At 33.3% G+C, this 62,939-nt stretch overlaps 1 long non-coding RNA gene and 1 pseudogene across 2 annotated transcripts; one reads left to right on the plus strand and one right to left on the minus strand.

Annotated features, from left to right (window-relative positions):
- Positions 1-35,245: 35,245 nt before the first annotated feature.
- Positions 35,246-36,834, minus strand: LOC149542803 (uncharacterized; annotated as a pseudogene). The gene is made up of 2 exons (XR_016355523.1): positions 35,567-36,834; positions 35,246-35,382 (listed from the first exon to the last, which is right to left on the minus strand). The product of XR_016355523.1 is annotated as an uncharacterized LOC149542803 (transcript).
- A 1,842-nt stretch (positions 36,835-38,676) lies between these two features.
- On the plus strand, positions 38,677-39,248 carry LOC149542804 (uncharacterized). Its single transcript, XR_016355199.1, has 2 exons — positions 38,677-38,814; positions 38,979-39,248. It is a non-coding gene; the product is annotated as an uncharacterized LOC149542804 (long non-coding RNA).
- Positions 39,249-62,939: the final 23,691 nt, after the last annotated feature.

Here is a 62,939-nt window from a genome sequence, read left to right on the forward strand (position 1 = left end):
TTAGGTCCTTGAAACCTTTCTCTGCAAACACCAATAAACTTTGATACCAATTGTTGGAAATAGAAGAGGAGTAACTGAAAGGGGAGGGGTGAATTAGTTGCCAATAAAATAAATCCCAAATCCCTTAGATGTCAATACATAATATAAACTTTACTAAAATTAATGATGCTCGATCAATACACAAGCACTCGGCTTACACTAGTAAATGTTGTAACTCAGCAAATATTGAAATGGCAATAGTAACTCAGAAAATGCAAATCTTAAGATATTATCTGTGATTATTCTTACTTAACTTAGTTGTATACACATAAAATAAATAGCATGAACACAAGTGACACCAAGATTGAACGTGGAAACACAATTTAGGAAAAAAAATCAACTGAAACTAGTTACTAATTTTCACTCTTCTAAAGTGAGCCTTGTTAGAAGCCACCCCTGTTAAAGGTTACAAAAGACACTATTAGGTGTGATCCTATTAGAGGATTTAATCACTCTATTAGGAGTGGCCTTGTTAGAGGTCTTTAAACACTTCAATCTAGAGATGCCACCTTGTTAGAGGATTTAAAAATAGTTGTTAAGTCAACTCTGTTAAGAGATTTAGATCACTACTACAATGGTTAGAGAGTAACAATGAGATAACTTGATTTCTGATGCAACTGAATTGTTAATTAAAAATGTCAATTCTAGCTTGTATACTTGATGCTTTCTGATCAAATGTATCTTTTCATCTCAACAAGGATACTCTTTTTATCCTTCTAATTCGTTTCCTCTAAGCATCTTCAAATCTTCTATTACTTGCACACATTCAATCCTCAACTTGACCTTATATTTATATCTTACACATTGTCAAGTTGATTTGAATACAACTTAGAATACTTAATATTCATCTCCTTAGTCAGCTAGAACCAACAAACAAATCAATTGAACTCAATATGCCAAAATGAGAAAATCCTTCATTAGCTGACTCTACTCAATAGACTCTAACTCAATATTCACAAAGTTCTTTGGGTAACCAAGTGAGTTTAGTTAGCATTGGTTCCATCTAACTTTTCCTTCATTAAACAAGTAAGCTCGGTTAACACTCAACTTTTGCAATCTTCCCTTTGTTGCCCGAGTGAACTCCGTAGATATTGTCTTCCAAACTTGGCAAACTTTGGAGTGCTCAGTAGACATAGGAACCTGTCTTCAATGCTCGAGTGAGCTTGGCATATACTGACTGGCAATGATATATAAAAATTTGTAACATCAAATACAATACACAAGTAACCAATTATATTCAACAGTTTTGTAGTTTCTTGTTGTTAGTTTTTTTGTTTTTTGTTGGTAACTGCATTATGACTGTATTTCTCATGTGTATCTACATGTAAGAGGCTTTTTTTGTAAATGGTTCCGAGTCCCTTCAAAACCTATTTTTTCCTTTAATCCAAAAAAATAATGCAAGTTTTAGTCAATCATCTAAAATATATTTTATTTTGTTTATTCATATTACAATTTTTATTATAAATATATTATGTTAGACAATTGAAACTCCTTACACACACACACACACACACACACACACACACAAGTATTGAAGTATTATCTTATATTTATTTAAACAAGTAAGAAAATATCTAAATTTACTATGATATTATTTTCCTCATAAGGAGTTTACTTTTTATAATATTTTAAAAATAAATTCATAAAAATATATAATTTTCATTTCTAAGATTTATTTATGGCATTTCTTCTCTCACTACTAAACAAATCATGGACTAGTCATTTGGCATCAACTATTAAGATTTGCATTGTAAAGAAGATAGTACCTGAAACATTTAATCAGTTTAATGTTCAATACAAAATGTTTTATACCTCACTCACAAAGTGGGACTATAGCTCCACCATTCTCTTGTTAGTCCCACCAATGTATAAGTGGAGACTATAGTTTTCAAGCCTCTTTTCTCCAATATTTCATGCTTCGATTTCTATGAAAAGTGTAAAATATTTTCTCTACATTATGGTTGTAAGATTAATTTCTATTAAAATGAATTTCTCCTTACAAAATTTCTAATTTTTCATTAGCTATTGTATTTTCTCCCAGTGATATTTTTAATTTTCTTTTTCAAAAATTTGGCATAAAATTGAGCTCAACAATCATGGCAATGGGTAAAGTGGTGGCAAGAAGTGGAGAGTCATGTGCAAAGTATTTGACATGGCCTTTTGCATGAAGATATTAACATCAACATGTTACATTCCTTCTACATCAAGAAGCCAAATATATTCATTAATAAATGTATTACTTTTAGAAAGTTCCACCCATCCACTCTTATTTCATTACAAGCAATATTACAAGCTATGATGGTAGTAAGAGGGTGAGGTTTTTTGATCTTGATGATTGTTGTTCAAATCCACAAGTAGCTTATGGCCATAGGCATTGAATTGGGAAGAATCATCAATTGTATTTTTTTATCAATTCAATTTTAATTGTTCAGTCTAAAGTGTTACTATTATTGTTCATTTTCCCTTCTATGGATTGTTCACTTGTCCTTGTAGGGAATACGTTTGAGTTTCATAGTAGTTAATAAGGGGAAACTTTGTGATTAGGGTTTGACTGCATATTGTATGGTGAAACATTAAGTGCACTATTAGTATAGGCATAGTAGGCTCTTGATCCATTAGTAGGAGTGGCTCGGATAGCACCAGTAGCATATCTAAAGGAGGGGTGGAAGTGGTTCATCTAGCACTAGTGATATCAAGACAAGTGGGGAATTAAGGGGGACCACCCTTAAACATCACACACTAAGCTTTGATTACTTAGGTGGATGAGAGCCTTGTTCTACTTACCCTTTCACTCCCATTTAGTTTTGTGCATTTTTCCATTAGTTGTACCTTTTCCCTTAACAGATGGATTTGAATGTGTTTGGTTGTTGTAAGAAGCCTTTTTTGCTCAGTCGATGTGTATAGGTTGAAACAATAGTGTATTTTTGTGCTTGCACGATATTTCAAGTAAAATCAATGTGATAGAAAATTTAGTGTGATGTTATGTAGGCCTCATTCTACATGTGCAAGCTGAAACAATAGTGTATTTTCATGCTTGCATGACATTTCAAGTCAAATGAATGAGATAGAAAATCTTAGTGTGATGTTACATAGGCCAAAAAATTTGTACATTTTCGAGTCTCATAGGAGCTAACATCAAATGAGTTTGTGCATCGTAGGGTTCCTTCTCTACTCATTTGTTGCACACAAGGGTACAAAATACCTGCAATGTCACACGAAGAATGAAGACATCCTATAATGCAACATCACAGCATCAACTTCCATCTTCTTCGCAAGCCTTGTGATGATGCACAAACACAAAAAAGCACTATGGAATGAGATTGCAAGAAGGCTTTCTCTTTCTTCAAATTGACCTACAATGTCACGCAAAGGCTGAAAACATACAACAATGCAAGATCATGGCATGAAAACATCTTGTTGAACATAGACATGTAATGTTGCACAAAGCACGAAAATGCACAACAATTTCAATTTCAAACATGTTGAATGAGAAAGACATGTCAAATGAGTATAAAATTCTTCCTATGATGCTCGAAATCATTTGATGCACAAAAATGCACAATAGTTTCATCCTGCACAACATTGCACCAAGAAAGCTCCTCTATTCAATTTGACCTACGATCATGTGTGGGCATGAAAATGCACTACAATTTCAATGTATGAATGTCAAATGAGAAAAAAAAAGGTGTTCCTTCAATAAGCCAACTTGTTTGATGTAGCTCCTACAATGCCCAAAAATGCACAATATTTTTGTGTACCTGAGAATGTCAAAATATACAACTTTAATTGGCCGAATATAAATAGAACTTATCCCATGAAAGGTCTCTTTGATTGGTTATCAGCAATAGGCTAAAGCGTGACAAAAAATGTTAACAATTCAAAGCTATGAATTTTTCTCGTGATCACAAGCTTGTGAGAAGGAAGGGAAATATTGTTGTGATGGTGTGAAAGCCTTTCCAACCACTCTTAACTATTACCATGCATTTTTCGACAACTTAGGAGTTGGTCAAATGAGTTTGGCACATCATAGGAAGTCTTTATTTCTCATTCAATGTGCACAAGTAGAAAAAATTATGCATTTTTGTTTGATAAAATGCATCACACTGAACATAAAATCTCAGCCATTTTGGTAAAATACAGGTTACGAGAGGTATTAAATGGTTCAATAAAATTTTAGTATTAGCTAAAACTTATTTTTGGTTAAGGATATCCCTTCAGCCTCTATAATCACCACATAAATGTCTTGGCTTCCCAATGTGGCTTGCCTAGGTAAAATTTTAAATCCTTTTCAACAAACCAATTTTTTGCTAATATCCTACAAATTCCACTACAACAGTGTGCCAAATAGTTTAGGTGCCTATATTTTACATATCGTACAGTAATGGTATTTTGTAAATAATTCTTCAAGGCATTATATTAGTTAGATCAAGTGTCTTGTCTATGCTTCCACATTTTGGTACATGTTTGTAGTATCTTAAAAAATCCTTTATTTTATAGTATGGTAGAAGTCCATGCCATATTCAAAAGCTTCAATTTTGGTATATGGAGGATCCTAGCTAAGATTGTGACCTCTAGATTTACACCTATCAGTTATGTTAGAGATAGTTATTATGAATCCCTGTCAATAAACACATTTTGCACATATCATGCAATCATAGCACTAATGACAACACCCTATTAAACATTTATGATACCTTTCCTTCACTTCCACATTTTGCATGCATGTCTACCAATGTATTTCCAATAGAAATGGAAAATTTCCATGCACTCTATTCAGAAGCTCCCCTTCTAATACAGGCCACTCTAAATGAGATATCATGTTGGTTTAGGAAATCTTTTTGTTTGAGTTGGAGATTTGATGGAAGGGAAAAAAAAAAGATAGAAACAAGTTTGAAAACAGTTAACTTTTGGTGAGATTAAAGAAAAAAAATGGAACTCTTGAAAGGTAAAGAAGATGGGGTTGGAGGGGCACATGTGATCTACCTAAGCTCAGTCAGTGCTTAGTGTATGATGTTTAAGTAGTGCCATTAAGAGTTGGGGTGGTGCAAAAAATGACACAGTTACCTGTTTCCACTTCATATTGGGCAATACCTATAAGGACTTTGCATTTGGTCATCAAAAGAAGCTAAGAGACAAATTTCAAAAAAATTAAACACCTAGGTAGTCAATCCTTTGAACTATTTAAATTTTAAATATAATTATTTTATATTCGTCATTGTGAGCATGGGATTTCTTGTGGTGACTATTTTTTGGCATTTAAATGAAACTAGGAGTAGGAGAATAATAATAAAGGTGGTGGTCTTCATAGCTTCATTTCATTAATAGATTATTTCAAATAGTTTTCATTATTTCTTTGATTTTTTTACAGTTTCCATACATGTATATTAATTTGGCTTCATATTCCTCATAACTATGGGGTTACACTCATGGAGAACAACATTCATTCTCTAGTTCTTTGATGGATATTTGAAACTCAATTTCAAAATCTTATATTGACACACAAATTGAGGTTTCATCAATTGAATTTAAAATATAATTCATTATGTGCATTACCCACATATGATTTCTCTTCTGTTCACTCCTATGAGAAAGGTAGCTCTGTGCGGGTAGATAACCAGATCTATTTTAGCATGGAATACTATGAAATCTTCACATTCATGAGATGACACTCTTAGAGGCATTTGACCTTAAAGAATTGCATTTTTGCTACCTTATTTGCTTCCACAATTTGCTTTGTCAAAGCCAAATTGCATTTTCTTGAAAATTTTCAAATCCTTCTTAGTACTTGGTTTGCATGTACACACATTTTCAAGAATTCATCATGGGAGAGGACTTATCACCATTTACCAAAATTTATTTTATAAAACACATAATCATGTGTCCACAAATTTAACAAACACAGTACACTTTCATTCTGCATTCAATCTTGCCAATATTTGACAAACAGTTTTCATGCTTGTCTGCAAATCTTGGCCCTATCTAGATACTCATGTTGTGCATGTAATCATCGAAGTAACCTAAATGAATCCCTCAACTACATATGATACCACTCAACAACCAACACATAGCTACTTGCAAAAACAAATGAATTTCATCTACGCTTTGATGGATAACCTGGATGGTCACAGTTGCTCATTTCCATCATTGAGAAGGTTCGTAACATAAATCATTTCTTCTTTTATTCAGTATTTGATGGATACTGTGTGCTAACTTGAGACTTGGTACAACACATGTGGCAAAAGATCCTAAACTACTATTATTGGTGGTTGTTTAGTCATTGCAGCTAGCATGCCTATGAGATTATCGCATTTCATATGCCATGTCTTTTTGAAGAATTTATCAATAAACAAATGGAACTACCCCTTTTAGCTTCATTATACCATAATAATTGAGAGATTTTTCCAAAAAGCTAAGATTCTAGGCACACAATGTGCATTTCTTCATATCACAATTTTTAATCAAGATCGATAGCTTAAATGATTTCTGATTTTTCTTTTCTAGGGTTGGATCCTTCTTCTTGGCATTGTCTTTCCCATTTATCTTATTTTTCATCGTCTTTCCTTTGTGATAAACTTCATTGTTAGGAGAGTTCTCCTTCTTGTCATCACCGCGGAACTATTTTCCATGGTTCTCACAGGTTTGTCCAAAGCTTTTAGTAGTGTCCCCTTTGTACTCAAGTAGACCATTTGTCACTGTGATTACTTTACAAAGAGTCTGACCTTTTTGATATCAGATTTCCTCATCCACCCTTAAGGCTAAAAACCCTTGGTGAATAAGTACAAGTGGTCAAAATAGGTCAACTTAGTACACTCCAAGTCCAACACCTGAAATGATTTGACATGGTCTCAGATTGTGCCAGTCTGCTTCAAGTTTTCCATCTTCATCTAGATGATCCAACTTGCCTGGTCTAAACTATTCATGTAAAGCCTACTTCAAATCTACCCAGGTTTTGATCTCCCTAACAGGTTTGTCAGTACGTATATCCAACTGATGTATTCTCCACCATAACTTAGCACTTCCTGTCAAATGTGTCATCACCTCTTTGACTTGAGCTTCATTACTTAAGTTTGATGCTCCTGCTAGAAACTCCTCCACATCCCAAAAGAAGTTATCTATGATGGTTTCATCTCAATCACCATTGTACTTGTTGATCCTAGAAGACTTATTTGAATGTCCTCCTCCCTATATCAACAAATGGTAGATCTATTGACTATCTTTCAAAGAACGAACTTCCTCCAATGAGTCGATCTTCTTTCCCAAACTAGTCAATTTGACATTCATCTTCTCTTCTAATCTGTCCTCCAAATCATAAGTCTCCATAGCTTCCAACCTTGAATCATGAGACAACAACCAGTCCCAGTGTTTGAGAGTCTTACTCCTTGCATCTAGATGTTGTGTTTAGATCTGGTCCAAGTCGACTATTTGCATCGCCCATGCTTCCACTTGATTCTCAGATCTGACCTCAAACAACCCTATGTCTAGGTTCTACCTTGATATGCCTATCTATCTTGAGACCAAGTTCTCCAAGATCAGGCTCACTTTGATACCACCTGTCACGGACCTTAGGAGATTTCCATGTGACATTGGCTATCCTATGCGATATAAGTATGCAAGTTGAGCTCACAATTGGAAACCAAACCAACCTTCCCTTTTTACGCTTATGCAGATGCTAAGTAACATATCTGATAAATCCCAAAATTGTATGCAAGCAGATCCAAATAAAGAAGGCATGCCACCACAAACCAAGATATGATGTGGGTCAATTTCTCTAGTATTTGATATATTATATACAATCTAATATTACAAATAATCAAGGATAGGATGTTACATTTAAAAATAGAGATCACACCCAACATGAGATCATGTCAAAGTCTCTCGGTAGACCCTTATTACAATGATGAGCATCTAGCTTGAATACAAATTTCTTTAATAGCTAGTCAGTCAAATGCAGGTAAGTGTCAAGGCAATTCCTTCTTAACTCCTTGTCCTTTGTTTCTCCTTTGCTACTACTCTTCTATAAAGGCCCAAACATTGCTCTACTCTGAGTCATTTCCTCTGATAGATAGTATATGATCGAATACTCCCACTCTAAATTATACCTTCAAGAAAATGTGAATCACTTCTTATATAGAAGGCGGCCTCAGGTAAGTCACCAAATAGCTATGCCCAGTTGGCTAGGATCATTACTCCAAAATTAATGCAAGTAGTTGTTAAGCATAAATGACTAGCTAAGGGGTGTACCCTATTTAGCTCTCAAAGGGTCAGCCCTATTGAATTCTCCAAGGTGCCCTGCTCTAGTAATCACTCTGATCCAACACAGGATAACCCCACCATGTGACCTATCATACCTGATGTGCAAATGATTAAGAAAGTTGGCTCCATACTCGATGCCTCACCTGTTGAAAATAGATTGATACAAGTATGATAAATGTGTTTCAATCATTGTTTTGTCACTGATGTCAAACCTGCTAGTTTTTGGTAAGAAAATTGATATATAATTTAAGTACTATCATTTATTTAAATGATGAAGAGGATTTGATCAAATGAAGTAACAATAGCACCTAGAGGAAAGGTTGAGTTATGATATGAAAATGAGTACAAGAATCAGTTAAGATTGTGATGTTATAGTGCACTAATGATCTACTTAAGGTTGCAAAGGATAGTTATGTTGATTAAGTTGAGAAGAATAAGTTAAACCTTCTACATAGTAGGTGCCAAGAAAATTTATTGCAAGCTGAGCCTAAAATCAGCTAGAGCTGACAAAAGTCCATTTCAATGTAAACTGAGTGAAACAGTGTAAGCCGAGTAAAGTTTAGTTGATCTCAAGCACCAATAAACTTTAGTTTGTCTCGAGTGTTTTGACAGTGGATGTCAAGCAATACAGTATGTGTCGAGCATTAAAATCCATTTAATGTTGAGTGTCAACAATATGAGAAAAAATGAGAATTTGATGAATCTAAGCCAACAAGTTTGATTTCTTGGATTGTGTGAACCATGTGGAAGATAAGGTTGATGAGCTGGTGGCACAGAATCCATGGTAAACTGTATTGAGGTGAATTCAAAGAGGATTGAATGAGAATTTTCTAGAAGAGAATGAAATAAAATGAGGGGTAGATTCATTGAATCCTACCTAATCTGACCTAACCCTAAAATGGACAATAGAGGTTGAATGGCAAAATATCTTAATTCTCTATTTATAAAGATGGTTGGTTAGAAGCAAGGGTTTTCATGTGTCAAAACCTAAGGAAGACAAGGAGTCTAGGGTATTTTCTTCATTTGGTGACCTAAGAGAAGAGACTGCATTGGCAAACAAAGCAAGAAGGCTTAAAGGTGTGGATGCTTGAAGGGTGAACAAGCTATCAGAGCTAAAGAGTGTGAAAGCCAAGCAGAATGGAGGACTAAAATAAAGATTTGTAATCTACAAATGGAGTTGTAAGTTATTATCATATTAAGCCTTACTATGACTCTCTAATCATTGTATCAGTCTAGGGTAAATCCTTTGGATTAAGGTTGACCTAACAGTCATTTTGTAAATCCTTTAACCGAGTGACATTCCAAGTGAACGATCTAAAGTCCTCTAACAAAGCTCACTCCTAATAGGGAGATTGAAATCCTTTAACTGGATCACATTTAATAGTGTGCATTGTAACCTTTAACAGGGTTGGTCTTTCATAGGGCATCACTTCAGAAGAGTGAGAATGAGTAGCATGTTATTGGTATTTTTTCCCAAATTGGGTTTCCACGTTAAATCATTGTTTTAAATGTGTTATTAAATCTATTATGTTTCATGTTAGCATTTCTACAAATTGATTTGATAGTAACCTACAAGTTTAAGTGATTACATAATCTAAGGGATGCATGAATGGTGAAAAATTTTAATGGATATGGGTTCACTAAGCTATGAAAAGTTTTATTTGTACATCTGGACCTTGGATAACTGATTCACCACCACCCTCCCCGATCCCCCCCCCCCCCCCCCCGCCCTGTGGGGCCCATTTTTCGTTGCACCAAAAGCCATGACTATTAGTGAACATGGAACACCACATAATTAACCACCTGTGGGCAGGGGAGCGCGTCGCATCACCCAACAATCTCCCCCTCGACGCGCATATTAGGTGCTTACGCGGGCCGGGAAGGCACCAGGGAGATTTGAACCCATGACCAAGCCAAAACCAGGCTCTGATACCAATTGTGGGGCCCATTTGCCGTTGCACCAAAAGCCATGACTATTAGTGAACATGGAACACCACATAATTAACCACCTGTGGGCAGGGGAGCGCGTCGCATCACCCAACACGCCCCTTAGTTATTCTAAATAATTTCAACAATTGGTATCAGAGCCATCTGCTTAAGAGAACTAGTTTGAAGGTACTAGAAGCAAAAAGATCAAGATGTCAAAAAGAGAACTACCCAAGCTTAATAGAGATAACTTTCCTACATGGAAAAGTCTAATGAAGCTACATCTAGGAGGTCTTGGAGATCATGCACAATCTACTATTAATGTTGAGCTTGTTGATTCTGTTGAAGATCTGAAAAAGAAGAAAGAACACAACTAGACAATGTTGGAGATTACCTCTACCCTAAGCTATGTTGAATTTGATGACATCAAAGGTTGTGACAGTGCAAAGAAAATGTGGGATGCTATACACACTATCCATGGAGGTGACAAGAATGTTCTAAGAGCCAAAGCTAAAAGTCTTAGAAGTAAGCTTAATGATATGAGAATGCAAGAAGGTGAGAATATTGCTCTAGGATAAAAGATGTTGTTAATGCAATAAGAGGAGCTACTGGTAAAATAGATGATGATATTGAACTAAGTTTTGAGAACATTGCTACCTATTTATGTTATTGAAGTTTCTACAATACAAGAACTGAGATGTATGTTAAGGAATGATCTAACTCTTGAAGGTTTGGTAGGTAGGCTCACTACTTTTGAGCTATTTAACTTTGATAATTATAGACCTGAAAATATTGAATCTTCTTTCAAAGCTAAGTTGTCATTAGAGGATCCTGATGAGATGAAGAAGAAGAAAAGGGAAAAATATGTGTCTAGTGAGTGTGATACAGATGAGGAAGATGTAGATCAACTTCAAAAAGAAATTTCATAGAGGTATAGGCAAGTTTAAAGGTAAGTTACCTATCATGTGTTTCAATTGCAATGAGGTTGGTCATATTGTTGCTAGATGTCCAAAGAAGAAGAATTACAAATGTAGTGACAAGTACAAAAGTAGGAGAGATGAAGACAGCAAAGATTACAAAGACAAAGGCAAGAAGTCTCACTACATTGTTGAAGAAGAAACAAAAGATGGACCTGATGATCATTATGATGAAGTGGTGTATGTTGAAATAAAGGATGAATCTGATGAAGATGAAACAAATACACTAGTGTCTTGTGTGAACAAGAATGATAGTGAGTGTTCACATGACATGAATAGAGATAAAAGTAAGTTCATTACTTTGAATTATTATGATAGAAATGATTTGGTAATGATGCACCATGTCTGATAAAAGGAAAAGGTTCTATCAAGCTCATAGAAAAGGTTGCATGTAACAATGCTTACTATGTTAAAGGACTTAACTATAATTTGTTGAGTGTGTCACAACTGAATAATTTGGGATGTAAGGTTGAGTTTGAGAACAAAATTGCTAAGATATATGATATTGATGGAAAATTGATTGAAAAATATGATCAAACTAGAGGTAATCTATTCTACCTTGATATAGAGGATGTTGTTTAGTTGTAGAACTTGATGATGTGTGGTTATGGCACAAGAGGTTATGTCATGTTAATTTTGATAACTTTGTTAGTATCAGTGACATGAAAAGAGTAAGAGGTTTGCCTAATTTGAAGAAGCTTGACAATATAATTTGAAAATTGTGTCAGTTAGGCAAAATGATAGTTAAGTTTTAAGAGTAAGACTCATACCTCTAAAGCAATATTAGAGATTGTTCATACTAACTTGTGTAGACCAATTAAAGTGCAAAGCTACAAAAGAGATAAGTACATTATGTTGCTTGTTGATGATTATTCTAGAATGATGACAGTTATGTTTTTGAAATAGAAATTTGATGTCTTCCAAATGTTTAAGTGGTACTTAGCAAGAGTTGAGAAGGAAATAGGTAAAATTCTAAAATGTTTGAGATCTAACAGAGGAGGATAATTTACATCAAATGAGTTTGAGATATTTTGTAATGACAAAGGAATCAAAAGACAGACATCTGCTCCTAAAACCTCTCCACAAAATGGAATTGTTGAAAGGAGGAATAGATTTGTAATGGACTGCGCTAGGACACTCATGATGGAGAAAAATGTTGCTTTGAAATATTGGAGAGAAGTTGTAAGCATAGCTGGTTATACCTTGAATCGTGTACAAGTCAAGAAAGGTACTCATTCAACACCTTTTGAACTATGGTATGGATACTCACCCAATGTAAAATATTTTAAGGTATTTGGAAGAAAATGCTATATTCTCAAAGATTTTAGGAATGGTAAACAAGAGGAGAAAAGTGAAGAAGGTATATTTCTTGGTCATTCCACAAGAAGTAAAGCTTATAAGTGTTTAAATACTAACACTAGCAAATGTGAAATTTGATAAATATACAAAAGTATATGAGGCTAAACCTATGAAGGAACTAGAAGAATACAAATCATTTTTATACTTTTATGAAGGTATGTTTGTTGATGAAGATGTTGTAAATCAAGCTACAAACCAACAACAAGTTTTAGTGACTGTCGACTCACATACTATGAATGTCAAGTTCCATTCAGGAATCGAGATACATTCAGTGCTAAGTTACAGAATGAAGTTGAGGCACATTCTGATTCTGAGATTAGCGTACATAAAAGAGATGTTGAACTACCTAAAAAAGAGGTACATAGTGACTCAAAAGTTGAGAGACCAATTGTAGAAGCCAAAGCTTAACTAAGATTATCTAAGTATGTCAAGAGACATCATCCTACTACATAAATCATTGTAGATAAAGATGTTAAGCCAATGACAAGGAAAAAGTTGAGAAATGATACATGCTTGCTAAGCATGCAAGAACCTAAAATAGTGAAAGATGCCTTAGAAGATGTGGACTGGAGTAATGCCATGGAAGAAGAGATTGAACAAATTGAGAAAAATAAGACATGGACTCTATTTCCTAGACCAAAAGACAAAAATGTGATTGGTACCAAGTGAGTATACAGAAATAATTTAGATGAAAATTGTGAAGTCACAAGGAACAAGGCAAGATTAGTCTATAAAGGATATGCACAAGAAGAAGGGATAGATTATGGAGAGACATTCGCTCATGTTGCAAGATTGGAAGGAGTAAGAACTCTACTTGCTTGCTCTGCATACAAAGGTTTCAAAATTTATCAAGTGGATGTTAAGTCTACAAATCTTAATGGTATATTAGAGGAAGAGGTTTATATAGAATAGCCAGAAGGATTTGTTGATGCTAATAACAAAAACATGGTATGGAGACTACACAAAGCTTTATATGGTTTGAAGCAAGCACCAAGAGCATGGTATGAGAGACTTCATAATTATCTTTCGAAGATTGGATTTGAGAGGACTAGTGATAATAGAAATCTGTACTTGAAGATAGAGAAAGGAAAAGGTATTTTGTTATCTAAAATTTTTGTTGATGATATCATATTTGGAGGTCAAGATATTTTATGTAAGGCTTTTGTAAATGAAATGTAGTGAGAATTTGAGATGTCTATGTTTGGAGGGATCAAGTTCTTTGTGGGTTTGCAAGTACATCAAATGAAATATGGTATATACATCACTCAGTCAAAATATGTAAAAGAGATACTGAAAACTTTTGGATTGGAAGATTTCAAGCTAGTAAGCACACCCATGGTGATAGGACATAAATTTTCAAAGAACGATGATTCAGCTAAGGTGAATCAAACATTATACAGGTCTATGATTGGCAAATTACAATATGTAGTGCATAGCAGGCTTGGTATTGCATTTTTTGTAGGGATAGTTGCAAGATTCTCTACTAATCCTAGGGAGAATCACTTGATGGTTGTAAAGAGAATAATGACATATCTAAAAGGAACAGAGGAGTATGGTCTATACTACAAAAAAAATAAGAAATTTGATTTGAGCCTATATTGATGATGATTGGGCTAAAAATATTGATGACAAAAAGAGCACCAGTGGAGGAGCATTTTTCTTAGGCAACAAGCTGGTTAAATGGACTAGCAAGAAATAAAATTACATTTCTCAATCTACTACTGAAGTTGAATATGTTGTTGTTATGGTCAATTGTACAAACATTATATGGATCAAATAGCTACTCAAAGGTATGAAAGAGGAAATCACTGAACTAGTGATACTTTATTGTGACAATACAAGTGCTAAAGATATATCAAAGAAATATTTTGTACAATCAAGTATCATTACTTGCGAGAATTAGTTCAAGGAAGATGGAATATGCTAACACAAAAGAGCAAATTGTTGATATCTTCACAAAAGTATTACCTTAGGATGTTCATGAGTATCTAAGAGGTAAACTAAAAGTGATACCCCTATCAAAGGCTATCTAAGAAGCATGAGGAGTGCCTACATCAAACAAGTTGATTGACATATGTTACACATTGATGCAGTGGATGTTACTTTAGGAGCTACCTAAAGTAATCAAAGAGTTGGAACTACAAATTAGTCACAAGCTAGGTGACTGAGGAAGAAACTAAAAGTATTCATATTTGCATATAAAGATGACAAGTCTTTGGCACTATTGTCAAAGAGGTAGAAAGTGTACTAAAAATTAAAGTGTGTTGAGGGAGATGAAGGAGAAATCATGATTGTTGATGGAGTAAGTGTGCTAAGGGAGAAAGTGTACTTGTTGATTACATCTACCTAGTAAGAGGGAGATAGAAGAAGTAATCATGAGGGAGTCATAAGGATAATTTGATTGTTTGTTTATCAGAATAGAATTTTTTAACCTATTCAGAAGATGAAAGTTGTTGATAGAGGGAGAGATTTCAATACAAGGAATTATTTTCTTTTTGGTATCCTAATTGGTCATATTGATTTAGTTTGGTTAGTTTGGTTTGCCATCAATGCCAAAGAGGGAGATTGTTGAAAATAGATTGATACAAGTATAATAAATGTGTTTCAACTATTGTTTTCACTTATGCCAAACTCGCTAGTTGTTGGTAAAATAATTTCTTATATAATTTAAGTACTATCATTTGTTTGATTGATGAAGAGGATTTGATCAAATGAGGTAACAATAGAAACTAGAGGAAAGGTTGAGTTATGATATGAAAAGGAGTACAAGAATCGGTTAAGATAGTGATATTATAGTGCATTGATAATCTACTTAAGGTTGCAAAGGTTGGTTACATTGATTAAATTCAGAAGAGCAAGTTAAACAAAGTTTTCCTACCAAGCTTAACCTTTTGCATAGTAGGTGTGGAGAAAAGTTAGTGCAAGCCAAGAAGAAAATTAGTTGGAGCCGAGAAAAGTCAATTTCAGTGTAAGTTGAGTGAAACAGTGTAAGCTAGGTAAAGATTAGTTGATCTCGAGCACCAATAAACTTTAGTTCATGCTGATTTTTTTGACAATGGATGCTGAGCAACACAGTATGTGTCAAGCATCAGAAGCTAATTAATGTCGACCATCAACATTATGAGAAAGATCGAGAATTCAATGAATCTGAGCCAACAAATTTGATTTCTTAGATTGTGTGAACCATGTGGAAGATAAATTTGATGAGCTCATGGCACAGAATCCATGGTAAACCTTTTTGAGGCAAATTCAAAGAGGATTGAAGGAGAAGTTTCTAGAAAAGAATGAAATGAAATGAGGGGTAGATTCATTGAATCCTACCTAATCTGACCTAACCCTAAAATGGACGATAGAGTTGAATGAAAAAATATCTCAATTCTCTATTTATAGATATGGTTGGTAAAAATCAACATTTGTCATGTACAAGAACTTAAGGAAGACAAGGAGTCTAGGGTATTTGCTTCATTCAGTAACCTAAAAGAAGAGACTGCATTAGCAAACAAAGCAAAAAAGCTTAAGGGTATGGATGCTTGAAGGGTGAACAAGCTCTCAGAGCTAAAGAGTGTGAAAGCCAAGTACAATGGAGGACTGAAATAGAGATTAGTAATCTACAAATGGAGTTGTAATTTTTTATCAAATCAAGCCTTACTGTGACTCTCTAATCATTGTACCAGTCTAGGGTAAATCCTTTGGATTAAGGTTGACCTAACAATCATTTCTAAATCCTTTAACCAAGTGACATTCCAAGTGAATGATCTAAAGTCCTCTAACAAGGCTCACTCCTAACAAGGTGATTGAAATCCTTTAATCAAGTCACATTTAACACTGTGCATTGTAACCTTTAACAAGGTTGGCCTTTCATAGGACATCACTTTAGAAGAGTGAGAATGAGTAGCATGTTACTAGTGGTTTTTTCCAAATTGCATTTCCACATTAAATCATTGTGTCAAATGTGTTATTGAATCTATTATGTTTCATGTTTACATTTCTGCAAATTGATTTGATCGTAACCTACAAGTTTAAATGATTGCATAATCTAATGGGTGCATGCATGATGAAAATGTTTTATGGATATAGATTCACTAAGTTGTGAAAAAATTTATTTGTACATCTGGACCTTGAATAATTGATTCACCCCCCCCTCCCACCCCCTCCCCCTCCCCCTCTCGCTTATTCTAAATAATTCCAACATCGCCAAGTGTGAAGGCCCAAGTCAGCCTACTTGAAGTAAATGAGTGAGTAAATCACCAAGTCAGCCAACTCCAACAAGGTAAAATAAAAGGCCAGGTTGGCCAAAAGTGCAAGTCACTTACACTTGCATTATTTTTAAACTATGGAAAAATCTTTTTTAAAAAAATTATATGATCTACATTCTATATTTCTTTTCCTAGTGATGGATCACTACATGTAATTCAAAATGTTTGACTAAAATATATACACAATTCAAATTAATAGATTGAATTTGTACTATGAAAATTGGAGAAAGCTCATACCAACAATCTATAAGCAATGGATAATTATGAGAAATCACCATAATAACATTTATTATTCAAATCACCAAAGTCGAGTTTGAGATAAGCATATAATTTATGCTTATACAACTCTCTCAACAAAGTTTGAAAAAGAAATTTTAGTAGGGATCATTCTTTACATGAAATTTGACTTACGCTCATAAAGAGAGAATACTTGAAGAAAGATGGATGATACAGAAAAATCCAGCTATCTCACATAGAGGATATCTTGATTGCCTACCAACAACAAAATGTAAAGGAGGACATCTATTAATTACAATGTTAAAATGGGATTTCTATTTGTTATCTTATATTAATGCACAAAAGTTAAAATAAAGGTTGTAACATTTGTAGGTGGTTGTATTCATTGATATTTCTAAAGAATTATTTTTTATCTCTATTCATTATACCCAATCTTTTCTATATATTTTTATCAAAATATTTTATTTATTTATTTATTAAAACATCTATTCTAATTTAATTGAATGATTTTAGTATTCTAAATGAGAATGGTTATGCATCATGTATTATATGGAATTGTAAGCACCACAAATATTTTGTTATCACAAACTCTTGATTTTCTCTGGTTCTTAATTAGAACCAAATAACATCTAGAGTCTAAAATGGTTGACTTGGGCTAAAAAAATTTCCATAAGTTGCAAGCAACGACGTCCAATAGTATTAATTAGCATGTTTGTATATTTGTGACACCCTGTGAAAGTGTTTTCTCTACTTAAGTATATCCATGCTTAAAATAATGAGTTGTACAAATATCGTAGATTCATAATTCATCCTAAGGATGTTGCATTCTCATAAGAATTTGAGCCTAGATATTCTAGGTAACAAAACAAGGTAATATTATTTAGGGTATTAATACAAAGAGTTTGATGAAGGAACAACGAAGAATAATATGCTAATGTTCTATATAGAACATGGAATAGCTTCTCTTTGTATCTAGATGTCTGATTTTCAGTAGGGTGCCAAATTGTGGAGATTTATAAATATACAAATAAAATAAAAGTCATGTCTATCCAGTCGTCAAATATCATAAATTTTAAATAAAAATATCATTAATTAATGAAGCTATGCAGATAGTTTTTTTTGTTGGCTCTAATACTAAATATAATTCTCCTTTTTATCTATATTAAAATAATTTAAAGCTTTGATTATTGATCTATTTTTTATTGTAAAAACTTTATCTAATTTAATATATTTTAAAAATAAATAAATGTTTATTTAATACATTAAAAAAAATATTGGGAGTGTATTAAACAATGATTATTTATAACTATTATTGTGTAATACTAAGTAGCATTTTTAGATTACAATGTTGAAATCCTTTAGCAAGGTTACTCATAATAGAGTAAGGATCCTAATAAACCTAGAGGAAAATCATTTAACAAGGTACACTTAACAATATTTTGTAACCTTTAACCGGGCAAGCTCCTAACAGAGCATATTCCAGAAGAGTACAATATTTTGTGAGCATTGTTCTCACACTGTGGTTTTCATCCAAATTGGATTTCCAGAAGATAAATATTGGTGTTACTATTATGTATTTACTTTACTATTCTGTTTCAATGTTTATGCACGTAGCTGATAATAGTGTAATAGGAAGGACTTAATATTATCGGTAAGCAATGTTTAAAGGTGTTTAAAATGTAACAATGATGAAGGGTGCTCCCCTTAATACCACAAACACATACAAAGAAATAGCAGCAATTCGTAAGAACAAAATATGGGCTTCTTATTATTGTTGTAAATGTGAAATTACATAATTTTGAAATACAATATGCAAACTCACATGGGTGCCTTCCTTGCAATAATTTGCAACACAAAGTTGTGAACTATCACCCAGAGTTGTCCTAGACAATACAAGCATTCCTTAAATAGGCATTTTACGCTAGCCAAAAAGTTTCTAGACATCAACCCCTAACCCTTTGAGACCAAAAAACTCTAAAATTAGATATAGAGTTGGCCCGATACACCTAATTTGAAACTTATTTTGGAAATTATGGTCGGCCCAACTTTGGAAGGCCATAACTTTTAAACCGTTGCTCTGATTGGCTATTATAACCACTTTTTAGAATCCTTGCCTTTTGATCCATAGGGTCCAACTTGCTCAAACTCCAATTGACCCCATTTTGGAGCCCATCTGAGGCCTCTAAGGTCTTCAACATTGAGCTTGAAGTTTTTATACCAAAATTATACACCAAAAATCTACAATAAATCCACAAATTCTCATGATATGGCACTGAGTCTCAACTGGTAGGCTGATATATCCAAGATGAAAATCACCTCTGAAATTAGGACAATTCGAGCTCATATGACTGATTTACTAAGTAGCAAGCCTTCACAAAAAAACAACTTTGCACTGAGACTACCCTTATTCAAGAAATAAAAAGGAAATATTTTTGGGTCATGCAAGATTGCTCTTACACCCAGGATGCTCCTGCATCAAACAAAGTTGGTGATTATTGATTTACCCCAACCCCCCACTTCCTCTCATTAATCAATCCTATACCTACACTATCATAGTAATCACGTAAATTGACAAATCAAGATGTAAGTAATAATGTATTATAACCACTTCATCATAAGTATAGAAATTAACATAACAATATCATGTCCATGTCACGAAGAGTCTAAACATATCAATCTAATAATATCCAAATAGAAGAACTGATAATGAAAATAAAAAGCTATATCACCCTCAATAGGTTCACACAACTATTCAATCAATGAAGGGGAACTTATACAAGAATCTTGAAATCCTCTTAATAACATCTCCACATAAAATGCATGCAGTGATCTCCCACATGGAGAAATAGTATGTGGTTCAGACAATATTCTCAAAAAGGTCATTATTCGTCTTTGAATGAAACATTGCATCTCACATCTAATCCTCTAACAAGGGGCACATTTGTAAAGTCAAGAATTTATTAAGTGCATAAGAGGAGGGGTCTTACAAAGGGACTTATATGGATCACACTATGCCCTAAAAGGATTTTCAAAAGTAAATTACTTCATGTCAAATGCAAAAAGTTCCATGAATAGTACAAATCACAGCAACGGCAATAAATCATTTCTAAACTATATATGAAGAATTATGAAACCAAGTTAACTAAACAAATAAATTTATTTTATGAAATAGATGCATCTTCAGAACTACTAGAAAGTAAGAGATACCAAAGCCAGATTACCTAAACCATTGTTACAATAGATTTGCAAAACCAAAAAGAATATAGCATATCAGAATCCAAAGCTAACTTATAAAGAAATGATTAACTAGGTTAAATTCAATACTAGAACTTGAGTCTAATATTTAAAACAAATATAAGTGCACTTGCATGTAAGGGTTGCAATTGAGCTTTGAGAAAATAGACTAGTGTCAATATCATGCTTATGGTCAAAGTTCAACCTAGATAGAAGAAATGAATTCCCAACTTACTCTATAAATAGATATCTTACATGTGAATTGAAATCTAAAGTGTATATAGAGCTGAATGGATTTCATGGATGTTCATTTTGATTTAACCTAGAGCAAAATGATCCAAGCATTAGCCTACTAGTAAGTAGAATCTAAATAGATAGGTAGATAAATATCAATTACAATCTAACTATATGAAAAAGACTTGGTGGAAACCCTGTGGTTGGCCCAATTGAATGGGCAACCACTTTTGGAAACCTTGAACAAATATTCAATCCTACAACTTAACATAGAAAACAAAGACTTGAAAACAAACCATAATGCTATTATCTACACAAGACAAATAGATTGCTTAGTTTCTAGGAATTTGATTAAATTAAGGTGCTTTTAAAATAATGCACATTCACAAACACTACTACTAAATCCGTAAGGGTAATTTTTTCACATATACTCACAAAGAGTGATAAAATAGGGCGCATCTTTGAATAACGTTAAATATTTGTTGAGCTAAAGATCCTTTGGCTAATTAAAATTGGAATTCATAAACATTATGTTTTGATCAAATCAATACAGAAAGGGGAATATCGAGCTCCATTGTTTTCCTCACAATTATCATTCTTTCAAATCCTATCTTGTCTTCATGATGCTACTTCCTCTTCCAATGCGGAAGATTGCCTTCAAAATGACATGGATGCTTATATAAATGCTAATCTTGGATACTTGTTTTCAAACTCGCTCACCCATGTTTCATGTGTTGGCAAGAACCCAACTCTCATGAGAATGAATGAAACACCTACACACATTGCATCTAGGTGATGCTCATAGGGGTGAAACATCAAACCTTCCCAAGAGTCACCTATCCTAATATTTTTCCAACTAAAGCACACTCAACCATGGTTCCTTGTAATGAACCTGGATTAACATATATTTTTGTTGCAATATATTAGATTCAAATATTTAAAATTGTTTCAATCAAATGGTACAAGTTGAAATAAATATTATTTTAATTATTATGGTACTACTTTAAATTATTTCAAATGTTATTCTCATTAATTCCAAGACCCTCTATGACCGTTCATAAATTATCAATGTATTACTATTCCACAATACATTAATACATAACATACATCTATTATTATAAATGTTATCAATATTCAAACCTAAACCTAATTTAATTATTAGAAAACATCCTTTAAACCCTAAACTACTAATTATTGTTAATTTGATGCTTACATCTAATTACAAACATTTACTACATAAATATAATAAAAGCTAACTCAATAAATATAATATATTGATCTATACGAATGTCGTATTATAAGAGGCACATCTTCACCTTCGTGACTGTCGAGTACATATGAATACCCATACCCGTATTAGGGTTAGGGCATGGGATTAAAAAGGGCATCACCAATCAAATTAAAAGACTAAACACATAATAGCAGTATTCACATTCTGTGAATGTGATACGGAGCATATGATTGCCTTCAAGCATACGCTGCAGTGAACTCCATTTATGGTATAGCGTTGTCAAGGCGTCATCTCTGCAACGCAAGTACATTTGATCTCCACGATATTTACAATACAACAGCATTCAAAGAAATACATATCAATAATCACTGCGCTATTATTTATCACAATAATTTATAAGTTACGTATGATGTAAAGTTGTAAGATTTCAAAATATGCAATTTCTAAAAGATCATATCAAGCATAGATTAAAGTACTTCACATAAAATATTAGTAAACGCTCAATATTGTTTCTTTAATGAATCGATTAAGATTATTGCATGGTATTGAAGATAAATATTGTAATGAGTATTATAGATTATTAAAACATTTACAATGTTATTATGATTACTTTATATATATATATATATATATAATGATAATACATGTTTCAATTAGATATCAATACATAAAAGATTACAATCAAAGGATATTGATATAATACATTTATATAGTTTATAAAAACTTGGATAACATTAAGAAGCATTTCGAATTATAGTGTGAAGGTTGTATCTTTCCCTGAGCTATGAAATCTTAAGATAGGGAGTTGGTGGGGGGAAAGGCGGAGTAATTTCGAGGACTTGTTGGATACACTTGGACCTTGTTTCACGCGCCTTTGCACCATCATTCTACCATCTCGGAATGATCATAATCAGGAAGAAAGATCGCTCGACACTATGAGAAGAAATCTTCTTTGGAAACCAATAAATTAGCATTAATGCTCAACTCCTCACATAACTTAATAGTAGAAAGGATCTTAGGTTATTTTAAAATTGATGATTTCCTAATTTATACCTAAAATTGATTATTAGGTTAAATTTTTGAAAAGAGGGTCATCACATTCCTCCATGGTTAGGCCTACTTCTTTTGCTACACCATCTACAAAGCCTTCAATAAATGGTGTACCTTGTGAACCATTTATTATAGAGCCCCTTTTAGCAACATCAAGATTTGACTTATAGAAAATATTTCCTACTTATCAAGATGAACAATATTATTAATAGTAAACCTTCAAAGGAAAAGAGAAAGAAAACCTTGAACAAAAAGATTCAAAAGATACTTCCCATGTATGGAAAAGCTTCAAAGGAAAATGAAGGTCTAAAATGGAGAAGATACATCCTAGACTGGTAGATGTTAATACATAAGATAAGATAAGATAAGATAAAATTATTAATGTCCACAAAAAACCAAAACGGTTTATGGTACTGAGCATACAAACAGAAGAGTTAGCCAAGCAAAGGCACCAAATGGTGACTGAAAAGGAACAAAGCAACAAGAAGAAAGAAAGACAAGGCAAGGACTAAAAGTCCTTCATTGTCACAAAGAAATCCGTAATAGAGAGGTACATCCATGGACAATCCATAGTCTTCGAATGCCATGAAGAACCCCTATAGGACTGATGCTACCGGTAGAGACTGGTACAATGTCTGATAGATCTGGAATGTGAAGTAGTAGAAGGCCTTTTCAAACACCGTGGAGGAGACAAGGGAGAGAAAAAGGTGGTAATGAGCTTATCAGAAGTCTATCTCTGATGAAAGGACTGCAGGGTATTCTATCGAAGATGGGTGGCCTCCTGAAGATAAAGTGTTAAACATCGTTGATCAATATAACTGAAGAACATCGAGAGAGAAGAACAGTCTCTAAAAAGGCAATAGAATCTCCCTCTTATCTCATAGTAATGAGGACAATGAAATATGAAGTGAGTCTCGGTCTCAACCTCCATTAGAGTGCATAATTGGCATAATCGATCAGCCTGATCCATATGGTGATCAGTCCAAGCCTTGAGACGATGAGAACCAACCCTAAAAGAGCCCAAAGAGAACTGTAATGCATGATTCCAACACCGGTAAAGATAGGCAAGGCAAACAACAATACCATCCTGAATAACAAGAAAATGCTCAGCATAGAAGGCCATCTTAGGTCGCAAATCACCTAGGGGATGACACCAAGTAGTAGTAATGTACTGCCTATAGATATCTTGTCTGACATGCTCATTCAACTCCTGATGAGAGGGAAGAAGATGAGCTAGGGCATCCAACGAAAACTGATATGGAGGAAGACAATCAATCTCAATCCCAATCGAACCCAACAAAGAGGTGGCCTAAGCATACCAGCATCTTGATCTAGCAGAAGTGTCAAATCTCATAATCTCCACCGAAGAACAATATGCCAAAAAAGAGTATCTATGTCGGTCAACACCAGTCTCCATAAAACCACGAAGCCGATGAAGAAACCAAATCAAGTCAAAAATAACAGCAAGTTTGAGAGGATGAGCACCAAACTCTGCTAAAATAATGATGTGAGGGGTGAATCCGTGACACCTAATGATACGATGCAACAATAGTGTCTGGACCTGCTCAATAGAAGCCCAATCAGAAGTAATAAGAGAAGGTCCCCAAACCACAGAACCATAGAGGATTGTCGGACGAACCAAGGAGTCAAAAAGGGACAACTTGGACAAAATATCCTCAAAATGATGCTTGAAGCATTGTCTCTCCAGCAAACCCAGGGAGCCCATACCCTTACTGACTCTGGACTGAATAGCAGGTTTCAAACTGGAAAAAAAAAAATAATAAGTGTCAAACTATGATTAGAGGAGACATTTAAAGAAAATATGTGGAAACAAGCTTCAAATTAATTATAATAAATTTATTCCATTTATTTATTTTTCCTAACATGATAAGAAACCATGCTTGTGTAATTCACTCATGTTGCTCTTATTATATGGCATATCATGACTAGTTTTCCACATATGCTTATATTGATGGATGAGAGGTTATCCTTATAGATAAATAGTTTTGTGAATATTGAGAAGGTTGCAACTAAGGAAAGGCCAAGGTTGTGTTTTAGTGGTAGAAGGGTTAATATGCTTGGTCTTGTTTTACATTTATAGTTCTTGCATTTAATTTTCTTTCTATACATAATTTAAATTATTGTAGTGTGCGACACTTAGAAAGTATGTCTCTAGGTTTGATGAGAAGGAACTTGATGATTGATTCAAAATATCATATTAGGACTCTATTTAGTTCTAATGGGTCCACGATATATACTTCTACAAATGAAAGTGACACTAAATGAATGCATCTTTTGGCACAAATATTTCAATCACTTAAGAGAAAAATATCATAGAACCATTGTGAATAAAGAGTAGACTTATGGTTATTCTTATTACTTTGTTGAGGAAAATGATTTCTATGAGCATTGTGTAATTAGAAAATATATTAGAGAAACATTTCATTCTTTAATTGATCTAAAGAGATGGAAAATTATCCAACCCAAAGAAGCATTAATTAAAAGATGTAGCTTCCTAACTTAGGTCCCGTGGACCCAAAGTTGAGAACCGAAGAACCGAAGACCTCAAACTTACAAGTTTATCCAAACACCAAAACACTAGAGGCCGTGATAATGATGGACCTGTTCATCGGTGTCTAGACAATTGTGAGCCCAACCCGACATAGCGAGGGACCCCCTTACGCCACGTGGTCCTTGAGCTATAACAAAGTAAAAAGGGAAATGCTACATGTTTATTTTATTTCTTATTATGATGTCATACATTATAGATTACATTGATTTATTTTTTATTTTTTAATTACTTTAAGGTTAATAAATACTTTTTGGGTCTCAAAGTTAAATTTTTAATTATTTTTTAATTTGGTCCTTTCCCAGTTTATTGCTCTTCCTTTTTCATATTTTAACTTAATCTAATCTCTTATTGATTTCTTCCCTTTGTCGTACTTCTCTATTTTACAGGTATGTATGTTATTTAACCTCATTTTCCATCTCACTTTAGTGATGAAGGATCATACAAATAATTCAAATTGTTGATAATAAAATATCAGCACAAACAAATCAAAAGCTTCAAAATACAATAGCATGAACTATAGAATTTCATTTGAAGTATAATGTAAACTCTATACATTTTGAATATTACATAGAAACTATAAATTTTATCACATTGTACATTAATTATGTAGAGAACAATGTTCAAATGATAGAAAATGAGAACTAAAGTATATATGTCCATCTTATCTTGCCATATCCTTCCAATTTAACAACTAATGTTGCTTATTTGCAATCAAATGATAACTTCTATGAGTGTAGATCTATCTCATTTTAGGTAAAAAAAAAATAACTCCATTTTATTCATTTCTCTCCAAATTGTGGATAAACTTAATTGTTTCCACATAAATGTTTAAATAAAAGAACCAGTGAGTACTTCATCTAATCTACCATAACCTTCCAATTTAAAAAATAGAGTCATAGTTGTACCATATGTTATATATGAGGTAAGTACAAGGGTTGTGAATTTTACCCAAAAAGGGACTGATAGGGATTACACTATACCCTAATAAGGGTCTGTTTGATTGCAAAAATTGCCAAATGTGGCATTCATCTATGCTGAAATAAACTCTCTTATGATATTCGCACATTCTTAAAATAAGTTCTAGAATATAATTTGGACATGTTTGGTTGACTTGGAAGAGGAGTCAGAAGATGCATATTCTATGTTTGGTTGTAACAATTGAAATGAAAATTGAAAGGAGTTTTTTTTAAAATAATTAAAAATTGATAATATTTTTAATAAACAAGATTTTTTATTTATAAAAAATGACTTTTTCAAAAAAAAAAATTAAAAGCCAAATAATTTTAAGTATCCTCTATTTTATTTTTAAATGACATATTATATTGTAAATTTTAATTTTAATTCTAAATTAAATTAAATTATTTTAAAATCATATTCAATATTGTTTGTAGCTTCTTAGATCCTAAGTCAGATTTTTGAATATTTATGTTTATTATTTTAAAAAATAAAAAATGAATATTTTAAATTATAAATATTTAATAACATTTTCAAAAAATTTAAACATCAAATATAAGTATAAATTTGATTATAAGGTCAAAACGAAAATCATTTTATTTTTAAATATATTAAAGAAAATAAAAATACAAATAGGTTGATATTTAAATGATATTTGAACATATTTTTAATTATAAGACTAAACGGAAAATAATTTTACAAAAATTTATACAAGAGATATCAAATATTATTATTTTTTGTCATTTGAAAAAAAACACATATTGACATAGTTTATATCTTATGATAAATAGAGGAAATAGTCCAAAAATGCATTCGAGCGGCAAAGTCACAAACCCACAACCCATCAAATTGAGTTTATTAAAAAGTAGAATAAGAATAAGCTATTCTTATTCCACCTTTTTTTTGAAATACCACTATGCTCATTTTGGGGTCAAATTCAGATAGACGAATTATAATTCTAATTTTGTATTTTGCAAACAAACGTCAAATTGGCAAATGTAGGATATTTAGATTTTCCTATTCTCACCTAATTCCTACAACCAGTAGTGAGAACTAGAGTGGAATGGGCATTTGTAAATTCCAAAAATTGTGATATTGCTATCGAGATTTAATTGTGTGATTTTGAGTCAAACTCAGACCCATGTTTCATGAGTAATGATTCAACATGAATCCATCTCTCATGAGAATAAATGAAACACTTAGCCCTCATTGGATCTAGGTGATGCTCACAGGGGTGAAGCACCGAGACTTCCCAGGAGGTCACCCATCTCAGTACTACTCCAACTTGAGCGTGCTTAACTACGAAGTTTCCTCCATGGTTAAACCCAAAGCTAGCAAACCTATTTACAAAACCTTCACCAAGTGTTGTGCCTTATGAACCATTCATTAGAAATCCCCTTAACTCATCAATTGATAAGTAGGAGATAATTTCCACAGCAAGTCAAATTGTGATATTGCTATCAGGATTTGACTATGTGATTTTGAGTCAAACTCATACCCATGTTTCATGAGTAGTGATTCAACATGAATCCATCTCTCATGAGAATAAATAGAACGCTTAGCACTCATTGGATCTAGATGATGCTCACAGTGATGAAGCATCGGGACTTCTCGGGAGGTCACCCATCCCAGTACTACTCCAACCTGAGTGCGCTTAACTACAGAGTTTCCTCCATGGTTAAACCCAAAGCTTGCAACCCCAATTTGCAAAACCTTCACCAAGTGTTGTGCCTCATGAACCATTCATTAGAAAGCCCCTTAAGCTCATTAATTGATAAGTAGGAGATAATTTCCACAACAAGTCAAATTGTGATATTGCTATCAGGATTTAACTATGTGATTTTGAGTCAAACTCAGACCCATGTTTCATGAGTAGTGACTCAACGTGAATCCATCTCTCATGAGAATAAATGGAAAACTTAGCATTCATTGGATCTAGGTGATGCTCACAGGGGTGAAGCACCGGGACTTTCCAAAAGGTCACCCATCCTAGTACTACTCCAGCCTAAGCACAATTAACTATGGAGTTTCCTCCATGGTTAAACCCAAAGCTTGCAACCTCATTTGCAAAACCTTCACCAAGTGTTGTGCCTTATGAACCATTCATTAGAAAACCCCTTAAGCTCATCAATTGATAAGTAGGAGATAATTTCCACAGCAAGTCAAATTGTGATATTGCTGTCAGGATTTAACTGTTGCGATTTTGAGTCAAACTCATACCCATGTTTCATGAGTAGTGATTCAACATGAATCCATCTCTCATGAGAATAAATGGAACACTTAGCACTCATTGGATCTAGGTGATGCTCACAAGGGTGAAGCACCAGGACTTCTCGGGAGATCACCCATCCCGATACTACTCCAACCTGATAGCAATGAGTGCTAAGTGTTCCATTTTATATCATATTATTACTGGGATGGGTGACTTCTTGGGAAGTCCCGGTGCTTCACCCCTATGAGCATCACCTAGATCCAATGAGTTCTAAGTGTTCCATTTATTTTCATGAGAGATGGATTCATGTTGAATCACTACTCATGAAAAATGGATCTAAGTTTGACTCAAAATCACATAGTTAAATCCTAATAGCAATATCACAATTTGACTTGTTGTGGAAATTATCTCCTACTTATCAATTGATGAGCTTAAGGGTTCTAATGAATGGTTCATAAGGCACAACACTTGGTGAAGGTTTTGCAAATGGGGTTGCAAGCTTTGGGTTTAACCATGGAGGAAACTTCATAGTTAAGCGCACTCAAGTTGGAGTAGCACTGGGATATGTGACCTCCCGGGAAGTCTCGGTGCTTCACCCCTGTGAGCATCACCTAGATCCAATGAGTGCTAAGTGTTCCATTTATTCTCATGAGAGATGGATTCATGTTGAATCACTACTCATGAAACATGGGTCTGAGTTTGACTCAAAATCACGCAATTAAATCCTAATAGCAATATCACAATTTGACTTGCTGTGGAAATTATCTCCTACTTATCAATTCCAAAAATCTCAAATCATTTATTTGTTTAGTTGCAAGAATTGTTGAATGCAGCATTCATCTATGTCGAAATAAGCTCTCTTCTGGTATTATATTTTAAGAAAAATATTACAAATAAGTTGAGGTCATTAATATGATATTTAAATGATCTTTCAAAATAGTTTTAATTATAAGACTAAACAAATGATTTATCTAAAGTTAATAAAAGATATCAAATCTAATATTAGTCTTTTTTGTCATTTATAAAAACACACATTAAACTTTAAATAAGGTTGACCTAATTTATATCTTATGATGAAGAGAGGAAGTAGTCCAAAAATGCATTCCATCACGGACCTGACAACCCATCAAATTGGATTTATTAAAAACTAAAATAAGAATAAGCTATTCTTATTCCACCTTTTTTAAGGAATACTGCTATGCTCATTTTGAGGTCAAATTAGGATAGACGAATTCTAATTCTAATTTTGTATTTTACAAACAAACGTCAAATTGGCAATTGTAGGTATTTAAAGTTTCCTATTCCCACCCAATTCTTGCAACCAAACAAGGCCTTATTTAAGTAAACTAAATCAAAATTGAAAATAGGAATACATTGACCAAAAATTGAAAATTTGCTATTAAATAAGTAGAATTGAAATACAAATTTCTATTCCAATTTTAACTTTTTCGTATTTGATAAAAAAATTGAATTCCCAGTTGAATGTCTTTGATTGCTTGGTCTTCTCCATTAACAAGATCCATGGCTTTCTGGGTAAGTCTGAACTAGAGGAGCGAACTCCATTTCAAGAAAAAGATAAACAATATGTTTCCTATAAAAGAGCTTAAACAACCCAAACCCAGATTAAATTCAGTCGGCTATGATATTACCTGAAGATACATTGTATACGTGGAGTCCAAGGATTCGAAGGCCCATGACTGTATCATCAATGTCACCCACAGCGTTGTCTGGCCCATCCAATGCCCCTTTCATCCCAATAACTCCGAAGATAATTCCATCAAATTATAGATATCTCTTACAATTCAATGGATCTCTAATTTGTTGTGTTAGGCTTTATCCATAATCCCATTTGTCCTTAGTAGATTATGCACAAAGATAACAAGAGTTTTGAAAGAGCTTGAGCCCCTACCTTATGGTATGGTTAGAAGATAGTTTATTTTTATGTCTTAGTTAATCATTCTATTTTGTTTGAAATGTAACAGTATTCTAGAAAATATATATTTATGTTTTAATAACTCAAAATGAATATTGTAGTAAAAGAATTTGTTTTTGAATTTCGAAACAAAAGCTCAGGAGAAGGAAAAACAATTGATATCTAATGCTTAAAGTTCATATTGTAAGGAAAACATTTGTCATATTTGTGTTGCAAAGGTTAGTATAGCAAGAACAAATTTTGGTTTTGAAAAAAGGAGCTTAGTATATGAGACTTTAATATTAGAAATTAAGATAATAAATTTGTGTGACACAATCGCTATAAGATTGAAGATTTTGATTTCATATAATTGTTTATAATTTTATAATAATGAAAATATATACAATTTACCATAGTTACACCAACCTCGGGGACAGGAGGCGGCAAAATGGGGGGACAAGTTTCCAAGACAAAACAAAGGGGCCTTAATTTGGGGACGATGGAGGGGCGGCACAGGGACAGTGGCGGGGGATAGGAGGTGGTGTGTGTATATATATACATATGGTACTTTAAATGCTAGTTATGAAAAAATGTATTGCAATATAAGATATAAAGATGTAAAAGAGTAAATATTTGAACATTGGATGGAATTGGAACATCGAACATTGAACATAAATAGTCAAATCAGCAAATAGTCAACATCGAGACATCCCCCATCCCCGACGGAGGTGGTGGAATTTGGTGGCACCGTTGGGGATGGGGGGACAAAGTCCCCAAGTTCCCAGTGCGTCCAAGTCTCTAGGACATGAAGCAAATAGGGGGGAGACGCATCTTCGTGTTACTATGCAATTTACTAATTAAAAGCCTTATAAAAAAAAAAATCAAAATTAAACGCTACTTTATTATATATATAAAGATATGTAAAGAATTGCAACAGATATATACAAGCGATCAATCAACTATATCTATTTCTTAAAACCTTTACACAAATCTTTTTACAAATGGTAGCTATGACATTTAATGTATTGCCCTATTACCATGTTGTCATCAATGATCTGAGAGGGGAAAAAAAATTATTATTTTTTCGATTGCTAAGAGGCCAAAGCCAAGATTAATTATTATTCTATGCTATTATTAATTATTATTATTTATTGAACTCAAGTAGACTTGAACCTAAGACCTCCCAAATAAAAGGCTCACAATTTACCATTGTGTTGTAGGTTCGTCTGACTAGAAGGGAAAATTGATTTGCAAATAGAACTAATTTTGCTGATGTTGCTGTTGAATAAATTGTACATTGAATAATGAATTTTTTACTCCAATGCAATCTCTCGCGTCATTAAAAAGTGAAGAATATTTGTTTCTACATGGACATGGAGCTCTGTATAGTTATTTAGCATATGCAGACCTATTCAGGTAAGTCCACCTCATGAAAACATTAAATTTTCATGCCAACATGGATGCATTGTTCACTATGTGTGTTTAATGTCCTTCCCACATGCATATTTCACAGGCGCATTTTGAGGAACACAAGAGGCATTTGGTTAAACACTTTGTTGCCTTCCTGTATTCATCTTCCAATACAGTAACCGCAGTAGCAGGGGGGATAATTTATTAGTCTTGCAATTCTTATTACGTGGACTGTATAAATATGTTTCAACACTTACAAAACTCTGTAACAATTCGGTTCTGAGCATTGTAAGACTCAAATCTAAGTCTGGCTTGAAACTCTGCACTAAGGGATGATAGCACACCGTGTCCATTCTGATGCATGGGATATATCCAGTGAAGATTGGTACCACAAATTGTGCTGGTCAAATGCTACAAGGGTTACAATGCTTTGCGGGCATAATTGCTAGTCTTTTTGTAAAGATTTTATTTGTGGTTTCAGGGGGTACACATACTATTTCTATTTCTGTACAGATTTTCTTTCAAGGCTGGATAAGCATGGGGTGACTGCCTGAGAGGAATTAGGACGCGTGAGAGGACAGAATACTGGCAATGCTTCTGGACAACCACTGGAAGGGTGTAGAACATTTTTTCTAATTTTTGTTTCTTTGTTTAATCCATTACAAAGTTTTCAGTTATAACTTGTATATGTTTCATTGTTTTATTCACTGCCCACACAAATCTTGGCTGACACATATTTAAGTATTCTGGCACACATTATTCCAATAGAAAGATTATTGATTTGATTGATGATGGACAAGCTGAGCCACATCTGCACGTCCTCCACCTGCTCTTTTTTCCACTCTCCCAATAAACTCTACCACGTGTTATATCCATAAATTATGCAACATTGATGGGAAGACTTCTAATAATAACATTAATTCCATTCTTATCGTTTGGATTTTCTTAACATTTTTCATTTTGAAAAAAAAATATATGTTCAGAAAAATAGCTTTTAACTAATAAGAAAAAAGTATTTTTGTTCAATTTAAAAATATTCAATTCAGATCTTTAGGAAATGATAATTGTTTACTCAAAAAAAGAAATAGGATAAGGATCAAACAAAAACATTAGTTCCCTGCTTTATACATAAGGCAGGGACTAACAATTTCAATGCCACCAAAATCTAATGATGAGATATCATAATTGAACTGTGTAATTCTTGAGTTAAATTTTGACTCATGTTTTTTCTTATATATGCTGAACTCAAATTCTAATTTCATTTCTGTAGAACCGAACAGAATGTAGAATACAAATTTAGAATAACAAATTCAGAATAACAAATCTCTATTCACAATTCCTATTCCCATAATCAAATGGACTCTGAGAATCAAACGGACTCTAAGAATTAAAAAACGTATCAGAAAGCACCAAAGCATCATGAATAGTGCAAATCAAGGGGTCAATCATAAATCATTTATATCCTATACAGGGGACAATCATAAATCATCTGTACACCATACAGGCCGAATTATGAAACCAAGTTAATGAAAGAAATAAAGTAGTTCTATCAAACTGAGGCATCTTCAAAACTACTAGAGAGTAAGATACATAAGCTAATTTACCTAGCGCATTGTTGCAATAGATTTGCAAAACCAGAAACAATATTGCTGATTAGAAATTATACTTTTAGCTGCAAACAAAGATAATATATGCACACGTGAAAGAAGAATCCAAGACTGACTTATAAAGCAATGATTTAACTAGATTAAAGTTGACATAAAACTTGAGTCTAATATTGAAAACAAATTAAGTGCACTTACCTGTGAGGGTTGCAATTGAGCATTGAGAAAATAGGCCAGTGTGAATATCATGCTTATCGTTAAAGTTCAAGCTACACAGAAGAAATGAATTGCCAACTTACTCTATAAATGGATATCTTACATGGAAATTGAATGGAGCGAAACGGATTTCGTGCCTGTTCACTTTGATTTAACCTAGAGCAGAATGATCCAAGCATTAGCCTACTCGTAAGTAGAATTTAAACAGATAGGTATATAAATATGACTTCAATCTAACTATGTGAAAAAAGAATTTGTGGAGAACCTAAGATTGGCCCAATCGAATGCCCAACCACTCTTTGGAAACCTTGAACAGATATTCAAACCTACAGACTAACATAGCATATAAAGAGTGGAAAACAAACCATAATGCTATTATCCACACAAGACAAACATATTGCTTAGTTTCTAGGAATTTTATTAAATTAAGGCGCTTTGAATAACAAGCACATTCACAAAGACTAATACTAATTCGTTATACTCAAGGGCAGTTTTTTACATATATTGACAAAGAGAGACAAAATAGGGGCAGCTTTGAATAACATTGAATATCTGTTTTAGGCAAGAGCCTACAACACAATGGTAACTTGTGAGTCTCTTATGTGGGAGGTCTTGGGTTCGAATTCGCTTAACACATAAAAATAATTAATTACAATAGATAATAATAATTAATCTAACACATAAAAATAATTAATTACAATAGATAATAATAATTAATCTAAGCTTCAGCTGTTTACCGATAAAAAAAAAATTGAATATCTGCTTTAAAGATCCTTCGGCTGGCTGATTAAAATTGAAACTAAAAACTTTATGTTTTGAAAAAATCAATACAGAAGGACAGTATCAAGCTCCCCTATTTTCCTCGCTACTCCCATGCTTTCGAGTCTGTCTTTTGTCTTTCTGCTGCTGTTTCCTCCTCTAGTGTGGTTCCAAAGCTTTACCTTAGATGCGTGACAGGCAAATGGAAGAGGTATAATGAGGTTTGAAAGGAGAGAACTTGCATATTTTCGAAGAGGTATAAAGAAGTTTGGGAAGAGATAACTTGCATATTTTGGTAAGATGGGAACAACTGAAATGAAATGGTGTTTTCTCTTTGAATGCACAACATACAATAACATCTGAACATACTAAGATGTCATCTTAAAAGCAGATAGCAAGCATAGCTTATTTGAAGTTAACAAGATCAACCAAACTGACAGATTTTTAATTACGATACATAGCAGAAAATTGGAAATGGAAATCAATATGAAAATTGTTTAACACTCTGTTCCTTTGATCCCTAAGACTGCCAGGTCTCATAGAAGCCATTAAAATATTTCATTCGTTCATTCTCCTTTTTGAAATTGATTGGTATTTTGTTTCATCCTACTCTAGACCAAGCAAAAAGTTTGGCCCTTTCACAGTCCAGCAAATGATTTTGAATCTTCTTCACCAGGGCTGCCCTGCTGTCCGCATGTGTTGATTGTTGTCTGCTGAAGATGCTATTCATCCCACCTTATTCATCTTCCAAATAGGATATTATACATCCCACCTTATATGTTTTCCTCCATTTACAGTAGATTGCTGTCTACTGAGGATGCCCACGCATTAAGGACAAACTTCAGAACTTTAAACCCCTTGATGGCCGAATTTTCATTATCTGATATAATTTATACAACCTTTCAAGTGCAATATAATCGCTTCCCTTTCATAATCACATTGAACTCCTGCACAAAATAAGTATACATGATACTACTCTGACATCCTATAAAGCAAACTTAAGAAATTAGGGTTTTGAGCATATGCAGAGCGTCTAAAGAGCATTAAAACCCCAAGCTAATATTATTGAATAGGTGAAAAGTGTATTTATAATATTTTGAATCTGGAAGATAGAGATCGGTGAGACATTACCTTGGCCCAGCTGAGTTCCAGCACTCGTTGAACACCAATCCAACCCTTGAAGAAAGAAAAAATTGGTTTAACTTATTTCGAAACTCCAGCCACTGATCTAAAATCCTCTCTTTCGGAGATTGTATGATCGTTGTATTGGCCAAATCTTTTGAGAAATTCTTGCTCACTTAGTTTAAAAAACCTGACCAGATTAGGTAGACCCTTGATATGTGCACTTGTCCTTAGAGATTTAAAGACTTCATAGCGGGGTTTGAGCCTTTTCTCTACGCTTAAACCCCAAAGAGTAGGATGCAAAGCAACAATCTTTGGCTCAAGACCTGCAGTGCTTATCAAGAAATCAAAGTTTGCCGTTATTTTCTTGATTGACAAACTAAGTACTCTTGGATCTCTCTTAAGAATTTGACAGATTTTCTCCTCTGCCAGACCAAGACTAGCCATATGTATAGTTTTCTTTTCCAGATTAGCCAAAGTAAGTTTTAGAACCTCATTCAAGACTCGCTCAAATGTAACGGAACCTTTTATAATGCCAAAGTTTTTTTTTCAAGTACTCCACTCTAGGCATCACCTGGTTCTCAAAATCACTCGCCAACAGCTGAGGCGCCCTTCTGAGAGCCTTACACAGATGGAACCTTGAGCCAAATAGGGTTTCAAGATGGAGAACTCTCGGTGCTAGACAGTTTTCTAAGTTCAAGTGGAACAATCTCCGCAAGCGACTTATAATAAATGCAACGTCTTGAGTAGGCAAGCCCAATTTTTTCAGGAATTCCATCTTGGGCCTCAACTGCCTATCCGCTCTGAGTGAAAGAATAATTGGGTCGTTAAGAATGGTAGACTTAAGCTTGTTTCCAGTGATTCCACAATCTTTCAAGAAATAAATGGCTTCCCTAGCGGTGTCATCGGATTTGGTCCTCAACATCTCTGGTCTTCTGCTGATGAAAGTTGTCACTTCAGAAGAAGAAAACCCACACTCTTTTGTTAATAAATCTGAAATGACATTGGAGGGGGTTGTAACATGAGGTGATGACGATGAAGACAGTAGCGAGAATGGCGGAGAATGCAGTCTGACTGTAAGAGGGAGACGCGACGAACATTTCTCAGAGAAAACTATGCATCTCCAAAATAATACGAATGACATCGTATTTCGTGCGAGATCTGAGCAGAAGAAATCGAAATACCTATCTAATTTTTGATATTGCAACCGCTTGATGTGTTGGAGCACCGGATCGAAGGTTTCTTCATGCGGGATTAGGGTTCACTGGCTCGTCTCAACAGTGTGTTGCCCGATGCCGCCCATATTTCATCATTTACCAAAATCCTAACTTTGAACTCGACTTAATATTAATGTAGGGCGTCGTCTAAGGTGCAATCAAAATGCACCACTTTATTTTAAAAATATAACAAGGGGCGGAAGCGCCAAATTCGTGCCTTCATGATTTTATGATTGATTGAAGTAGGTTTTGGTTAAAATATAATGTATTTAGTTTAATAAATTAACAAATAAATAGTAATGACAAATAGAATATTATAGTGGTAAGCTAAATTAAATTACAGAATATAGTCAATATATTATTAAATTATATAATTGCAATGATATATATTAATTAAAATAGTAAAAGAATATATAAATAAATATTATAGTATCATGATAAATTAAAATTAGATGACATCGTAAAAAACATTTATGAGACCAAAGATATTTATGAACTAATTATATATAAGATATAGATAAAATTATATAATTTTTTTAAAAAAGAGTTAAATTGATTAATTTTAATGATGAAATTGTTTGATATATCTTGTTTAAGCGATAAATTCATCTAATTGAAGAAGGTGGACAATATTCTTAAGCTTAAATCTAATGCATAAAAATAAATAAACATAAATTAATTTAAAAATAACATTTATGCTTTAAAAAAACCAAACACACTTATCATAAATAAAGTTGATAATATACAAAAGTAAACAATTTGAAGTTTATTAAAATTAATACAAAATTAGTATTATGTATTTTAAAGTATAAATTAAAAATATCAATATAATAAAAATTATATATAAAAATAAAAAATAAACAATAAATCTATTAAAGGCATTGGTTTAGATATGTCAAAATAAAAGAAACTAAATTCTAATTTAAACTTATATATAAATTAAAATTAAAATAAATATGAAATTAAGTCATATAAAAAATATTTTTTAGAAATTGACAATTTAAAAGAATTAAAATGTCTATATTTGATTAAAATATCTATACTTGATTAAAATATCTATATTTAATAGCATTTTACAAATTACAAAAATAAACATCAATTAAAAGTGATTGTCTTTTTTTTTAAAAGTTTGTCCACTAGTCACAGATGTGGAAAAGGTAAAATTGAAATTAATGCATTCATGAGGTGTTAGGAAAATGATTATTTTTTAATAAAATTTATGCACTTGTCACAAGAAAAGAAAAGATAAAGTTGCAATTAATGCTTGCATTAATAGAGGTGTTGGAAAAAATAGTTGTATTTTTGTTGAAGAAAATTAAATTTTTTCATTGCCTTTTTTCTCATGAGCCAATAAGGTTTTCAAAAAATTGTATTTTTCAATTCCAAAATATCATGCAAATTACAAAACCTTATGCAAACATTACTATATGAATGAAATCTAAAATCTGATTGGTGCAACTATTAATACAATGCACTAAGCGAAAGCATAAGTTACCTTCCTATGGCAGGAACTAATAATACATTTAGAAGGAAAATACTATAAGTTGGTGCATTCTAGTTGTTCCATTATTCACTCGTTTAATGTAGAGGAAAAAGTTTTTATGGTCTTTTTAATTTATTTGATATTTATTATTTTTATTTTATCTTTATTATTAGTTTCTATCTTTTAAAGGCAGAGTACTAATGTTTTTGTTTGTTCGACTTCATTTGTTTTTCCTTCCAACAATGGCAAAAAAATTTAAGGTTTTTGCATTGAGATTTAACAAATCTGAATTTAAAGCAGGATTTCGAAATTTCTGATTGGCGAATGCATTTTAGCCAAGGTTTTCAGGGTATTTGGAAAAATAATATTGAAAATAAATAAGAACCTATTTGACTTTAATACGCATTTATGACATGTCAGGAAGAAAGTAGGTAGGGAAAAAGATAGAGTAAATGTAGTTGCAGGAAGCGTACCGACATTATGAGGAGATAAAATTGAAGGGCACTCGGATGGCTTCCTGCTTAATGCACAAAAGAGCTTGCGCAACCAGTCAAAAGGTTCATACTTACTCATATAATTTTTGTTCCTTGTAGTCTGTTAGCCAAGGACTTTACATGATCCAGTGTTTTGGTTTTCAAGCTTTACACTTTCTTCGCATTCAATTTTGAAACCCTTGTTTTCAATTACGCTCCAATGTTTTCAAATGTTTTATGAATCGTAGGATTTTTACTCAATATCTTGTTCCAATCTCTCCGACAAGGCTCCCACCAATGAGAATGCTTGATCCCACCAATGAGAATGCTTGATTCCATAATTTTTGTTTTCTAGACTGTTAGTTTCGGCACTATATATGCAGCTGGGAATGCCAATTAATAATTGGAGGGCACCTGATAATGCTTCCACAATTTTTTATCAAGAGGCATTTAAATTTTAAATCAAACCTTTACAGAAACTTTCGAGTGGATTAATAAGTTCTACATCTATCTGTCCAGTCATAGTTTGAAAATGCTTCAAAAAAAATCTTTTTAGTTTTTACTTAGAGAAAGATAGAGTAATTTTCTGTAGAGTCGATTTTAGATTTGTATAGATTAATGTTTTTTACACTTTGGTGTGGATTGCATTATTTATATTTGCTAATTAGTTTGTTATAAAAAATTAATTAAAATATTTGACAATTAATTTATTGGTGCGCAGTGATTAGAAATTAAAATTAGTTTCAATATTGACCATTGTGCTCAATAAATAATTGAAGAAATCTTGATTGCTTTCTAACAGATTTATATGTATTATAAAATCAAAAAGTAAATATTTTATAGTGGGATTAACATTTGTTCAGAATAATATGAACAGTATAAACAAACTTTTCACAGTCTAATAATCAGAAATATCATGAACATAATAAATGACTTTTTTTAATTAAATATAAGATATATGATTATTATAAACATAATTATTCTAATTCTTCTTCGTAAATCTAATATTCATGATTCAAATAATTTTAGCTATTCATTAAAAAATATATTTCACAATCAACTAATTAGAGCATCTTTACTTATATTAAAAGTTTAATTAATATTACATACCATGTCTTAGAAAGCTTTTTTTTTTTTAAATTAGATTCTTCTTCATAAATGAAATATTTATAATCTTATGCAATAACAAAATATATTTCAAACATATATCTAAATTTTCATGGTGTTTTTTAATTAAAGTTGGGAACAAAAATAACATTAACTATGCTAACTTTAAACTATCAAATTTAATAATCAAAAATATCTCGTATATGATAAATGAATTTTTTTAGTTAAATATCAGATATATAATTGTTATAAAAATAATTACTGTAATTCTTCTTCATAAATCTAATATTTATGATTCAAATAATTTTAGTTATTCATTAAAAAATATATTTCGTAATCAACTAATTACACCTATCAAATATGTTTACTTATATTAAAAAATTAATTAATATTACATACCATTTCTTAAAAAGCTTTTTTCAAAGAAAAATTTAATTCTTTTTCATAAATGAAATATCTATAATCTTATGCAATAACAAAATATATTTCAAACATATATCTAAATTTTCATGGTGTTTTCTAATTAAAGTTGGGAACAAAAATAACATTAATTCTCTTAGCTTTAAACTATTGAATTTAATATAATTTTTAAAATAGTATATTTGATGCAATTTTAGAATTCCTTGCTCTCGAATTCCTTATCTATGCAATCTATTGATAAAAGACTGCAGTGTTTTGACCAAAATGGTTTTATTGACACAAGCAAGAGCTCCACAGTTGGCTTGGTTACGATTTTGAAGAATAACAAACAAATAAGCCAATCTTCTAGTAGGTACGGTGTTTTAGCAAAATTTGAAACTATGATAAATAATAATTTGAAACTAGTGTAAGCTTTTGCGTAATGAAATTGTACTACTACTCTAGTTGTGCTTCTAGTTACAAACATGTCAATCAAATTTAAATGTATATAGTAGCTTACAAAATCGCTTCGATTTATTTTTTGCTTCTAGTTACAAACATGTCAATCAAATTTAACTATATATAGTAGCTTACAATTATGCTTTTATTTACTTGTTACAACTCACTTTGTTTCAGTCAATTCCTACATTTTAATGCATAGCCTTTCATATTTTCATTTCATTACTTTTATGTTCCCATTGTCACTTAACTAAATATACCACGATTCTCACAAGCCTAATTTGACCTTTTCACAAAAGCCTATTACCAATTGAATCACTGTAATACTTGTGATAAATTCGGCTCCTAATTTGACCTTTGCACAAAAGCCTATTAGCAAATGAATTGCTATAATAGTTGCAATAAATTCAGCTCCTCAAAATGTGACGAGCCATAGACTGCACCACCCACATGACTAGCTACAACATCATTTAACATTTCACATGATACATAGCTAAGCATAGCAACATCAACCAATAGAAACATTCGAAACTCGCTACGATCATTAAAAGGAACAATACATCATCACACAAATAACCATAAAAGTGATGAAAAACAAAGACAACAATCCTTGTGTTCCATGACAAAAAGTCAACCACGTCAGGCACAAGATATAACACCTATCAATCCATCAGTAATGCGCTTAATAACAACACAACAAGGTCATGTCAGAAGTAGCATTCATTGCATCACCTCAAAAATATAATACACAAGAGCAAAAGCATAGGCTTTCCTCAACAAAATAGAAACCAAGAAAAAAGCTAACAATGGCAGAACACAAAACAACCTCCAACTACATTTCTATCAAATTAAAAAATGCAAATGTAAACAACTTTCACCCTGTCGACAAATCTCAAAATCCACCAAAGCATATTGACATGTCATAAAAGACACACCCATAAACCCATGCAATTGCTGTGAAATGTTACATTTCCAAAAAAATACACAAATTATTGGCCAGGCATTTGTTGATGCTTTCAACTCTCTTCCAATAACACATAAAGAGAAGAAAATTGAAATCAACAAATTGGTGTGTAGCCAATGTTTCAAAGCAGTTATGTCTGGCAAAGTTCCTCCTTTTGTTGCACCTTGGAGAATAGAAAGAAACAAACATATTGATGTGGTCCATACACTAACATCACTAGAAGAAAGACTTGTCTCGTTGCACATTGTGTTTGCACAGATAAGAGAGCTAGGTTACAAAAGGTCACAATATGGCGTTCAATGACACTCATTCAATCAAAGATCTTGATACAACGATAATTGAAATTACACCTTCTGAAGAAATTAGACCTTTTGGAATATTTCAAGATCAAAACTCAAAGGAAATGAACTTTCCAAATCTCTTCTATGGTTATCCGAGACCACGAGACATTGTCAAAAATTTCTCATTCCAAAAAATAGTAAAATGGGAACTCATGCATGTAGACAATGACTTTGCCACACACATTACAAACATTTTCTTTAAAGCAATAAAACAAATCTCCTCTATCGCATGGGTTTGCATAAGAAAAGCTAAGCTCAAAGGTAAAAAGTTGTTAGCAAAAGACGTATGCACCCCTACAAACATTGAATGAATATTGCGATCACCAATTGGATTCAGATCATTAAAAACTATTCGTACATCACCTGATTACTTGGACAATACGAAGCAAAACATATTTGCAATGATCAGGCAATTAGGACCCCCAACATTCTTTGCCACACTGACAAGTGTTGAGCACCTATGGCCACCGCTACTGCAAGCCTTGGATCATATGTATCGTGACAATAACTATAAAGATGCTGAGACTATAGAGGACAAAAATTTAGACTTTCGAATAAGACAGAATCCAGTTCTATGCACTCGGTATTTCAATCACCAACTTAATGCATTTTGTAGAATGATATTAACAAACACAAAGTTATTTGGCAAAGTGTCAGACTATTTCTTTATCACTGAATTCCAAAATAGAGGTAATGAACATGTACATTTTATGGTTTGGACTGAAAATGCACCCATATATGGAAAATGCACAAATCAAGAAATTGAGAACTTTGTCGACAAATATGTCTCTTGTAATTCTGCACTTCTAGATGGAAACTTTGTCAAATTCAAACACACCATCACACAAAAAGCTGCAAGAAGTATAGGTCATTGACTTGTCACTTCAACTTCCCAATACCTCCAATGAGAAAACAACTATTCTAGAGCCTTTACTGACAACAAGTCTAGGAATGAAAGAGAAAGAAAATAAGCTCTTTATGCAACTTGAGCACAAACAATATTCAAGAGATGTTACATTTGAGCAATTCCTTAATGAGTTCCAGATTACTAAAGCCGGTTATATGTTAATGCTACAAATGACATTAAGAAGAAGAGTACTATTACTAAAAAGAGAACCAAGTGACATCTGGACAAATGCATTTGCAAAGCAAGTCCCATCACTATGGTATGCGAATACTGATACACAATTCATACTAGATGCCTATGCTGCTACATCTTACTATTGCTCCTATATGACAAAACAAGATACAACAACAACATTAGCCTTTCAACAATTGTGCAAGAAATCAATGATAGCTTATGACAATAAAATATAATTCATACACAAACTTGAAAATGCGTTACTAAATTGTCAACAGATGTCTAGTCGTCAAGCTGTCCATATTGCACTATCATTGCCATTACGAAGATCATCAAGAAAAACTGTGTTTATTAACACTACATCATCAAACAAAAAAGTTCTCATGCTCAAAAGTCCAAAACTACTAGCTAAATAACACGACAATTCAGAGAACATCATGTATCCTTCTGCAATAGAAAAATACATATCAAGGCCAATGACACTAGACAATTTATCGTTAGTTGAGTACACGACACTCTACTATAATAAATCAACTAATGTTTGAAAAAGACGAAAACCACAAATTATTTGATTTGTCAAATACAACCCACACATTGACTATGACAATTATTGTAGAGAGAAACTTATGTTGTATATGCCTTTTCAAGTAAATGAAGAGACATTATTATTACAACACAACACATGGGTTGATGCATTCAATGCTAAAAATATAGAAATAGCAAAAATTGAAAAAATGTTCAATGCACAAATTGATTATGGATGGGGTAACATAGATGACATACGAAACAAAATAGAGAACAACGAAAATGCAACAATGATATTTAATCGACAGATACAATCGAATAATGCATCGACAACACAAGAACAATATGACTTGGCTAATGACCTAATGCACAATAGAAAATCCAAACCAAAGCAACTTGTTCAAACTACATAGAATCAATTATTTTCACAAATTGCACATCCATTCTTGCAGAGCACCGAAGAATACTTCAAAATGCAAAGAAAATTAAACAAAGAACAAAAAAAAATATTAAAAGATGTCATTATGACAAAAAGACTTTTGCCACATAAACGATTGTACTTATTCCTAACAGGAGGAGTAGAAACTGGCAAGACCTTTACAGCAAAACTACTCTATGAGGCTCTGATCTGCCTATATGACAAACAACTACAAAGTGATCCACTCAAACCAAAAGGCATTGTTGTCGCACCAACAAGAAAGGCTACATACAACATAAGTGGGTCAACTACACATTCCATATTCCATCTACCATGTAACTCATCGAACATTGCACCATTAGACTCACACACCTTGGATACATTAAGCAAGAGACTAGATCAACTTCAAGTTCTTTTAATCGACGAGACATCGCTAATAGAATCAACAACCTTATACAACATAGATAGAAGGCTACACCAAATAAAACATACACCAACAAAACCATTTGGTAACATAGACATCATATTTTCTGGTGACTTCTACCAAGCACAACCAGTATGTGATGGATGGATTTTTGAACAACCAAGAATTAATGGCGAAAGGATTCCATACACATTTTGGATTGACAATATCAAATACTATAACTTGAAAACTGTTGTTAGACAAAGAAATGAACACTTCATCTTCATTTTGAACCGTATAAGAATCTCTGAAAAAATAGATCAAGATATTTGGTACATAAATAGACTATGTCAAAAGCCTATACCTAATGATCCAAAACTACCACATTTATTCCAACGCAACTCTGCTATTGATGACCACAATAGAAAAATGCTAGACCTCCTACCAACAACACTCCACAAACTTGAAGCAATTGATTGAAAAGATAGAACATTGGAGAACAACCCTCATCAAGTAGAGAGGACAAGCTTACCCTCAACTATATTCGTCAAGCCAGGAATCCTAGTTGAACTTATAGTAGGTAATCTTGACATACAAGATGGTTTGGTCAATGGTGTTGATGGCACATTTGAACTACACACAAACAACAATGAAGACATCCTCTGCATCAAGTTCAATTATCCTAATGTCGAAAAACTACGAAGACAAAAAATGCAACACATGTACATAGATAAAACACAACCTACATGGACACCACTGACACGAATTACAAGAAGAATGTGAACATTAACAAACATAGTCATACGATCACAATTCCCTATACAACTTGCATCCACAAGAACTATCCACAGAGCACAAGGCTTGACAATGGACACTATAGCTTTCGACCCTACAAAGGTCTATCAACACAACCTTTCCTACACTACCCTATCCCGCATAAGAGACATAGAAAAACTATAATTGATGAACAAATTACATCACAATAATTTCAGGTTGTCCCAAAAAGTCAAAGTAGAAATGCAACAACTACAAACATCATCACAGTGGCCTCTACATTACACACTTTCTCCTACATCACTAACCACCATTACAATATGTACTTTAAATACACGAAGCTTGCAGCTGCATGCAAAAGAAATAGACCATGATCGTGACTTGCATAGTGCAACTATACTTTGCCTACAAGAGACAAGAGCCAAGCACATTGACCAACTGCCATTGCTAAATCAAAAATTTGAATTCTACCCATCGTACGCTATTCATGGATTGCCCGCGTGTAGTAGCAAAACTAACATAATGCAAAATATGAAAACATATGCAACAAGACACCTCGAATCAATCATAATTGACATTTCTCATATGCAAAAATGCTTGCGCATTGCAAACATATATATGACACCAGCTGCACCGACTAATGATCTTTTTACTTTCATGCAAACCATCACCGCCACTCAACCGAAACATTCAATACTAGTAATTGTAAGAGACTTCAACATCGATATTCTAAAGACATCAACAACAAAATCACACCTCTTTGACATTATGCAACAACACAATCTGAAACTAACAACACAAATAGGAAGCAACCTCGACCATATTTGGATACATAACACAGACACTAAAATCACAAAAGCCACTATTCTAGACACATACTTGACTGACCACTTTATAGTTGCAGTCGAACTCCAACTATAGCAAATGACACCATAACATATTTCTGACATAAAACAGAAAAATAAATCTACTAGCCTACAATTAACCATCCAATATTGGCTACATGTTGGTTGTAGGTTGATTTTAGCACATCATGGACATAGACCAGAACAAAGGCTCTCCAACTACTATCGACAACAGCAGGCAAAAGAGGCAAGTAGTCTCAATACTTTCATACTTCTTCTCCACAATAGCTCCGTATACATTTCCTACAATCTATGTATTTGAACATAATCTATCTACTTCCATTGCAAGCAAAAAGTCGCTACAACTTCCCCGACTCCCATATTTGACATCTGCAACACATAATTAGCAGCAGTCTTTGAGGGTGACATCCTAGCTACATATGGACCAGTTTGCAAGAACTCCACACAAAATGAATAGAGATCATCAATTGCACACATAGATTTGATAGACAAAGCCAGTCTACTCATTATAATAGAAAACATTACAAACACCTTGATTGATAAATATTTGCATTGGCTGACTCCTGGAACAAGCATCCGCATTCAAAAATTTGGAATCAAGAAAAAAAATTCACAATATGAAAGAGGAGATGCCAACTGCTGCATACAGTTCAAGTCAGAAACTGAAGTGGAAAATATACCTACTATCTGTGAACACCAGAGACTATCACCTGATACAAAAATATCCCAGCTAATTTAGTCACATAACATCTATCCAACTGGTAGTCTCGGTGTCTTTGTAACTTCATATGTACAAAAGCCCACAAAATTCCAACTCCAGATTAGAGATGGACAATGTCCATGTGACACAGCCACTGTAAGTAACAAAAAACACATAGCAATTTTTACCATAATGCTCTTATGTAATTTGAGTACTTCAATTTCTCATATCTACTTTTCTCTTGCTAGTTCATAGTGCCAAAAATGCACAACTACAGCTACAAAAGCTTAGAAAATATTTACAGATCAATAGCATTGCGAACAACGTTATTGTTGCTGCTAAAAAATGTCATAGGCACCGGTCCACGTGGTTTAGCAGTTATTAGATCAGGCCTAGCAACCTACATAGACAAGTTGAATGACAACTGCACTATAGAATCATTACAACAACTTGCAAATAGCAATCTACAGGTAAGTTAAAAAATAACACTTATCTAAAATTCAGTATTCAATAACAACAAAAATATCACTACAATCAATTACAATTAACCTCACTCTTCGTACTTCCAGGTAACAGGAACATTACGAGCAACAAATGTCCACGGCTCACCATACCAGCCATTGTGCACAGTTTGCCAACAAGTAGTGTCTGTATCGACAACAGATGATCCAACTGACATTCATTGCACTAGGTGTGGAATAGATACAACATTCTAGTTTCAACCCTTTCTCCAATGTATCATCAAAATAGAAGACAACATGCTCGAATGCAGTCTACATGGAAAGCTCTTGCAAGACCACTTCCTCGAACTGAAAAAAATTGAGTTCGACAAGTACACAAAGACTATGTCTACAACAGTTTATATGATGTGAAACTTTGAGATTCAAGGCACTTTCACACTTGCTATGGACCACACAATCACATCAATCACAAGAGAAGCTCCAACTTTAAGCATTTCCAAACAATTTTCTACTACTATAATTACTCACAATCAAATTTACTTGAAACAAATGCAAACAAAACTTCTAACCTACATTGATTTGCAAATTGCAGGGAGCATAGCCAACCAATGATCATTCCAACACTTTTCAAAAAATACAACAATAGCAACAAGGTAAAATGAACATCCCCATAAAATAGGCGCAACTAAAATAACTCACGCTTCTTAAATATTTACAATATTTCATTACAAAATTCACATTGAACTATTGTGTAGCTCTAACCACCACACTCTTTTTCTACAGGTACACCATCTTGATCAGAAGCAAAGCAAAGCAAAAGTTCTCAATATCAGTTTTTGCCATTCACTAGCTTATATATACAATTCACACATGTTTACTTTTTTCCACTCACCAGCTTATGTATACAGTCCCTACATGTAAAAGTCACCAAAAACATAATATAGAAAAGGTTTTTGCTACATGTTTATACAACAAAACATAGAATACAAAGCTACATAAGGCACACAAATTCCTGTAGCAAACTTGTTCTTCTTTACTAGCCATTGTATTAAACGCTATACAGTTTACAACAGTTGAAAATATAGATAGTCATATACAGTTTAAAGTTTTCCTTCCAGCCAATACAATACAGTTTTCTTATATTTCCTTCTCTCAATGCACTTTATTATTTTCCATTTGATTTGTTTGCTATTAATGTTTATGTATTATGCAAATATGGAATCTTGTCTTCTTTATTCAGTCTCTTTGAGCTTTATCTATGCTCCTATTTTCTACTACAATATTTTGACTGAAAAAAACAAAGTGCTTTGATAAAGAATGTCAACTACACACAGTTTACTAATAAATTCAACTAAACCTATCCAACTCATAATTCTGATCAAAACCTTCTATTTCAGAATGTCTGATATTATCCTTTACATTATTCTATGCTATTCTCACATAGTAGTAATCTTTCCTATACTAACAAACTATTCATATGCACCTAAGATATAAATAATTGTGCCAGCAAATACATTCCCCACTGCACATCCAAGAAATGAATCCCAAAAGGCAGGGACTGTTGCTTGCACAGAGCTCTTGTTATAATATTTTATTATGTTTTGGTGGATGCAAGAAAGATTTTTTTTTAATGGAAATCAAAGACGGTTAATTAGGTGAAAGGTGGAGCTAGGGGAATTATGAATACTGAGGCTATAAAAACTTGTGAACACATCTAATTAAATCTATTAATGTGTAGATTTAAGAGTTTATATTTAAATTTGAATTATATTTAATCTTTTTTCAAAACTTTGATTGTTGGTTTAAAATGGTTTAAGATTCTATCTATAATCTTGGTTTTTTTTACCAAAATCTTAAATATTTTTGTTCTTTAACTAGTTATGTCCTACCAATCTTAACACTAGAGTTGTATAAAAGTCATTATTATCATACAAAGTTGCATTAGCATCTACCATCATTAATATAAAACCCAACATTTGTATTTTACTCAACAGTGTCTCTTTATAACTCATTAAATCATTTAAGAGGTTGAGTTAGGGCATAAAGTCGGCATAACAAGGTCCAACGATGTAAATTCACTACTAATTTTTAGGTATTTAGTGACTAATTTGAATACTTGATGTACAACCCACCCATGCCCAAGAGATAGGCTTTATGTGGGATTCTTAGAAATAATTAAGTTATTTTCAAAAAAAAAAAAAAAATTGTATATGATTTTAGAAATAGTAAGTTAATCTATATTTTCTATTATAAAATTTAAATTTGATTTCAATTTTTAATAATTGATTTAGTTTTTTGTTTTAAAATTATTTTAGTTTTTTTTTAATTTAGATTAATTTTTAACTTTTTAAATTAGCAGTGTATTTTTTATTCTTATTCTTTTCTTATTAGTTTTTCATAATAGATATTTTATGTGAAGTTTTTTTAATAATATTTTTATTCAACTATGATAAATTAAATATTTATTTCAAATATTTTTTTAAAAAAATATTTTAGTAAAATTGAAAATTAATTGAGTCACATGTTAATGGGCTGGGGGGAATGGGTGTAGTGGGGTTAATCTGTGTTGTCTTAGAAGAGAAAAAGTACAATGGCAAAAATTAATTTTGATGGGGCATCAAAAAGAAACTTGAGGCCTTCAGGCATTGGGGTTGTAGCCAAAGATGAGAAAGGAAGCATAGTGGCAATGGCAGCAAAAAATATTGCAAGGGCACAAAATAATCAAGTTGAAAGCATTGCAACTCTAGAGGTGACCTTATTTGGATTGAAGATTGGAGTGTGCAAACTTCACTTAGAAGGTGTTTCACAATTGATTGTTTGGGGTATTGTGAAAGGGAAAGTGGAAGCATGGCACCTAGATAAAAATGTTAAACAAATTCGATGTTTGTTAGAGGAATTTGAAGACTTTAGTGTGACAATGTTTTAAGGGAAGTCAATGACATGGCTAATAAACTATCAAAGGTTGGAACATATAATACCAAGGTGGCACTTTTTGTTGTGATGTGGAGCCTAATCAAACTCAGAGGTTATTTTTTCCCCCTTTATTTGGTGTGGTTACCCCCCAGATTATTACTACGGGGGTTTGGGGGCAACACCCCCAAGATGGGGTCAAGGGGCAGTGTCCCAAGTGCACCAAAAATTAATTGACTATCGTAAAGGCCTCGGCTATTATTTTTCTAGTGGACAACTTATTCTAGCCCTAATTTTGTAAGCAGCAAAAGCTTGTATAAAATGACTTAAGGTTAGGGATTTCATAATGTATGATGAGATTGTAACTTCTTGCAGTGGTATTGAGCTGTAAGGGGTTGTGAATTGTAATCGTTGGATAATAATAATATTGGACTTATTGTTGGTGGACGTAGCCTAGGGATTGGGTGAACCACATAAAATCTTTGTGTCTTTTGTTCTCTTTTGTGTGATTTATTATTTTCTGATATTGGTTATATTTGCATGTAATTTTTATTTCTATCTATAGTTAATCCTAACACTTTCTGAGGACTATCACGATCTATCTCCTCATGAATTGGATTTCCCTTTGTACCAAATCTTTTCTCGATTATCATATTTTATAGGAATGGTGATGGATGGGACAAGTAATACTAAAAGGTAGAGTACTAACATGTGTGAACGCTCTTAAGGTGAAAGAGTCCTTGAGGAATCATGATGGGCCTCCCTGTTTCTGGAGTCTTCGCATGAGTTGTTAAATTTACTTATTTTCAGAGCATTTGGCCACATTTTGGAGAAATAGAAGTCTTTAAACATGGAGGCTAATTTCTCACTAAGCACAATTGGGAAAATTCTAGTATTTGAAGGCTTAATCTTAGTCATTTGAATGCACAATATGTTTCAATTGGATGACAATTCATTCTGGGATGCCTTGAAACTACGGTTTGGAGAAGTCTGGGATTTTGACTTAGAGGTCAAGGTCCAATCTTGACATGTCCTCTCTTTTTCCAACACTTGTGTTAATGGTTTTCAAGTCTAAGCCAGATGTTTGGAATGTGGCCAAGGTGTGAATTTTGTTGAACTAGAGTGTTGGCATGGATTTTGTGATAGATAAGCAAAATTGGGGATCAATATCCACATTGAGACCATCCATGGAACAATTGGGGATCGGTATCCACATTTTTCTAACATGATCAATTACTTTGTAATTGAATGTAAGGTTGTGATCACACTTTTGTTGCTCTATGATCATCTTGTATAGTTGATGATGGGTAGATGGTCCGATAGTTTCTCGGGTTGGGTTGATACTATATGGTGTCCATAATGGACCTTTCATGTACTGAATGATTTTTTATATTAATAAAAACTATTAATTACAAAAAAAAAATTAAAATGAAAATTAATTATAATTTAATTTATTTACATTAAATTATATTTAATAAATAATTTTATTATTAAACACCTATTGGCTCATGGTTCCAAGCACAAATTGCATGCAACTGCTAGTTGTATTAATGTTGTCTGACGTCACATGTTTTTTACGACTAATTTATTGGATGGAATATCCTAATATATGCATTAGATTTGGGCATGATGTATCTTTGTGTTAAACATAAGCTTTCTTAATTATAAACTCTTAATTATATAATACATTGGAGTTATCAATTTTATTTTTAATTATATCATGTGTGCTAATGCATACTATTTATTAAGTATATGTGCATATTAGGGCAAAACACAATATATTTTTATAAATACTTTGAAACAACTCTTAAATCAACATTTTGTCTTGAAGTCCAAGGGTTACATTTCTATAACAAAATAAGGTATAACAATGATTCATTTTAAGAGAAACTACTTTTCTTTCTTACAAAAAAAATATAGCATCTAAATATATGAAGTTGCAACTTTATTATTAGCTAACATGTGGTTTCTTTTGAATAATTTTTCTTACATAAACATGAACTAAGTTATAATATGTAACTTGTTACCATATCTTTAGAAAGTACATTTGACATTTGTTTTAATTTTATCTTTATTATAATATTTTATTATGTTTTGGTAGATGCAAGAATGATTTTATTTTTTATGTAAAACAAAGAGGGTAAATTAGGTGAAAGTTAGAGCTAGGGGAGTTATGAATAGTGAGGCTACAAAAACTTGTGAGCACATCTAATTAAATATATTTATGTGTAGATTTTAGAGTTTATATTGAAATTTTAATTATGTTTAATCTTTTTCAAAAAAATATGATTGTTAGCTTAAAATGGTTTAAGATTATATCGACAATCTTGGTTCTTTTTTAACCCAAATCTTATATTTTTGTTCTTTAACTAGTTATTTTCTACCCATCTTAACACAAGTGTCTAGAGTGTTGTATAGAAGTCATTATTATCATACAAAGTTGCATTAGCATGTACCATCATTAAGAAAAAACCAAACATATATATTTTACTCAATGTGTCTACAAAATTGTTATAACTCATTAAATCATTTAAGGGGTTGTGTTAGGGCATAACAAGGATGCCCAAGTAGATAGGCTTTATGTGGGATTCAGAGAAATAATTCATTTTTTTTCAAAAAAAAAAATTAAAAATAGTATATGATTTTAGAAATAGTAAGTTGATCGATGTTTTTTATTATAAAATCCAAATTTGATTTGGGTTTTTTAATTTGATTTCGTTTTTAGTTTTAAAATTATTTTTGTTTATTTTTAAATTTAGATTAATTTTTTAATTATCTTAGCTTTTAGTTTTAAAATTATTTTAGTGTATTTTCTATTCTTCTTATTTTCTTATTAATTTTTCATAATAGACTTTTTAAATAAAGTTTTTTTAAATAATAATTTTATTCAAATATGATAAATTAAATATTTTATTTTAGTAAAATGAGTCACTCATTAATGCGTTGGGGGGTTAATCCTTGATACCTTAGAAGAGGAAAAGTATAATGGCAACTGTCAGAATTCGAATGGAGGAAGATCAATTTTGATGGGGCATCAAAAGGAAACTCGGGGCCTTTGGGCATTGGGGTTGTAGCCAAAGATGAGTGGCAATGGAAACAAAAAATATTGCAAAGGACACAAAATAATCAAGTTGAAAGTATGGTCGCTTTGGAGGTGGCCTTACTTGGATTGAAGATTGGAGTGTGCAAACTTCATCGAGAAAGTGATTCACAATTGATTGTTCATTGTATTGTGAAACGGGAAGTGGAGGCATGACACTTAGATAAAAATGTTAAACAAATTTGATGTGTGTTAGAGGAGTTCGAAGACTTTAGGGTGACACATGTTTTAAGGAAAGTCAATGATATGGCTGATAAACTATTAAAGGTTAGAACATATATATAATACCAAGGTAGAACTTTTTGAGGACTATCACAATCTATCTCCTCATGATTTGGATTTCCCTTCATACCAAATTATTTCTCGATTACCATCTTTTATAAGAATGGTGATCGATGTGACAAGCAGTAGTGAAAGGTAGAGTACTAACATGTGCTAACACCCTTGAGGTGAAGGTCCATGAGGAATAATGATGGGCCTCCATGTTTCTGGAGTCTTCGCATGAGTTGTTGAATTACTCATTTTCAGAGCATTTGGCCATGATAGTGATTGGGGCATTGGGGCTCGTGGTGGTCAAGTGATGGTTGGGCCAAGCAACGCCATCCCCAATTTCACTAAGGGAGAGGTGACCACATAATTCAAATGAAGAGTCTTGTCTTGTTTTGTCTGTACTTTCCTTTGTTTGAATATCCTGTAATCACATTTTGCTAACCACATTCAATTTCTTTGTAATCAAATGTAAGGTTGTGATCACTTTTTTTACTTTGTGATCATCTTGTATGGTCAATGATGGGTAGATGGTCATAGTTTCTTGGGTTGGGTTGATACTATATGTTGTCCATAATGGACCTTCCATGTACTGATCTTTTTTTATATTAATATAAACTATTAATTACAAATAATAATAAATTAAAAAAGTAATTATAATTTAATTTATTTACATTAAATTATATTTAATAAATAATTTTATTATGAAACATGTATTGGCTCATCGTTCCAAGCGCAAAATCATGCAACTGCTAGTTGTATTAATGTTGTGTTGTGTCACATATTTTTAGGGCTAATTTAGTGGATGGAATATCCTAATATATGTATTAGATTTGGACATGATGTATCTTTGTATTAAACATAATCTTTATTAATTATATGCTCTTAATTATATAATACATTGGAGTTATCAATATTATTTTTTAATTATATCACGTGTGCTAATGCATACTCTTTATTAATCATATGTGCATATTTGTAATGCCTAAAATGCAAGGGAAAAACACAAAAAAATATTGAACTTTGAATCAATGCTTAAATCAACACTTTGTCTTGAAGTCCAAGGGCTACATTTTCAAAACAAAATAAGGTATAACAATAATTTATTTTAAGAGAAACTACTTTTCTTTCTTACAAAAAAAATATAACATCTAAATAAATGAAGAAAAGTGCAACTTTATCATTAGCTAACATGTGGTTTCTTTTGAGAAATTTTTCTTACATAAACATGAACTAAGTTACATGTAAGTAGTCCTTATAAAGACTCATTTCATTTTAACCGTAAATCGACAATCATATATAACTTCTTTTGATACTCATGGAGTGGACATTCACAACATTACATTTCATTTCTTACAACAAGAAATAGTAAATGATATAATGCCAAAATAAGCTTACTTTTATGACAACAATAATCATATAGCAAGAAATCATACAACAAGGACCCATTCCTTTTGTTGTACTCATTTCAGCTAAACAACAACTTGAACACATGTAGAGAACTTTGTCTCTTTCTCTTCTTTCAACTTTTCACTCCAATGCACAAATTTACAAATAAAACAAATATAACCATGGGAAGCTCACCCCAACCTAGGCCTATATGAGACCACCCCTGAGTTTGGAGAACAAAGGCTAACTGGGACACACACACACACACACACACACACACACACACACACACACACACACACACACACACTAAACTCACAAACACATGAATAACACAATCACAATATTTAACTCCCATAATCATGAGCTTCACAATGAATCATAAATGGACCCATGAACAAAGGGTGGAGATGGGCTTTTGAAAGAGGATATTTCCACCTAATGCACATATGGGGATGAATTCAATGTGTCCCTTCATGAACTTCACAGGTTTCAATGGTCATATTCCCAAGCAAGTTTATAACATAAGAAAAATCTCATAGCATTAGGAATAATATGTAGATGAATGAGAAGCACTTGAAATGAAAAAGGCTATATCCCTTCGCCTACTCAATAGAAGCACCATATCCTCAATTACATCTACACATGTGAGAACAATAGCTTTTTCACCTTAGATAAAATGGGAATTTGACATATTTACAAATGAAAGGTGGAGATTAGTAGCAAAATGTTTGAAAAAATGCTTGTGAAGGGCTTGGCAAGAATACAATCTAATTGGTTGTGATTTTCACGATCACACACACACACACACACACACACACACACACACACACACACACACACACACACACACACACACACACACATGCACACGCACATGATCACACACACACACACACGCACATGATCACACACACACACACACACACACACACACACACACACACACACACACACACACACACACACACACACACAATCACACACACACACACACACAATCACACACACACACACACACACACACACAACACAATCACAATATTTAATTCCCATAACCATGACAATCACAATATTTAACTCCCATAACCATGAGCTTCACAATGAGTCATGAATAACACAATCACAATATTTAACTCACACACACGCACACGTGTACACACACACAAATAACACAATCACAATATTTAACTCCCATAACCATGAAAATCACAATATTTAACTCCCATAACCATGACAATCACAATATTTAACTCCCATAACCATGAGCTTCACAATGAATCATGAATAACACAATCACAATATTTCACACACACACACACATGCACACGCGCGCGCGAATAACACAATCACACATGAATAACACAATCACAATATTTAACTCCCATAACCATGAGCTTCACAATGAATCATGAATAACACAATCACAATATTTAACTCTCACACACACACTCACACACGCGCGCGCGCGCACGCGAATAACACAATCACAATATTTAACTCCCATAACCATGAGCTTCACAATGAATCATGAATAACACAATCACAATATTTAAATCCCATAACCATGAGCTTCACAATGAATCATTAATGGACCCATGAACAAAGGGTGGAGATGGGCTTTTCAAAGAGGAGATTTCCACCTAATGCACATATGGGGATGAATTCAATGCGTCCCTTCATGAACTTCACAGGTTTCAATGGTCATGTTCCCAAGCAAGTTTATAACATAAGAAAAATCACATAGCATTAGGAATAATATGTAGATGAATGAGAAGCACTTGAAGTGAAAAAGGCTATATCCCTCTGCCTACTCAATAGAAGCACCATATCCTCAATTACATCTACACATGTGAGAACAATAGCTTTTTCACCTTAGATAAAATGGGAATTTGACATATTTACAAATGAAAGGTGGAGATTAGTAGAAAAATATTTGAAAAAATGCTTGTGAAAGGCTTGGCAAGAATACAATCTAATTGGTTGTGATTTTCACGATCACACACACACGCACATGATCACACACACACACACACACACACACACACACACACACACACACACACACACACACACACACACACACACACACACACACACACACACACACACACACACACACACACACACACACACACACACACACATGATCACACACACACACACACACACACAACACAATCACAATATTTAACTCCCATAACCATGACAATCACAATATTTAACTCCCATAACCATGAGCTTCACAATGAGTCATGAATAACACAATCACAATATTTAACTCTCTCTCTCTCTCTCTCTCTCTCTCTCTCTCTCTCTCTCTCTCTCTCTCTCTCTCTCTCTCTCTCTCTCGCTCACACACACACACACACACACACACACACGAATGCACAAACGTGCGCGTGCACACACACACACGAATAACACAATCACAATATTTAACTCCCATAACCATGAGAATCAAAATATTTAACTCCCATAACCATGAGAATCAAAATATTTAACTCCCATAACCATGAGCTTCACAATGAATCATGAATAACACAATCACAATATTTCACACACACACGAATAACACAATCACAATATTTAACTCCCATAACCATGACAATCACAATATTTAACTCTCATAACCATGAGCTTCACAATGAATCATGAATACAATCACAATATTTAACTCTCACTCACACACACACACACACACACACACGAATAATACTATCACAATATTTAACTCCCATAACCATGAGCTTCACAATGAATTATAAATGGACCCATGAACAAAGGGTGGAGATGGGCTTTTCAAAGAGGAGATTTCTACCTAATGCACATATGGGGATGAATTCAATGTGTCCCTTCATGAACTTCACAGGTTTCAATGGTCATATTCCCAAGCAAGTTTATAACATAAGAAAAATCTCATAGCATTAGGAATAATATGTAGGTGAATGAGAAGCACTTGAAATGAAAAAGGCTATATCCCTTTGCCTACTCAATAGAAGCACCATATCCTCAATTACATCTACACATGTGAGAACAATAGCTTTTTCACCTTAGATAAAATAGAAATTTGACATATTTACAAATGAAAGGTGGAGATTAGTAGCAAAATGTTTGAAAAAATGATTGTGAAAGGCTTGGCAAGAATACAATCTAATTGGTTGTGATTTTCATGCCAAGGTGAAAAACATTGTTAATGAAATAAACAATGATTGTAAATCCTAGACATTGATGAAGCGCAAATAGTGATGCTCCCAAAATCTATTTGACAATGAAAAACATCGATGAAGGAAGGTTTGAAAGAAAAGAGGCATTCATAAGAACACAAAAAAACATTATTCATCCACAAATCTAAGGTGAAGTTCAATTCTCGATAAGAACATGGATAAAAGGAAATGATTCCTATATGGCCTAAAACTCAAGAAGCCTTATGCTTTTCCCTTGCCACATGGACTCCATATTGTTACACCCTCATTGATATGCCCATGAAGTAAATCCTTGAGTGACTATTAGATGCCTACATCTTGTTTATCAAAATGTCAATTGGTCAAGGAGTCTGATGCTATTAGAATAGGTGTAATATTGTGTAATATTGCTTAATTTGTGGAGGATTCATAAATATGGAGGTTAGCTTCATCGAAATAATCTCAAATTGAGCCATCAAAGAGCATGTTCAATCTTTGTATATGCAATGCCAACAAAAAGCAACAATGACTACAAAACCAACTTAGCAGAATCATGTGCTTTCATAACACTAAAATGTTTTGAGATATAATAGGTACACAGTAATGGTTAAATACTAATGGAAGCCTATGAGGCATACATACCTATTGACATCCTATAGGATTAAAACTAAGACATGGCACTTTTCAATTCATCATGCCACATGCAGGTAAGATCCAAGAATGCTGGAGTAAATCATGGTGTTGTTCGATGAATGTATCCATGTGTTGAGAATATATACACATTCTATCCAAAGGGAACTCAGGCATATGGAATCAATAACTGAAGATTTTTTTGGATTAAAACAAATTAAGTATGCCATCATGGTTGATGATATTGTGATTATCGAGCCTGATGAGGAAATGTGAACAAAATCATCAAGCATCTTGTGATGGGAAGTACCCAACTTGTATGCGTAGAACCTTCTTTCCACTCTCATTAGTGTATTGCACAATCACATGGTAGCAGGTATCGGGTTAGTTCGTGAAGTAGTACAAGGCAGGAGAATCCCTAAACGAGATGTCCTAGCCCCAAAAAACAACCACATAGTGGAAACAATACAACAAAGCAACAACAATGCAAGGTCTGATACCAAATCACAACTCTTTATTCATAAAATAATTGATCACATGAAATATGCCTAGCTATAAGGCCTTCCAGGTTAGGGTCAAATATAAAAAGTAATTACAATACCAATTTTGCAAGATCCAATTACCACACACTAATTCCAATTAGTCCAGATCTACAATTGGATGAGAACACGAAGAAGAATTCACACTTGTACCATTAGGTCCACCAAGCAATCCTCTGGTTCCTAAGTTGCAACCCTAACTCTTCAAAATTTGCATCTACACTTCATCCCCTTCTCCAAGATGGAATAAATCATCCTCTTGCCAAAAAGACTATACAAGAACCCTGCTTATACCCAACTAAGCCACAAGTCATCCCAGCTCATTACAAAATAAATTAAATCCCTTACATTAAATATAGGTCAATCCACAAGCCGGCTACAACACTAAATTAAATACCCATATATAAATTAAATACCAAAAGTTGGCTCACAGATAACTCGGCACTAACAGAACCAAGACCAAATTGAGTGTCAGCAAAACCAAGCCAAGCGCCAGTAAATTCCTAAGCATTGTCAAGCTCTAGAGACTATGTCGAGTTCCAAAGACCATGTTGAGTTCCTAGACCATGTCAAGCACTAGTATCTGTCAAGCTCCACAACTTGAAGCCAAAATCCCTCCCAACATGCAGGATTGCAAACAAACCTAGGATGTTCTTACATCAAATACCCTAGGTTCAAAAAGATGTTATGGTAATTGGAAGAACATCTTATAGGATTCAACACATAAATCCCAAATTGGTTCTTCACATACATATCCTCCAAGTGCTCAACTTGTACACTATTTCCTTTGTTCTTCTTCACATCCATCCTGATTGTGCTATAGGTCTAATTTTCATACTGATCTCTAACCTTCTCAAAAATTGCCAACTCAAGTTGGCTACCAATACTCAAGTTCCTCCTACCGATTTCTTCATTTTGTAAAGGAATCATGGAATACTTCCTACCACCTTTCTCAACAGTAAACACATTATAGACACAATCATACACAACCTTGCAATCATACTGCCAAGGTCTACCAAGTAACACATGACAACTATTCATGTCCACAATATCACACAACACTTGATCCCTATACTACCCAATCTAGAAATCACTAAGGCATTGCTCCCTCACTTCCAAAGCATGTTGACCTTGTAACCAGAAAATCATATAAGGATAAGGGTGTCTTACTCCCTTTAAACCAAGTTTTTGAGCCATCTCCTCAGCAACAACGTTATTAGTACTACCACCATCCATAATCACCTTGCAGAATTTACCACTAGACTTACAACAAGTCCTAAACAAACTAGTTCTCTGACAAGAATCTAGTGTCCTTTGACCAACTAGTACAAGTCGAGCAAGCAAACTTTCTCCTTACTCAGGCTAACTGTCTTGAACTACAACCTCATTCACAATAGTAATTGTCCTACCAATCAAACATTCAAAAGATCTATGCCCTTCTTTACCACATTTGAAATAATTACCTTTGAACTCACCTCTACTTGTCCTCCTTTTTTGATCAACAAGTTTTGGTTCACCTTCAACACTTAGTTTAGCTTGTGCCAAGCTATCCTACTTCTCCTTCCCTCTAGCATTACCTTAACTTTTCCTCTTCAACTTATCTTCTTCCTTCAAAGCATATTGATAAGCATCCTCAACTAAAGAAATATTCATCATACCAACCTCATCCTGAATTTTGAATCTCAAACCATTAATGTATCGAGCTACCTTTTCCTTTGACAATTCTTTATGACTAGACTGAATAGTCAACTTGCAGAACTCCTAGATATAATCTTTCATAGACATATCTTTCTATTTCAAATTCTACAACATATTAAACAACTCAAGTTCATAATCAATAGGAATGAACTTAGTCTTCAACTTATCACCATCAATCTCCATCTAGTGATCTTCATTTCATCGTCTTCTCTAGCTCTTTGCAATTCTTTCCACCAAAGAGTTGCATGTCCTTTCAACTTAGTTTATGCCAACCTCACTCTGAGTGGATCCTCGATATCCTCAAGCTCAAAGTAGTCTTCCAGTTCACCAATCCAATCAATCAGGTCTTTAGGAGTCAAAGTACCTAAGGAATTAGAAACCTCCATTTTATGCTTCAGCTTCAACTAAGATCCATGTCTAGCAAATTGACCATCCCTAGTTCCAATAGGTCTCTCCATATGATAAGTTGTGTCCTCACCACTAGATTGCGTAACTTCAAAGTCTTCAACAACTTCCTCATAACTATCTTTAGTGCCCACATGTCCAAGTACACCACCTAAAGTAGTTTTAATTTTGGCAATCATGTCACTCTTCATCAATGCAATCTTAGATCTAAACTTTGCTCTAATCTTTTCTAAGATTCTTTCTTCCACAACATCACTAAGATCATTAATTTTCCTAGGGTCCAATCTTCTTGGAGGCATCTTCCAAAATTTTAGTAAACACTAAGCAATAGATCCACCAATCTAGAAGATCAATCAGCCACAAGATCAACCTTCTTTGCAAGTCCTGGTGTAAACCACCTCAACTTCGATGATCTATCCACACACTCAAGACAACCTTCACTCTGATACCACCTGACATAGTGCAAGGTAGGAGAATCCCCAAAGGAGATTTCTTAGCCCCCAGCAAACAACCACACAGTGGAAACAATACAACAAAGCAAAAATAATGCAAGATCTAATACCAAATCACAACTCTTTATTCATAAAATAACTAATCATGTGCAATATACCTGACTATAAGGCCTTTTGAATTAGGACCAAATACAAAAAGCAATTACAATACCAATTCTACAAGATCCCACAAGATCCAATTACCACACATCAATTCTAGCTAGTCCAAATCCACAACTTCATAAGAACACTAAGAAGAATTCACACTTGTACCCCAAGTCCACCAAGAAATCCTCTGGTTCCTAAGCTACAATGCTAGCTCTTCAAAATTTGCATCTACACTTCATCCTCTTCTCCAAGCTAGAATGAATCATCCTCTTGCCAAAAAGACTCTACAAGACCCTTTCTTATACCAAACTAAGTCACAAGTCAACCCAGCTCATTACAAACTAAATTAAATCCATTACATTAAATATAGGTCAAGCCAAAAGTCAACTACAATACTATATTAAATACCCATAAATAAATTAAATACCAAAAGTCAGCTCATAAACAACTTGGCACCAACAAAACCAAGACCAAACTGAGTGTCAGTAAAACCAAGCTGAGCACCAATAAATTTCCAAGCATTGTCGAGCTCTAGAGACCATGTCGAGTTCTAGAGACCATGTCAAGTTCTAGAGACTACGTCGAGTTCCAAAGACCATGCCGAGCACCAATATCTGCCGAGCTCCAAAAATTTGAGCCAAAATCTTTCCAAACATGTAGGATTGCAAATAAGCCTAAGATGCTCCTACATCAGTTTGTTAAATCTTGGGAGGAACATTTGGCATCATTATGTGATTCATGAGTAAGACTAGCATTATGGGATGTCCGTGAATGGATATTTGTCTATTAATTCAAAGTATTAGAAGTTAATCTATGGTTTGATCATACTTATCAAATTATAATTGATATAAAGATTCAAATTCAAATATTACAAATATATTATATTCAAAAGTAGAAATCCATCAGTTAGAAGTGAAAGTTAGATAAAAAGAAACTAATCATTGTAATGTCCTACCCAAAGATCCTCGAGGCAAGGATAAATATAAGCC

Source organism: Cupressus sempervirens, chromosome 8 (assembly GCF_028749045.1).
Source record: "Cupressus sempervirens isolate cs-2001-9-10 chromosome 8, ASM2874904v1, whole genome shotgun sequence".
NCBI lineage: Eukaryota > Viridiplantae > Streptophyta > Pinopsida > Cupressales > Cupressaceae > Cupressus > Cupressus sempervirens.